We start from the raw sequence: 72,089 nt of genomic DNA, 5'->3' as shown, positions 1-72,089 counted from the left end.
AACTTTCTCTTTGTTCATCTGGCAGTTATAACTCAGATACAACAGCCAAAGATAATCTAATGTTAATAGTTTAAGGGTCAAGAGCCCAACTAAAGCAAACACTGATCTCCATAACGGTGTCTTAAAAAATTTGATTTTCTCCTTCAGTGATTCTGCCTGTTAACATCAGGTGTCTTCAATAATGCTCAATCATCACTCAATTAATCACTTAATGAGCTCATTAACTTTAACACTCTTGAGTGTTAATTTAACACTCATATTTTAACACTGACTCTGGAGCCATATAAACTCCCAGGAGAGTTAATTTAACACTGGACTTTTTGCTGTGTAGTATCGTGGCGTAATAATCTGTTTGGTTGTAAAATGTATTACCTGAGTGAAATTAAATCGAATATATCGTCCTGACTCCTGTGGAATCATTCATTCACAGACAGCTTACGAAGATGTTCAACTAATAAAGATTTTCATCGCTGGCAAAAATATGATGCATTTGAAGATTTGCTCTCACTTGACTATAGCCTACTGTAGGTCCGCTGCCACTTCATCTAACGCTCTTGATGTGCTTAAATCTTCCTGTTACGACTCCGAGTCCAGTGTGAATTGAAATCACTTCAGATGTTTCAGTGCGTGCAGGGAACTGAACAGAATCAGGAACTGAATCATTCAAACTGATTCGCGAACTGACTTAGACAGATCTGCCAACTTGTTTGATGAAGTCTTTGAACAGAATCGACTCAAAAGAGTGATTCATTTGTGAATTGAGCATCGCTCAAGCCCAGAAAAAAAGATACAGCGCGCTTGGAATAAACTACGCATTTAACAACACATATTGCATTAAAATAAAGTAATGAGAGGAACATCGCCCAATGTAACGAAGTAAAAGTACAGTTTTTTCATTAGAAATGTACTCGAGTTAAAGTAAAAAGCACATTCAAATTAGGACTGGGCGATATATATCATGAGATTGTTATGCGCCTCTCATCAGTAAAGCCGGTTCCTTGATTAGTAGTAAATGGCCATCACCTGCTTTCAGATGGAGCAGCATTTACTACACAGCAAAAATTCCAGTGTTAAATTAACACTCAAGAGTGTTAAAGTTAACGAGATAATTAAGTGATTAATTTAGTGATGATTGAGCATTATTGAAGACACCTGATGTTAACAAACAGAATCACTGAAGGAGAAAATCACAAATTGCAAGCCATCGTTATGGTGATCATTGTTTGCTTTAGTTGGGCTCTTGACCCTTATATTATTAACTTTAAATTTTGTTTGTCTGCTGTTATTGATTTATAACAGTCAAATGAACAAAGAAAAGTGTGATCTGATAGTGATGTTTATGTTTTGACATAATCATGCTGTGATCTGAAAAATGAAACTTATTGAGATAGTTTGGTTTAACTTGTTAATTACAGCAGCTCTGTGATTCTACAGCATGTGATTATCAGTATTTTTCTTATAATCCAATATATTTAATAAACATTGTTCTGATCAAAACACTTTCAAATGAATTTATTTGGAAACACAGATATCAACAATCAGCCTGTGAATCTCAACAATGGTGACAATAATAAAGCATGTTGCAGTGGCTGCCACCAATCACAACTCATTAATGGCTCCCATCATGCATTGCGGTATGAATAAATTATGATCTGAATTGTCTATGTAATTTACTTTTCCTAATTGAATATTCTGCTCATCACCATTGTTGAGATGCATTGACTGAATCTTGACGTCTGTGTGTGCCTAAAAGAAAGTTTTTTTTTTTAAAACAACTTTTAAGAAATCCTTTATATTATATTTAAAATTCTGGATATTTATGCACAATCACAGTTATGCTGTAAACAACAACAAAAATCAAAAACAAAGTTCAAATGATGATTGTCATAATATAACCAACACCATCAGATCACTTTTTTTTCTTTGTTTATCTGGCAGTTATAACTCAGATACAGCAAACAAACAAAATCTAAAGTAAACATATAAGGGTCAATAGCCCAACTAATGCAAACACCCATCACCATAACGGTGGCTTACAATTTGAGATTTTCTCCTTCAGTGATTCTGCTTGTTAACCCTTTAGGCGCCAGAGGTTTTTTCCTAAAACGTTCGATTTTGACATCTTAATTTCAAAAGGCTATATCTTAAAAGTGATAAAAGATAGAGACTTTCTGTAAATTAGAGAAATATTAAGGATGACCCAAAGTTTATGTAGGGATTACATTTTCCCATCTAATTTGCATATTATGACGTCATATGGTGGCCGCCATCTTGGATTATAAAATTTTTATGGTTTTTGTTGATGTTTATTTGGTTGTTTGTTTTTTTTTAGCTGACAAAGACACACACATCACAAGGACATGAACACAAAAAAAGAACACATATTGTGTACACTACTAAATGGTCAGGGAAATAGATAGTAAATCAACAGTGTAATAAATGGCAGACAAAAACAATTGTTGCAGGGCTTTTGCTGTAGAGATAATGACTCCCTATTCATCCAGGTGACATTTCTTGTAGTGTTTCATGGTGTGGTCTTGCGATAGACTATGCATAATAGCCCCTCTGCCCCGTGTCACATCACCTCTTCTCCTGCTACGAGCAGCAGCGCGCGCGGGCGCGGCCAGTTCTGCCTCGCGCGCGCGCCGAATGTGCACAGCTCGGACTACTGTCATTGTCATTGCGACTCCCCACCCTGCCTCCACGTTGCCCCCTAACTGCCCTATGAATACTTCGACCTCGTCTAACATACCCAGTGGCATTAGACAAAGTCTCCACCACAATACTGTCGCCGCGATTGCGGAGAGGCACACGGTCACGGCTAGCGCGGTAAAAATCTCCCGCGGCCGCCTCGTTCCCCACAACACTAACACGCCTGCTAACTTCGCGATGAACACTCCGACCCCGGGAAACATTGTTCCCACCACTGACATTGGGCAAAGGACCATCTAACGTTATATTGGGCAAAGGATTCACCGTTTGTGCTTGGTGTAGGGCTATACTTTCACTTTCAGAATCACCGTCATTTTCTGAAGGCAGATAACGTTATTCCCCTTCAGAATCAGGGTCCGTGAATAGAAGACACAACACTTCATTGCGGGTAAGCTTTATTGATGCCATTAGATAATAATAATAATAATAATCTAATGCAAATACTCACTGATGTTGACAATATTGCTCTGATAAAATGGCTCACTTGCACACTAGCTCCGCTTTTGTTCGCACTGATTCAATGCGCTCTAGCTCGAAGATTTTGTATAGAAGCATGACTTTTTTTTTGAGTCGGGGATGAAGTATGACATGTCTGCCAACTAGTGGAGGGGAGGTTGAACGAAATTTGACACCCTATTTGACAAAATCGGCCGTTTTATTCAGTGCCGCATCTTGTCGAGTAAACTCGACCGTGGCGCCCAGAGGGTTAACATCAGGTGTCTTCAATAACGATCAATCATCACTAAATTAATCACTTAATTATCTCATTAACTTCAACACTCTTGAGTGTGGACTCATATACACTCTCAGGAGTGTTAATTTAACACAGGAGTTTTTTCTGTGTACAAAGAGCCGTAGTTAACTGACAAGCTGAGCCATATCGCATTAATTATCGCTGGCGATACATCCGCGATATTGATGCGATATGGCTCAGCTTGTCAGTTAACTACGGCTCTTTGTAGTAAATGCCGCTCCATCTGAAAGCAGGTGATGGCGATTTACTACTAATCAAGGAACCGGCTTTACTGACGAGAGGCGCATAACAATGTCACGATATATATCGCCCAGCCCTAATTCAAATCTACTCTTAAAAGTACAATTTTTCTAAAAAAGTACTCAAATAAATGTAACAAAGTAAATGTACTTCGTTACTACCCACCTCTGTAAATCACACAAAACAATATATGAAACTTTAATGAAACTTTATTACTGTGACATGAATTGTTATTTAATTATTTACATGAATTACATGAATTGTTATATATTTGATATATGATGTCTATAAATCATGGTAAGATGATCATTGTGTGTGTAGAGAAACAAGAGCAGTTCATGAAGGATGCATGATTTGTACAAAATACAGATTTTTACCATGTAACACAGGAAGGAGCATTACCTCTGACCTACTAGAACAGAAAGTTAACAACCTTATATAGCAGCCCGAGGTGAGAGTGCATTTCTTGCAACAACATTTTATGCAAATGCATTGATCTATTGGTATTATAAGTAATGATAAACAACATATATTGAGTTCTTTATTGAGTATTTTAATGTATTTGTGATCTGCCACAGAGACATTGAAAATGGCAGTAGATCCTGATCCATTTCCTGGTAAGAACAACATCATGATTGCAAAATTACAGAGCTGAAACACACTCAAACTTTGCAGTGTAAATTTGCAGTAATTAACTGGCAGAAGTTTCACCTACAAAGTACTGTTGTTTTTTACAGTTTTTTTTTTTTTACTGCACAGCAAAATCCCCAGAGTTAAATTAACTCTGCTCAGAGAACATTTGGTCCCTCTCTACAGAGAGTTAAAATAACTCTGAAGCAGTGTTGAAGTTAATGAGATACTTAAGTGATTAATTAAGTAATGATTGGGCATTAATGATGAACACCTGCTGTCAACAAGCAGAATCAATGAATGAAAGAGAAACAATAAGAACAGAGAAAAAGAGAAACACAAGAACTACAACTGACTTCAGACACAGTCTTAGATGAAATCAACTGAAGAGAAAAGAAGACATTAAATCTGTGAAGATCTCAGCAGAGGAGGATTAAACAACTCCACAAACAGCATTACCAGCTTCACTTATTACTAACCAGACTGACTTTATTTCTGTCAGACGTCTACAGAAGTTTTATTGAGAATTAACAGAGGTTTAGATGTTGACGATTTCGTGAAAATGTTAGGTCACCATGGTGGTGATCAGTGTTTGACACTTAGTAGTTTCAAACCAGCAGTTTGACACTTTTTTTTTTTGTGAGTTTGTGAGTTTGTGGTTTTTGTAACAGTTTTTACCATAACACGTAATTTGTTGCAAAGAAAGCCAGAAGCAAAGATTATCAGGTGATTCAGTTTTCAACATTAGAATTAGGAAAAAAATAATTTTATGTTATGTCTGCATCAATATATAACACTGATTTATATATATATATATATATATATATATATATATATATATATATATATTCTCTTTCCAGGAACAGACGCAACACTACGGAAATGGGGAAAACAACTTATTCTTCTTTTATTACTTGCCAGCATCTGCCCTTCAGTGGCATCAGGTAAATTAATCCAAAAACATAAATTTCTCCCCTCTTAATCAAATTTCCACATATCCAAACTTATAGAATCACAGGGAATTTAACTTAAAGTATAGCAATATCCAAACTTAAAAAATACTTTGTTAGGTTTACTTTAGCTTATTTATTGAAACTGTTAAGTGAATAGCCTTTCACTTTGTTTACTGAAGAGCTGTTTGAGTATACATGTGTAGTTCTGTAACTAATTGAACAAGAGAAATAAACATATTAATATATACATACAGATGTTCCATAAACATAAACATCCATTAAATAATTAAACAGTATTCAATCAGTATACAACAAAAACACTAATAAAGTATTATTGGGCAATGTTGAGTAATTATTCTGAACATCGCCACAAGAAGGCGCTACTAGCACATAAATGCCCTGATCACTGTGATAATCATCTCCAAAATAGGCATGGATCCAGTAATAACACAGTGTGCAATACATAAACATCTCAAATTAAAATAGAACATAGAAAAACTATACTAAAACTAAAACTGAATACATCACATTGTAACATTGATCCAAAGCCATTATCATTGATTTTTGGATAAAATTTCAGCACTTTTTCAACATTAGGCCTAATTGCGGGGTGCAAAAGTTATGTTGATTCAATGCACTTAACATTGACACATTAGGCTTGTTCGACTTTAACCGGTGCTGCACAGACCGATCGGTTTATGACATCAAAATACAGCGAGAGCGATTCAAAAGCATAGGCTACGAGCCGTCTCTCTAATCCCTCTTGCGAAACTTTGATGTCATTCACGGATTGGTCTGTGCAGCGCCGGTTCAAGTCAAACAAGCCTATTAACATTGATTTAACATTGTTTCGATGGCTGCTTGCTATCTGGGACCCTCATCAAACACCCCTAAAGCAGCTAATCAATGTATTCAGGATTACTAGAAAGATACAGACAGGAGAGTTTATCAGGACAGTGGCCCTCCAGGACTAGGGTTGCCAACTTCAGAAAAGTAAAATGCGAGACAATCGTGGTTCTTTACAGGAAAATAAGGGACACTCAAAATATTTGTACTGTATCACACAGTATATGTCATTTCAGGTTCGTATGTGTTTAAAAGGTTCTCAGACAAACACATTTGTTTTGCTTAACCTATTTATGTACAATTTAATTCTAAAATGAATTTTAAGGTCACACAAAAAAGTCACATCACACGCAAACCATAGTTCAAAATAATAGCATTTATCTGAAATAGAACACTTTTGTAACATTATACACTACATTTTAAAGAAATTAAAGAAAGTAAAAGCAAACTTTTCCCTCAGGAAGATTTCATGTTTTCTTGCGTGGCTGGATGTTGGACTCATGAACAATAATCATGTTGTTTGAATTCACCAAAACTGATTTGCCGAACTCAAAACCCGGCCGGACAGTGAAAGGGATTTGCCGTTAGCGCGAGTCTGGAATATCCGGACCAGACAGCAGAGGATTCTGTTCGCAAATCAAACAATAATTTGTCCCAAAAGAATAATGAATTCTCAATTTAGAGTTTGTTATTCTTCGTATGGTCTGATGCGCGTGAGTGTGGGCTGTGATTGGAAGATGCAGCGTCGTGATCATTCTCAAGTGTCGTGTTGCTGTTGTATCAGTCAGTGGTTAGATCAGCGTATAGCAGTCTATTTAATCGGGACAAGGGAGGTCCCATACGGAAAAAAATATATTAGACCCAAAATATGGGACGTCCCGGCTAATTCGGGACAGTTGGCAACCCTATCCACGACCCAGTTTAGCCATCCCTGGCTAAAACCTTTGCTTGCGAGATGAAAAGTTTTGAATGCATGTGACGGTGATATGCGATAGTTCGGCCACACTCACTACACGCTCCTGCCAGTCGGACTGATAACAGCTCCAAACCCTAAAAGCTCAACATTTCACAACTGGACATATCCATGCACAAGAGACACAAGCATAACAGATTGTGCAAAATTTTTTTTTGGCCTTAAGTCTGGAACACACCAAGCCTACGGTCGGCCGTCGGGCAGTTTTTGTGCATTGACTAAGTTTTCTGCCGCACCGTCGGCAGAAATGAGTTCTTGTCTGCTTTTTTTTTCCGGCCGATTCGACATGTTGAATCAGCGTCGGGCCGTCGGTGAGAGAGAGAACTCTGATTGGCTGTTCAGCTTAGTGAACGAGTCAGTGCACGAGAATAATAACAAAACAGCGAGCAAAGAAGTAAAAACAGTACAGACAGAAGGCTTTTCTAATGTTACGTAATCTTACCTGAGTGTTCCTTGGTGAATATTTCAATATTAACACAAGCGGAGTGGAATAAAGAAAGTGTTTAGTAGGATTGATATTCAAAACGTTAAGCACGCACTGCTTTGTATCTGTATCAGATCTGTAGCCTGCAGCATAGGTTTCCCTTTTTGAATACCGAATATAGACGAATATATCTGCAGAAATAGACAGTTGTCTCATTGGCAGTAGTTCTCTCGGTGTGTTCAAGCACAGCTTTTTACCCCGACGCGAGGTGACAACACAGTCGGCTTTGATCAGCGCTAGTTCGTCAGCGTCAGCGTCGGCTTGGTGTGTTCCAGGCTTTATGGGCAGTTACAGACATTCTGTATAGAGGATTGTGTATGTCTATATGTGCACTGCATTAAAGCTAATTTGTTTTGTTTTTTGCACTGTTAGACCTTACCGGTTTTTTTTACAGTAAAATACTGGCAACACTGTTGCCAGTAATTTACTGTTAATTGTACAGTTCTTTACTGTAGTCTACAGCATGTTACTGTAAAAATGCACTAAAACTCGAGTTAACTAATTTCACTTACAGAAACCGACTAGTGAGCAAAGTATTACTGTGAACCTATTTCATTTGAAACCGCACATTCCACACAGTCACCGCCTTTTAAATAAAGCAACATGCAGCATATCATCAATATTTGTAGATCTTCTCCTGGACTGAAGCACAGGCTCTACTCTTCTGCACAATGGTGACCCAAAAAACTAGATTTTACAGTAAACTACTGGCAACAGTGTTGCCAGTATAAACCTGTTTTATAACTTACAGTTTATTACTGTTAAAATACATTTTGTGGGTGTGACTTTTTATCTTACACTGTTAACCCCTTCAACCCCACAGGAAAATACACACTACAAAGAGTAAAAGTAACATTGAGACAGTGTTACAGTGAGATAATTAAGTGAATATGTAAGTGATTGTTGAGCATTAGTGATGAACACCTGCTGTTAGAACAGAAAATAGAGAAACACAAGAACTACAACTGACTTCCAGCCATTACACATTATTACACTTATTATTAACCAGTATGACTTTATTTCTGTCATACATCTACAGAAGTTGTTGTTGAGATGTTTAATTGAAAATGTTTGGTTTTAAGTTACCATTATAGAGATCAGTGTTTGCTTTAGTTGGGATGCTGATGCTAAAATATAGTGTGTGTTTTTTTTGCTGCTTAAGCTGTGTTTTTGTAAGTCACACTTGTGCACACACACAGTTTATGAATGATTGCAGTTATAATGATTATGGTGACAAAATCATCATATAGCCTGTTCATTCACCAAGGAATTTATTCTCACTCATTCAGAGTTTAATCCTCAATCAAAAGTGTTACATTAGCACTACTGTAAAACCACAGCAATACATTACAATGACTTATTTTTTTAACACATCATGCATAAACCAAAAAAAACAAAGCTATGCTGTCTTTTAGAAACACAGAGATATCACAATTTAGCACATGAATCTCAACAATGGTGGCAATATTTTTTTATTATTCATGCAGCAGTGCATGCTGGGAGTTTTATATTATCCTGGAACCCAGCATGCACTGCGACATGAAACTTTTGATTGTCACCATTGCTGAGATTCATATGCTGATTTTTGATGTCTGTGTGTGTCTGAGGCAAGCAGAAGTTAAAAATGTTTTAATGCACAATATGATTACAATATTCTTCAGAAGACCTGATTACAGAAATGTTGATGTCATGTTGTAGATTCACAGATAAATATGCTAAATATGAAATACCGATAAAATCAAAGAATATATAGAGGAAAGATCTGATAATCAGACATGTCCAGGATGAATGTTAAATCATCAGAAACGCCAAAAACAACTAATAATCTTCCTCTTGACTTCTTCTTGCCATAACAGATGTGCTTTATAAACTCACTGTTACAGCAGCCAGAGATAGATGAATGGTAAGAAGTCAAGGGACAAGAGACCAACTAAAGCAAATACTGATCTCCATCATGGTGACAACAAACTTTATTATTAACTCAATCTCTGTTAATTCTCAACAAGAACTTTTGTACATGTACTGTATGAAAGAAATAATCGTAAACTGGTTTCACACTCAGTGTGGCTGGAAGTCAGTTGTAGTTTCTGTGTTTCTCTGCGTTCAGTGATTCTGCTTATCAGGTGTTCATCAGTTTCTCAATTCACTCACTTCTTTTCATTCAAGTGGACTATATTAGTGAACTAGGGAATAGTGTATGAGGGTATAGGGTGTGATTGGGAAAACAGCCTCTGAGTGTCGACTTTGAGCGCTGTTAATTCACAGTATATTCCTGTAGGCTAGTTTTATTTTCTACAGTATATTACTGTTTTAATGGAAAATGGTATGATATTGTCAGAATTACGCCTTTTTTTACAGCAAGGGTTAACAGTGTGGATGAAGGAAAAGGATACAAAGAGGAAACTATAAAGTCATATTGGCACTATGTACTCGACACCATATACAGTTAACACATATGACCGACCAGCCGATGCCAGTGCAGAAGGCATCTATGCTGAAACTGGAACATATATGACTGGAGCCTTTGCAGAAGCAGGAGTTGGACGAGCTTGTGTTGAATTCAGTGTATTTGAGGCAGAAGTCAAAGGCCCCAGTGTTTCAGTAGGGCTGAAGCCAGTTTGGATGGAGTCAGAGCAATGGCTCGGGCCGAAGTCGCCAGTGCATCAGCTAAAGCCGGTCCAGTTGGTGTGGAAGTGAGATATGGATTTGACATGGGTGCATCTATTGGTCGGAGTGGGATAGAGTTCAAATTCCTGGGAAATGGATTCTCAGTTGGTTTAAAAAGCAGTATAACTTTTCTAGGTTCAGAAGTGTCATGTACCTGTCATGGTACTGAATTATATAAACTCATTACCACAAATTTAAGCAACAAGCTGAGATAATCAAAAATTCACATTTGCTTTTGCCCACATTTATTCATTTATCTATTCATTCAATCATTTATCCATGTAATCATTTATTCATATATTCATTTTATTATTATTCATCATGTCATTTGTTTTATATTTTGAACTTTCTTGTCCCGTGTGTCAAGGAATCTTCAAGGCTTTTTCTGTCATGCAGTCACAGTGCTTGTAAAGAGTGTCTTCAACAGTTCAGATCTCCTGAGATATGGACACCACAAACAGAGTAAAGTTGCGGGAAAGCTTCTTTCCCTCCTGTCCTTCCTTAACATTTGTTCCTTCTCCCCCACTTCCTTCCCTTTACACATCCTTCTCTTCACTTAGAAAGATTATATATAAAACTAGAAAAAAAAGTTTGAGACAAACTTTAAGTTGGCTTGAGAAAGCCGGACCAGAGAGTTTGAAAAAGTTAAAAGTAGTTAGAAGTTTGAAGTAGTATGAAGTTTAAAGTAGTTTAAATTTTGATTGATAAATTAGTTAGAAAGAAAGAAAAAATATTAGTTAGAAAGAAAAAGATAGATTAGTTAGAAAGAAAGATTAGTTAGAAAGATAGATTAAAAGAAAGATTAGTTAAAAAGAAAGACAGATTAGTTAGAAAGCAAGAAAGCAAAAAAAGATTAGAAAGAAAGAAAGAAAGAAAGAAAGAAAGAAAGAAAGAAAGAAAGAAAAGTGGATTAGAAAGAAAGAAATAAAGGAATAAAGAAAGAAAGAAAGAGAAAGAATAGTGGATTAGAAAGAAAGAAAGAAAGAAAGAAAGAAAGAAAGGTGGATTAGTTAGAAAGAAAGAAAGAAAGAAAGAAAGAAAGAAAGGTGGATTAGTTAGAAAGAAAGAAAGAAAGAAAGAAAGGTGGATTAGTTAGAAAGAAAGAAAGAAAGAAAGAAAGAAAGAAAGAAAGAAAGAAAGAAAGAAAGAAACAATGGTGGATTAGTTAGAAAGAAAGAAAGAAAGAAAGAAAGAAAGAAAGAAAGAAAGAAAGAAAGGTGGATTAGTTAGAAAGAAAGAAAGAAAGAAAGAAAGAAAGAAAGAAAGAAAGAATGGTGGATTAGTTAGAAAGAAAGAAAGAAAGAAAGGTGGATTAGTTAGAAAGAAAGAAAGAAAGAAAGAAAGAAAGAAAGAAAGAAAGAAAGAAAGAAAGAGAAAGAAAGAAAGAATGGTGGATTAGTTAGAAAAAAAGAAAGAAAGAAAGATGTTTATTGATATTTGATCATAGTTTACTATAGTTTACCATTATTTACCACGATTTACCATAGTTTACCATGATTTACTATAGTATACCATGATTTACCATGTTCAAGTATGATTTACTGATTCTAGCATGATTAATCATAGTTTACCATGATTTACCATAGTTTACCACGATTTACCATATTTTACCATATTTTACCATGATTTACCATGATTTACCATAGTTTACCATGCTAGCATGATTATCATGTTGCTAGCATGATGCTAGAATTTTTTTTACCATGTTGCTAGCATGGTTTACCACGATTTACCATAGTTTACCATGATTTACCACGATTTACCATAGTTTACCATGATTTACTATAGTATACCAAGATTTACCATGTTCAAGTATGATTTACTGATTCTAGCATGATTTCCCATAGTTTACCATGATTTACCATAGTTTACCATTATTTACCACGATTTACCATAGTTTACCATGATTTACTATAGTATACTATGATTTACCATGTTCAAGTATGATTTACTGATTCTAGCATGATTTATAATAGTTTACCATGATTTACCATAGTTTACCATGATTTACCATGATTTACCACGATTTACCATACACAGCAAAAACTCCAGTGTTAAATTAACACTCCTGGGAGTGTATATGTGTAGCGACTGAGACAAATCAGACACAATTATTTGCCATATGCACACACCAATCTTTAAAACTTCCATCCGAGAGCAGGGTCCCAACCCCCAGGCGGGGCGAAAGGGGCCTGGTTGCCATGGCCGCGATCAGATAGGATGTTTTATGACTCTCAGGAATGCTAACAAGTAACTAACTCTGCCACAGATATCAGAACAAACTCTCCTGCATTCATTTATTGATGAACTGACTGACATGAAATGAACAGGCATTCCAGAACATTTTGAGAATGATTTACTGTTGTGTGTTTTGTCTTTTAATAATTCTGTTGATACTATGATCTCTTTGATACTATGTAGTTATTACAAGACCAACTGTCTATGTAACCATGTTTGGTCTCGATAAATTGGTGCTTTGAAGATCGAAATGATTGTGTACATGATATGCCAATAGCTGTGCAACACATTAGAATTACTAAGAATCTTCCTTAGTAGTGTCATTAAACACCAATCCAGCATGCCAGTCCGAGTGAGCATGCTTAAGACAAAGGCTTGTAAATCCTGGTGACAGAAGAAACTCCCGCCAGACAGTCCACCCTTCTCATTGGTACAGCAAACCCAGAGAGGGGTGGCCATTCTCAGGCTTTATTAGAGACTGACCACAGTGACCGTGCTCTCTTCTCAACGCTTCTCATCCGACAACAAGGCAGCTTCTGCTGTTACTGGGGGAGGGGCTGGACCCCTTCCCCCCCACTTGGGCCCAGCTCCCTGGGCCCAAACAGGCCTGAGCAATGCCTGCCATGCTTTCATACTCCAAAAAGGGAGTCAGACTTTTCTTCAATCTAGAAAACAACTGCAACTTTACCATCACTGACTCAACGATCCACTCCTGGTCTTCAAGCCAGGACAGCAGGCTTCGACTCACAACAGCCATGTGCTCGAAGCCACCATGCTTTTCTTCAAGGCCATAGACCCAATCAACGAATCCAATCCAATCCAAGAATTTTCCACGATTGCAACTGCCATGCAAGTATTCTTTGATGAGATTGCTATGAAATAAGCTGATGGTTCTTCTTCTCATACTGAGATCTTATTCCATAGTTCTATTTCCTGTTCCACACCACTCACCCCTTTTCCTATGCATGTATGTATGGATGTATGAATGTATTTATGTTTGTTTAGTGTTAGTTATGTTTGTGATTTAGTTAATAAAAGTTGTGCACGATTATGAATTTGGTTTCTGATCCTCTGTTTGCATACAAAGTCCCTTTTACGATTTTGATCTTGCTACATTCTAATTGCTGTACATAAGGAATAATTATTTTTCAGCGACCATGAACAATACATTTTCCTTAGAATAAATGAATAATCAAAGAATTCTTTGGAACTGATTAATTGATTGTAATATTACTTTGGCTTACCTCAAAGTTAATCTGATTAACTGACCCAATATTAATAATTAATCATAATTGGTAATTATGGATTATTATTAATATTTCCCCTTAGAGCTAATGTCCTTACATATGAGTCCACACTCAAGAGTGTAAAGTGTTAAAATATGAGTTAAATTAACACTCAAGAGTGTTAAAGTTAATGAGATAATTAAGTGATTAATTTAGTGATGATTGATCATTATTGAAGACACCTGATGTTAACAAGCAGAATCACTGAAGGAGAAAATCACAAATTGTAAGTTACCATTATGGTGATGGGTGTTTGCTTTAGTTGGGCTCTTGACCTTTATTTGTTTACTTTAGATGTTGTTTGTCTGCTGTTATTGATTTATAACAGTCAGATGAACAAAGAGACAATGTGATCTGATGGTGTTGGTTATGTTTTGACATAATCATGTTGTGATCCGAAAAACGGAACTTAGTGAGATAGTTTGGTTTATCTTGTTAATTACGGCAGCTCTGTGATTCTACAACATATGATTTTCAGTATTTTTCATATAACCCAAAAATATTTCATAAACATTGTTCTGATCAAAAGACTTTCAAATGAATTTATTTAGAAACACAGACATCAATAATCAGCCTGTGAATCTCAACAATGGTGACAATAATAAAGCATGTTGCAGTGGCTGCCACCAATCACAACTCATTAATTGCTTAATTGTCAGAAATAAGGATCTTAAAGAGTTCAGTGATCAAGTTCAAATGATGATTGTCATAATATAACCAACACAATCAGATCACTTTTTTTCTTTGTTCATCTGGCAGTTATAACTCAGATACAACAGCCAAACAAAATCTAAAGTAAACATATAAGGGTCAAGAGCCCAACTAAAGCAAACACTGATCGCCATAATGGTAATTTACAATTTGAGATTTTCTCCTTCAGTGATTCTGCTTGTTAACATCAGGTGTCTTCAATAATGATCAATCATCACTAAATTAATCACTTAATTATCTCATTAACTTTAACACTCTTGAGTGTAAATTTAACACTCATATTTTAACACTTTACACTCTGGAGTGTGGACTCATATACACTCCCAGGAGTGTTAATTTAACACTGGAGTTTTTGCTGTGTAGTTTACCATGATTTTACTATAGTACACCATGATTTACCATGTTCAAGTATGATTTACTGATTCTAGCATGATTTATCATAGATTACCATGATTTACCACAATTTACCATAGTTTACCATGATTTACTATAGTATGCCAGGATTTACCATGTTCAAGTATGATTTACTGATTCTAGCATGATTTAGCATAGTTTACCATGATTTACCACGATTTACCATAGTTTACCATGATTTACTATAGTATACCATGATTTACCATGTTCAAGTATAATTTACTGATTCTAGCATGATTTACCATAGTTTACCATGATTTACCACGATTTACCATAGTTTACCATGATTTACTATAGTATACCATGATTTACCATGTTCAAGTATGATTTATTGATTCTAGCATGATTTACCATAGTTTACCATGATTTACCACGATTTACTATAGTTTACCATGATTAACTATAGTATACCACGATTTGCCATGTTCAAGTGTAATTTACTGATTCTAGCATGATTTACCATAATTTAGGATGATTTACCATAGTTTACCATGACTTACCATGATTTACCATAGTTTACCATGATTTACTATAGTACACCATGATTTACCATGTTCAAGTATGATTTATTGATTCTAGCATGATTTACCATAGTTTACCATGATTTACCACGATTTACTATAGTTTACCATGATTTACTATAGTATACCATGATTTACCATGTTCAAGTATGATTTACTATGATTCTAGCATGATTTACCATAGTTTACCACAATTTACCATAGTATACCATGATTTACCATGTTCAAGTATGATTTACTGATTCTAGCATGATTTATCATAGTTTACCATGATTTACCATGATTTACCACGATTTACCATAGTTTACCATGATTTTACTATAGTACACCATGATTTACCATGTTCAAGTATGATTTACTGATTCTAGCATGATTTATCATAGATTACCACAATTTACCATAGTTTACCATGATTTACTATAGTATACCAGGATTTACCATGTTCAAGTATGATTTACTGATTCTAGCATGATTTACCATAGTTTACCATGATTTACCATAGTTTACCACAATTTACCATAGTATACCATGATTTACCATGTTCAAGTATGATTTACTGATTCTAGCATGATTAATCATAGTTTACCATGATTTACCATAGTTTACCACGATTTACCATATTTTACCATGATTTACCATGATTTACCATAGTTTACCATGCTAGCATGATTATCATGTTGCTAGCATGATGCTAGAATTTTTTTTACCATGTTGCTAGCATGGTTTACCACGATTTACCATAGTTTACCATGATTTACCACGATTTACCATAGTTTACCATGATTTACTATAGTATACCAAGATTTACCATGTTCAAGTATGATTTACTGATTCTAGCATGATTTCCCATAGTTTACCATGATTTACCATAGTTTACCATTATTTACCACGATTTACCATAGTTTACCATGATTTACCATAGTATACTATGATTTACCATGTTCAAGTATGATTTACTGATTCTAGCATGATTTATAATAGTTTACCATGATTTACCATAGTTTACCATGATTTACCATGATTTACCACGATTTACCATAGTTTACCATGATTTTACTATAGTACACCATGATTTACCATGTTCAAGTATGATTTACTGATTCTAGCATGATTTATCATAGATTACCATGATTTACCATAGTTTACCATGATTTACCACAATTTACCATAGTTTACCATGATTTACTATAGTATGCCAGGATTTACCATGTTCAAGTATGATTTACTGATTCTAGCATGATTTAGCATAGTTTACCATGATTTACCACGATTTACCATAGTTTACCATGATTTACTATAGTATACCATGATTTACCATGTTCAAGTATAATTTACTGATTCTAGCATGATTTACCATAGTTTACCATGATTTACCACGATTTACCATAGTTTACCATGATTTACTATAGTATACCATGATTTACCATGTTCAAGTATGATTTATTGATTCTAGCATGATTTACCATAGTTTACCATGATTTACCACGATTTACTATAGTTTACCATGATTTACTATAGTATACCACGATTTGCCATGTTCAAGTGTAATTTACTGATTCTAGCATGATTTACCATAATTTAGGATGATTTACCATAGTTTACCATGACTTACCATGATTTACCATAGTTTACCATGATTTACTATAGTATACCATGATTTACCATTTCAAGTATGATTTACTATGATTCTAGCATGATTTACCATAGTTTACCACAATTTACCATAGTATACCATGATTTACCATGTTCAAGTATGATTTACTGATTCTAGCATGATTTATCATAGTTTACCATGATTTACCATGATTTACCACGATTTACCATAGTTTACCATGATTTTACTATAGTACACCATGATTTACCATGTTCAAGTATGATTTACTGATTCTAGCATGATTTATCATAGATTACCACAATTTACCATAGTTTACCATGATTTACTATAGTATACCAGGATTTACCATGTTCAAGTATGATTTACTGATTCTAGCATGATTTACCATAGTTTACCATGATTTACCATAGTTTACCACAATTTACCATAGTATACCATGATTTACCATGTTCAAGTATGATTTAATGATTTACCATGATTTACCACAATTTACTATAGTTTACCATGATTTACTATAGTATACCATGATTTACTATGATTCTAGCATGATTTACCATAGTTTACCATGATTTACCATAGTTTACCACAATTTACCATAGTATACCATGATTTACCATGTTCAAGTATGATTTACTGATTCTAGCATGATTTATCATAGTTTACCATGATTTACCATGATTTACCATGATTTACCACGATTTACCATAGTTTACCATGATTTTACTATAGTACACCATGATTTACCATGTTCAAGTATGATTTACTGATTCTAGCATGATTTATCATAGATTACCACAATTTACCATAGTTTACCATGATTTACTATAGTATACCAGGATTTACCATGTTCAAGTATGATTTACTGATTCTAGCATGATTTACCATAGTTTACCATGATTTACCATAGTTTACCACAATTTACCATACCATGATTTACCATGTTCAAGTATGATTTACTGATTTACCATGATTTACCACGATTTACTATAGTTTACCATGATTTACTATAGTATACCATGATTTACCATGTTCAAGTATGATTTACTGATTCTAGCATGATTTATCATAGATTACCACAATTTACCATAGTTTACCATGATTTACTATAGTATACCAGGATTTACCATGTTCAAGTATGATTTACTGATTCTAGCATGATTTACCATAGTTTACCATGATTTACCATAGTTTACCACAATTTACCATACCATGATTTACCATGTTCAAGTATGATTTACTGATTTACCATGATTTACCACGATTTACTATAGTTTACCATGATTTACTATAGTATACCATGATTTACCATGTTCAAGTATGATTTACTGATTCTAGCATGATTTATCATAGTTTACCATGATTTACCATGATTTACCACGATTTACCATAGGTTACCATGATTTTACTATAGTACACCATGATTTACCATGTTCAAGTATGATTTACTGATTCTAGCATGATTTATCATAGTTTACCATGATTTACCATGATTTACCACGATTTACCATAGGTTACCATGATTTTACTATAGTACACCATGATTTACCATGTTCAAGTATGATTTACTGATTCTAGCATGATTTAGCATAGTTTACCATGATTTACCAGTTTACCATTATTTACCACGATTTACCATAGTTTACCATGATTTACTATAGTATACCATGATTTACTATAGTATACCATGATTTACCATGTTCAAGTATGATTTACTGATTCTAGCATGATTTACCATAGTAAAAAGATATATAACTTTTCAGATATATAACTGAAAAGATATAGCACACCAAGTCAGAACAGTCTGAAGGTCTGACCCGAGTTTGGAGTTTGTAGAGTTAAATCTCTAGGAGGAGTTAGAGTTGATAAATTTTGGGTCGGAAGAATAAGAAGAATAATAATAATAAGTTTAAATAGGATTTCAGTAAGTTGGCTTTCTCAAGCCAACTTAATTATAATATTCTTTGTCAATATAAGTGAATTTACAGTCATGTTTGGTATCATTTGAAATGTCTCAGTGCGACTGGTACAAGGGTCTCATCTCCACAGAAGTAAGCCAAATGGTAATAAGGGTTTAGAGATATACTTTGCTTATTGTATGTGCACTTTTTCCCAGCGTCCTTCATCCAAACTACCTCCTGTTCCTCGACAAGGTGTGAACTCCCTGTGTCTATAACTCTAGTCAATGCAAATTCCTATTGTAAGTTCATTCCCCACTTTGGGGGATGTTTTGTCTTGGTCTGAGAATATAAAGAAATGTCTCCAGAGGCTCGGGGCGATTTGTAATGAGATCGGCCCATAATGCCGAGTGTCTGGAGGACACTCAGAATTATGTATTTCCTGAGTCAGGTATATTTTTTACTCTTTATCGCTGAGCATTTTATGTTATTGTACTGATTTTCTTTGAATTGATTTTGTAATTGGCATGATACATTTACCTGACTAATAATAAATGGTTACATTTGGATTCATTCCGACTTATTCTGAAATGATTGATTCTAGTAGATTACATTAAGTCCATAACACCATGAGCCCTATCTTGCACAGACACAGACTATAAGAGGCAATGAAATGAAGATGATCAGATGCTGCTGAAGATCAGACACACACTTACAGTTTTTCATCTACAGCAGAAATCTCAATAGATCTCAGTGATTTATTGATATTTAACTTTCCCAAAGTATCAGTTTCTCTTGATGGAACACAAATGTCTGAATCACACATTTAATGATTATAGTTAATGCCGTTAAACACTGATGATCAAAATGAGTGTGAAACTAATAACAGTACTGACAGTCACATGGACCACAATAATCCGATATTAACTTGTTTAAGACAATACTCTGAAACAGCGATTACTGATTACCTTAATCCAGTCACACTCAGAGATAGACTCTAAATGAGTTCAGTGATTCAGGTCAAAAGTGATTGTTAAAACACAACCACGTCAGATCACTTTTTCTATTTGTTCATCTAGCTGTTATAACTCAATTACAGAAGCTAAACTAAATCTAAAGTTAAAAACATAAGGGTCATGAGCCCAACTAAAGCAAACACTGATCACCAAATAAAATTTGTGCTTTTCTCCTTCAGTGATTCTGCTTGTTAACATCAGATGTCTTCAATAATGCTCAATCATCACTAAATTAATCACTTAATTATGTCATTAACTTCAACACTGCTTCAGTGTTACTTATAACACTCTGAATGTGGATTATATAAACACTGAGCAGTGTTAATTTAACACTGGGGATTTTGCTGTGTACGGTAAGTGTACTTTGCTGTGTACTTTATATAGACAAGACCCTATAGAATATGAATGTGACGTGCAAAGTTTCACGTTTAGGGCATTTTCCCCCCTTAGAGCCTAGAAAACACTTAACGTGAAATTTCGCAGTAGATTAATTGTTGATTAACAGTTGAGGAATTGTCCGAGACTCTGACCAGTTATGGCCCATGTGTGGCCCTTGTCTTTAATCCAGATCTGGGCCTCTACAGGGCCATCATTCTTTGGGGCATGTGGGCTGAGGAAAAAGGGGCTGTGAGGACCGGATCTGCATGGACCACAAGACCATTGCTATGTGGGTATAGTTGATCTGTGATCTGTATAAACCAGGTCCCACGGTTCGGTAATCTGACACACAATCGAGCTTTGATTCACGACTCCTTCAGCTTGAATGGACACACACACAAAATTATCTCAAAATACCCGTCTCAACAAGTATTCTTGTATACAGTCGGTTATAAAGTCTTAAGTGAACCTAAACAGTGGAGAGAACTTGAGAAAGAAATCAGATGTGTTTCATCATATTAGTTCTGTGCATTCGGACGTGCATTCGGACAATGGTTCTGTGCATTTAGTGACAGCAGCCTTAAAATAACTGCTATGTCATTAATTTTATCAAACAACAAAACAACTTTAACAATGATTAATCGATATTTAATTTATACAGTGAACACTATGCAGTGTAATTACAATTATTTTTATATTAATTATTACATTTCTGTACCTGATTACTACTGGTAGACCTAACTATTAATTATTATATAGTATTTATCTGTTTTAATTTGAGTATTCTTATTTTTACTGGCTGTTCATTTGTCTTTAATAATGTTTGAACTTTATTAGTTAGTAGTTTTTGCTGTGGTATCAAAGTACTTAACGTGTTCTTTATTAAAGTTACATTTGTCTCAAAACTCCCCATTTTTATTTGTATTTATTTTTTTTTAATTTTTTTTTTTAGCTGATCCGAAAAATTATCTGATCCGTGACTTGAAAACCGTAATATGATCTGAACCGTGAGTTTTGAGATATGTTGCACCACTAATTTAGACTGATTAAATCAGAGTTAAGTTATTTTTAGAAAAAGGTTATACATACATATGTCTTTAGTAGAAAAATGTTTAATAATAATGTCTGCATTGTATTTTTAGAGGCTTAAAAGAGCAGATGAAAGTTCTCAGCTGGCATATAAGTAAAAATATATCTGTTACTTTAAGTAAGAATAAATTTAAGTCACATGACAAGTAAGGAAGTGAAAGTGTTTTTTTTTTTTTTAACAATGGCCATTCTGCTCTTGGAGTAATGTTTGCAGGACAGCAGCAACAGCCCCCAGATTTTCTCTTTCTGCACACTTTCTCTTTCTGGTTTGTCATGTGCTTACAAAGAAATCCTGTGTCATGTGACTTCATAGTATCCATATAAATACCAGCAGAGAGCTTTCGCTTCCTCTTTGGACCTCTGGAGTGGACAGAAGACACACACGGAAATCAGTACTCAGGTTTGTTTTTATTCCCTTAATATGATTAATTTCATCACTTTAATATATAACTGTTATACATTACAATTTTACTAACTGTAATTAATTTAATTTTTAATTATTTGATTATATTATTAGTTTTATGTTTGACTAAGTCACAACGCACTCTTGGTGCAGTACACATTGACAGGCTTCGAACAGACTTGACATTCATAGCAGAAGCATCCAGTGGGACTGATGTTAGTCAGTGTGAGGAGTGAACATAAGCCTCCATGAGCGTGCATATCCATGCATGAACAATTTTCGGGTTTGCGTATGAAGGAGAGTCACTTGTAGTAATCCCATCTGCAGATATTGCCTCGTTTGGCTAAATGGGCCCTATTTTAAGGATCTAAGCGCATGATCTAAAGTGCGCGGTGCAAGTGCACTTAGGGCGTGTCCGAATCCACTTTGAAAAATGGTCGGCGCACCCAACGCATGGTGTAAAAGGGTTGTTCCTATTCTCTTAATGAGTAAAGTGTGTGTTTTGGGCTTTACATGCAATAAATGTATGTATTGCGGATTGCTATTTACATGACCGAATTTAATAAGTGGAAAGACTGAATGCTTCTCCAGAGAGCAAACGGATCTGCTCGAGCCCGAGGTTAAAGAGCAAGCAGACCATCTACAGGACAAAGTGTATGCGCATTGAGGACATTACTAGGCGCACATTACTAACGCGCTCTTTAAATAACAAAAAAATACTGTGCCATTGACTTTAGAGCAGGTTTCAGTTGGTCAATGGCTTAGTCTATTTCAGTTTTCTCAAAATGGCAACACTCCAGCAATACCCCTGAACACACCTCGTTCTCAGACCAGCAGCCCATGGGCAAACTGATGGGCACTGATGCATTTGCTATTTAAACAACGTGGCGCAGGATGTGAAAATGAAAACCGCGTCGGGCTGAAACTAGCAAAACACACTTGTGTCGCACCTGCCGCTGCATTGCACTTGCACATTACACTTATTATAAGTGAGAGGGCAGATCGGCAGATGAGTTGACTGACCGTGTATCCGCTAACTCGTCAGGAGAGTTGGAAGAAAAACGTGCTTGTCCAGAGAGTAGTTAAGAACTTAAATCTTCACATATATAATATACTAAAGCAAACTTCATTTGAGTTGCGCATTCTGGCGGGTGTAATGTTCCTGAATTTTTTTTTCCAAATTTGCATTAACATGATTCACAGTTACAAATACACAAACAAAGCATGCTTGCACATTTTCTGAATGTTTATATATATATATATATATTTAATATTTATATATACCATATATATGTGAATGGCTTGGGTTGGTGAGCGTGTATTTTGAGACTGTCCTGTCGAACTCTTTAATCAAATCACATTTGAGCTTAGCAGTCGACCAACATATTGAGCGTATGAGGAGCACGGGTGTGTCTCTGCAGTGGCATTACGTCGTCAGCTTGCGAACAAAGTTTAAGGGGATAGACCAATGTAAGCCTAAAGGATACAGATAGTTTTGTCAGTTTTCACAAGCACACAATGTTTAAGGGTGACATTATGTTTGTACTCGGCATTTGTGCAACAGGATTCAGTGTTAAATGAATACATACTAATTGTTTTTCCTGCATTTTCAGCAATAAACACCTTTGGCCTGACAAATGGATGGCAGTCACAAATATCGTTATTCATGTTGTTTCTTTCTTTTTATATACATTATCTTTCCTTATGTACTAATTTCTTAAAATATTCAATGTTATTTTACTCATTACTTTTCATTTTATTTTATTGTTACTTTTTGTTGACTTATTTATATGTAGGCATATGCATAATGAGTGCTGGATTGTAATCTCAACTTCACAGTTGTGACTCATTCATTTTCCTTTTTGTTGTTGTAGAATTTATGCTGGTCAGATAAAAACAGAAATTCAAGATAATTTAATAAAATCTATTCAATTATATATTTATTTTCCATTATTTAATCTGCTTTCTGTTCTTTGTCTGTCTGCATGTCCTTTGTAGAAAAGTTAACATGACAAGGTGTCGACTGCTTTGATCAGACCAAAATCTGATATGTCAGGTCTAGTGAAGACTGGATCTAACACATTTCATTTCTTAATTTTTCACCTGTTGTATAACACTGATAAAACATTTAGCATTTGACATTAAACTTTATATTGTTTAAAAGAAAGCACAAGACTCTGACTGGGACAGCTAGTGATGTAGTCAAGACCACCTTAAAGGCATCAAGTCAAGACCAAGACCAGTGTTTCCAGACCAATATTTGAGGGGTTGAGGCAGAGACCAAGGCCAGACCAGCACTCCTCAAGTTCATCTGAGAGATCCACATTTACAAATCCAAAACTACAAATTAAAGAATTTGAGAAGTAAATAAATGTTAATGTAATTTAAATATTAAATTTTTCTATACAGAAATATGATGGTAAAATAAATAAAATTATACATTTTAATATGATACTAAAACCGCCAAGAGGTAGCAGCAAATCATTCAATGAATGAGTCAAAAATAATTTATTCAACCGATTCTTTTCAAGCGGTTTATTCATTCAGCACACTGTTACCAGGTGTGGTACACGCCTTACCAGGCTTCTTTTTTTTTTTTTTTTTTTTTTACAGTAAAATCCTTCTTCTCTGGGACTGAAACACAGGCTCTACACTTCAGAACAAAAAACTCAACAGAAACCTTTTAAATCCCAACAGAACATTAAACACTAATTCTATGTGCAAAGTCTGCAAAACACAAAATAATATTTCATATCAACATTTACTCAGTTCACATACATTATTTTTTCTACTAAGTGTAAGTAAATTTAATATCTGAGTGAAATTAACTAAATTTAGACTTAGGTTTTCACAGTACATAACAATTTTTATATTGTTTTTGACGGTAAACCAGTGGCAACAGTGTTGCCAATATATTACTGTTTTTCTAATGTACAGTTTATTTCTGTTCAAATACATTCCGTGGGTGTGTCGTTTTATATTGCACCTTAAACCCTTTCAACCCCACATGAGTATCATGTAGTGTCCACATTATAAAGAGTAAAAGTAACATTGAGCATTGAGATAATCAAGTGAATATGTAAGTCGGGGGTCCTCAACTCTGGACCACGAGATACACTCCTGCAGAGTTTAGCTCCAACCCTAATCATACACACCTCAACAAGCTAATCAAGGTATTCGTGATTACTACAAAGTTACAGGTGTTGTGGCAAAAACAATAATTAACAAAACAGCATCACAGCATAAGAGACATCAGGATTCAAACTGTCCTTAAAATATATTTATTCTTGCAAGAATAGTTCCCAGTCCATCCACAGTCCAGCTGCAGGCGGAGTGAGACATTTCAGAGGTGTTTGGCTGGCAGTTTTATAATGTTCTCCTCAAAGCTATCTCTTACAGCCCCATCATCAAAAATATGATGATGATCAATGAGTGCTGATTGTTAATCAATAATGATGACTGATCTCATCCAGTGTTCAATCCTTTATCAAAAGTGTTATATAATTAAAATGCAACTCTCCATTACCACCACTTAGAAACAACAGCAAGATTCCAGCAACAATCATTATGACGGATGTTTTAAACACAAGAAAAAATACTGTTACAACATCAGTTAGACACAGACATCGAAACTCGGCACATGAATCTAAAAAATGGCAACAATAAAAAGACCAGCTGTATCATTTATTCAGTTTTGTACTATGCTGTCATCCAGCATGCATTACACAAAACTTTTGATTGTCACCATTGTTAAGATTCACATGCTGATAGTTGATCTCTGTGTGTGTCTGATTGATGATGGAACTCAAAATGTCTTATACTCTCTATGATTTTAATATTCTCTAAAATAACTGATTGCTGAAAGATTGCTGGATGAATGATGTGGAATCACAGAGTTACCATGATCAATAAATACAAAAATAATAGACACTGGATGAGATCAGCAGGTCAGATAATTATGGCATCACCACAAAAGCCAAAAACATCTGATCAAACTCCTCTTGGCTTTTTCTTGCCATAACAAATGTATTGTATAAACAGTTACAGCAGCAAGAGAAAAACAGATGTTATAAAGTCAAGGGTCAAGAGCCAAGAGCCCAACTAAAGCAAACACTAATCATCATAATGGTGACCACACACTGTATTATTTTTTTTAAAATCATCTAAAACTCTTAATTTTCAACAAGAACTTCTTTACATGTATGAAAGAAACTGGTATGCAATCCAGATAGCAGCATTGTGTCGCCCCACTTCTAGCACATGTGGAATGATAATCTGGCCCAAAAAAACAAACCAGAATTCAATCTTATCTGAGCTACATAATGTATGTACCCAATATTGTTGCAGCTGAATATTCAGCAGTACTGTAGAAATCAGCTTTCAACTAACATGAACAGATGAACAATGGTGACACACACAGACATCAACAATCAGCGTATGAATCTCAACAATGGTGACAATCAGAAGTGCCATGCTGCAATGCATGCTGGGTACCAGCATAGTACAAAACTCCCAGCATGCATCACTGCGTGAATAAATAGTCATGCTATTATCCTGTTATTTAGTTTAAATATTTGCTTTTATTTTTGCTTTTTTGTTGTTGTGACATTTAGTAGCTTTTTGTGATGATTTTAAAACTGGCAACAAGTAAGCATCATCACATCCTTTTCAACTTCCTTGTGTTTAACACACACACACACTGTCACAGCAGCCAAAAAAACAGCAACAAAAAAAAAACACAATAAGATAAGAGTTGAGAGCCCAACCAATGACTGTTGGATGTTTTTTGTCAAACACATTTGCAGCAGCAAAGAAACGCTATAGTGAAATGAGATCATGTGATGCCTGCTTGTGGTCCACCCAAGGGCCACCACTGCATTCCACACTGCATGTTGACCAGATAATCATTCCACATGTGCCAGATGTGAGCTGGATCTGGGCCATCACAATGTTGTTATGTGGGTCAGTGAATGAGTCAATTTCTGTGAACTTAGTCTAACAACACAATGAATTAGAACAACTTTAACTTGAACAGAAATGAAAAGGCTGAAATAACATTTAACCATTCACAAAACATATTAACTTTTTGTTTTATGCGCATGCGCCAAAAAATACTACGTCATGAGTTTGAAAAATGCGCTGTCCTTCATGTTTCTGATAAATACAGGCTTCATAGAAAGTGTCACCGAATTTACTTTTTTCTCCAGTGAAATATTTACAGATCCAAATAAAGATGTTGTCCTGGCTAACCTCCTGCCTGAAGACACAGGTGACTAACCTGAATCAACCCAGTCCAAATGGTTCAGGACAACCAACTGAAAATCATCAACCCAGTCCAAATGGTTCAGGACAACCAACTGAAAATCATCTACCCAGTCCAAATGGTTCAGGACAACCAACTGAAAATCATGCAGATGATGAACCCAAGGTAAATATGTGTCGTCTACAGCATTACACTACAAATAAAAATCAGAGAGAATTGACAACAGCGGCAACAAGCAACCGTTTTGCAACTTCTGAAAATTTCTGGAGGGAGGCTGGCCTTCACAGGGAAGAGCCTAGTTGACACTTCAGGACTGCGTTGTTGTCGCGTCCAGACGCAGGTCCTTCATCAGATCTGCATATGGCTTGTATCTTTTTGAACGTTTAATAAATATAATTACACAAAAAATGGCAGCGCTTATAGAGAGAAATGCACATTTTATATGGATTACATAAGAGAGTAGTCTGTTTCTATTCGTTTTGACATTTCAAGCTTTCTAGGCATCCAGACGCATGTCCACCGTCTGATCTGGATACGGCCTGGATCCGGCGGACTCTGGTAAACCTTGGGATAAACAGAGAGACTAATATTAGCATAGACGCCATGCTTCTTATGATGTAACGAGTACATCAGGATTTATGGGAAATGTTCCCGGTTCCAGCTGACCTAATCTATGCAGCCTAACATTGAATTATAGAAGTTGATAATGTGTTGTGTATGCTAGGTCAAAGAGATGTGTTTTTAGTCTAGCATTGAACTGACAGAGTGTGTCTGCTTCCCGGACAATGCTAGGAAAGTTCCAAAGTTTAGGTATAGGAGAAGGATCTACCGCCAGCAGTCGATTTAGAAATTCTAGGTATTATCAACTGGCTGGAATTTTGAGATTGCAATAGACGTGAAGGACTTGTAACGAATACGACTCTGGGTAAATGTGAATTAGCTCAAGAATATGGGGAATTCTGGGAATATTAATATTTATGACTCATGGTCATAATTCATAAGTCGCATGTACATTTATTTTATCAATTATCGAGATTACCTTGTTCTGTAACTGGTCTGACCAACCTTTAATTCGTCCAGCGAGTAGATGTAAGATCAGTACAGTTAAGAAGGGGGTATTCACAAACTCCACTAAAGTTTATGTTCTGGCCACGAACATTAAACTTCTGAGTTTATTAATTAAAACTACTGAATGTAGTCTAGTATCGAGCTTGTAGCTTAGATCTTTTAGATTCATTGACTTATAAGGTAGATTTTCAAACACAGAGACAGTGAAAAGTATTTATGAATTTTAATAAATGCAAAACTAGAGATTATATGAGCTACGAATATAAACGTACGTAAAAATGCAAACAATAAACAAACAACATATAACCAAACAATAACATAAGTGATCAGAATGAAATGAAAGAAAGAAAGAAAGAGAAGAGAAGAGGAAGAAGGGTAACTTAATTCACAGACTAAGTTATAGACTAAGAGATAGACACCCGGAAAACAGCTTTTATCAACTCAATATACTTGCAGAATTCTGTGCTCTTTCTGGTGAGGCTGTAAAAGAGGCGCGCGTGTCCGGCTGGTTTGCGTCTGGCTTCGTCTTCTGGGTCGTTTCGCAAGACGATGTAAAGGCTTACTTGAATTTAAGTTACCGAGAAAGTTAGATTCGTCTCCCGGGACGGGAGAGGTTGCAAATCTTGGTTGCAAAGACGGCAGGCTTTTACATGAAGCGGGCCATGTGTCCCAGAGGCCAAGGCAAGGCCTGTCCAGCTGGAGCAGCACTGCACGTGGAGAAGGAGGAGGAGGTCAGGGACCGGAGAAGCGAGGAAGTGGGATCAGCAGGATCGATGAGAGAAGAGAGGGAGGAAACTGAAGGTTTGGACTTTTATCAGTGTCCCATGTTCCGCCCCCTTCTTCGTGGAGGACGAATCAGCTGTCGACATTTTTTCTAGCGGGAAGATCCTTTGTTCGTTTGGAACGATCTCCTGGCTCGAGTTACGGGGGTGGTTGACTTAAGCTTTTCAGTTCCAGAAATATGAAATGTGTAAACAATGTATATTACTGCATTCTGCTATTGGAATTTGGCTCTGTTATATTGAGAGAATTCCATAGACATCAGACACATCACATGAAGGTTGTAGAAATGCGAAGTTACAGGAGATATGCAGAATTATACACATTTAAAGTTTTGATTACCACATGACAAAATTGTAGACACCCCAATATGACATGGTCATAACAAAAGGCACCTCAGAAATATATCACCATTTTGGTAATGTCCTATGTGGGTAAATCAATGGGAAATCTGTGTGTGTGTGTGGTGCGTTTGGGACGTGACTCGCTGGAATGTCTGTTTTCCTGGGTCGTAAAGTTTTATGGTCTGAGGCAGGGTTACAACAAGACACGACTGAGGAATTCCCTTCAATGAACATTTAGGATTCAAACCTATACTCGAGCAAACCACACTTCTATTATAAAGCAAAGCTAATCACACACATACATATCGGAAGGTATACACTCAAGAGCCATATTTCTACATGAAATTGTACTCAAAGGAGGTTTTGTGTGTGTGTGGGTGTGTGTGTGTGTGTGTGTGTGTCATGAGGTTGTAAAGTCACAGGGAGTCCATGCTGAAATGGGGGTTTTACAAAGGATTCTTAAACAGGGTCCTCTTTATGGCTCAAATGTCCCTCTGGGGAAATTATTAACCAGCAAGGACATTTGACGATGTGTTTTGATGTCACATGATTCCTTAATTTGAAAAGCAGATGCCATTGTCGCTACAGACTATAATGCATTAAGAGCTCGCTCAAGTACTGGGGAGCTAAACTGTGAAACTGCTATATTAGGGCTAAGAGAAATACACATACTTTATTTTACAAATGTGAATGAGGATAAAATACTGTAAAAAGTTATAGTTATGATTCAATTGATTGCAGCCCCTAGTTGAAGTTCTCTATCTTTTGTATGTGGGACTTTTATGTTTGGTGCCGAAACATCCTCTGTTTGGCAAAATGGACTTTTATTTTGACAGGAGAGTACCTTGAGCTTTCTTCTTTTCTTTTCTTCTGTAGTAGAAAAGGCAAGCCAGGTTAGAGCACAGGAGCATGCATGTGAGGGGATCCTGTTTAAACCAAAGAGATCTGTGTTTTTTTAGCCTTCTAAAGGGCAATACTTCTCACGCATGGACTATTTGATCAAGGACCCTCGGATAAGTGTCCATTTTTCTGATTTCACTATTGAGTTATCAATATACTTTGTTGGTTAACCTGCTTATGCCTATCTTTGTCTGCTTTCAAGCATTGATACATTCATGCCTTGCGAGTTCCGCGAGAATTGGTAAGTTTCGTCCGGGCGTGAAGAAATATAGATCTGAGTATCGTCAGCATAACAGTGAAAACGTCTCAGGTTACGACTGTAACCTATGTTCCCTGAGAACAGGGAACGAGACACTACGTCAGAATGACGCTATGGGGAACGCCTCAGGCGTGACAGGTGTCTGAAATAAATATCAACTCACGTCAATCATGTTGACCGGCGACAGCCCGTGCATCATCAGCTTGAATGATGAGCGCGCGACCTGGATGTATAAAGGGGAGCCTTGCACACATGACAATATCCTATCGTCTGAAGGGACTGTTGCAGGCAGGCCCCGAGGCATGGCAGGAAGACGTAGTGTCTCGTTCCCTGTTCTCAGGGAACATAGGTTACAGTCGTAACCTGAGACGTTCCCTTTCGAAAGGGAACTCTACACTACGTCAGAATGACGCTATGGGGAACGATATACCAACGCCACCATGCTGAGGGGAGTGCATGCCCAAAGGCAGTGACAACTGTCCGAACCAGTAATTCAGAAAAACTGGAACCACTCACCCTTAGGTCACATCGGGCTGTCAGTGACAGCACTCCCTACCGGTCATAGCCCAAGCTAATGAACCAAGAAACTGCCAGAACATAGTTAATTGGGGGTATATCTGGGCCAGCTCAAAGGCTTAGGACCACAACTTCCAATAGAAGGGGTCCCTTCTAGGGAGTGTGGCTAGGGGACCCAAGGGACTCCCAGCCAGTCACTATTCAGGGGAGCATGCCTCCTGAAATGCCACCAGGCTGGCCTGGTGATCTATACTAAGACTCACAGTCTGGCCATTGCCTGTCTGTCCAAGACAGAGCCTCTGGAAGTTGCCTTGGATAAGGCATCCAGAAACTGAAGGCCTGTAAAGCTGGCAGAAACCATTCAGTTCCGGATCACAGAGATGGGATCTCCCAGAGAGTGTGACTTAACCTCAAGAAACGACGGAAGTCGTCCACTCAATCCACGGGTCTACCCAGTGCTTGATCCGAACACTGGGGAAGTAAGAGAGGGTTCAAACCCAGGAAGGTCTACTGAGACCTAAGACCTGATGACCCCCTCATGTGGGGAGCTCCAGTACATGAGGGCTCATATCAGGAAGGCCGGAGAGGCCTGTAACCTGACAGCCACACAATGTGGGGCTACCTTCAGAAAGGCCTAATGAGGCCTGTAACCACAGAATGTGGGAGATAGCCTGAAAGGGTAGCGCCTGTCGTAAAACATAACCTGGGAACCACAGCATGTGGGAACCAATGATCAGGAGGCCAGACGAGGCCTGTAACCTGATAGTCACAATGCGTGGGAGCTCACATTCAGGAAGGCCTGATGAGGCCTGCATCCTGACATGTGGACGCTCACAACCAGTGAGGCCTATATCCTAGCGACCACAGTGCGTGGGAGTTCACATCCAGGAAGGCCTGGTGAGGCCTGTAACCTGACATGTGAAAACTCATAACCAGGAAGGCCTAGGAGGCCTGAAGCCTGGTGACCACTGAATGTGGGAGCTTAACACTCAGGAAGGCAGAGAGGCCTGAAACCTGGCGACCACAGCATGTGGGAGCTCATACTCAGGAAGGCCTATGAGGCCTGAAACCTGGTGACCACAGTATGTGGGAACTCACATTCAGGAAAGCCGGATGAGGCCTATAACCTGACATGAGGAAGCTCATAACTAGGAAGACCTGCGACCACGGTGTGTGGGAGCTCATACTCAGGAAGGCCGGGTGAGGCCTGTAACCTGGCGGCCACAGTATGTGGGAGCTCACATTCAGGAAGGCCGGATGGGCTTGTAACCTGACATGTAGAAGCCCATCACCAGGAAGGCCGGTGAGGCCTGTAACCTGGTGACCACAGTATGTGGGTGCTCATATTCAGGAAGGCCTAGTAAGGCCTGTAACCTGGTGACCACAGTATGTGGGAGCTCATAACCAGGAAGGCCGGATGAGGCCTGTAACCTGATGACCACAGTATATGGGAGCTCACATTCAGGAAGGCCAGTGAGGCCTGTAACCTGACATGTGGAAGCTCATAACCAGGAAGACCTGGTGAGGCCTATAACCTGGCGACTACAGTATGTGGGAGCTCATATTCAACCACAGTATGTGGGAGCTCATACTCAGGAAGGCCTAGTAAGGCCTATGACCTGATAACCACAGTATGTGGGAGCTCATATTCAAGAAGGCCTGGTGAGGCCTATAACTTGATAACCACAGTATGTGGGAGCTCATCCAACCACAGTATGTGGGAGCTCATAACCAGGAAGGCCGGATGAGGCCTGTAACCTGATGACCACAGTATGTGGGAGCTCATACTCAGGAAGGCCTCGTGAGGCCTATGACCTGATAACCACAGTATGTGGGAGCCCATATTCAAGAAGGCCTGGTGAGGCCTATAACTTGATAACCACAGAATGTGGGAGCTCATATTCAACCACAGTATGTGGGAGCTCATTTTCAGGAAGGCCTAGTGAGGCCTATGACCTGATAACCACATTACTCCTTGACAGTCAATTCCTGGGAGCTCACCTCAGGGAGGCCCAAGCGCTGTCCGGTTGCAAAATGGGGACTGTATGGTCAAGGAGGCCTGTTAAGACCTACTACCTGACCATCGAAAAAGTAAATCTAAAGATTTTCTTACCCAAAACATTTTGCCCCAGACTCTAAAACAGGAGACGTGGTCTGAAAAGAAACAGAAATATGTTAATTTCACATTTTACAAAAAGACCAGAATTACACCTGCTCTTTTTGTTCGCTGCTCATCATTTTAATTCCTCAATTAAAATGCAGCCAAAAACACTGGATAACGCGATCTGGATGATAGGCTGAATTACTAAATATCTAACTTCTTAAAAGTCAGATAATATTCCATCATTTTAATTCATAGAATTAAATGCAGCCATAATCACCAGACAATACTGTTTTAATATTTATTATACGTTCTCGTAATCTACACACTGCCTCGGCAAGCGCGAGAACGAGTCGTTAAAATATATTTGGCTTTCATCCCTCGAGAAGAAAGTCAACAGGTGCGAGGTTGAAACATCCGACAGCGCACGGATTTTTTCTTTCTCACGCGCGCCGAGATATTCCTTAAAGGGGGGGTGAATTGCTGTTTCATGCATACTGAGTTTTTTACACTGTTAAAGAGTTGGATTCCCATGCTAAACATGGACAAAGTTTCAAAAGTTAAGTTGTACGTTTGAAGGAGTATTTTTGTTCCAAAAATACTCCTTCCGGTTTGTCACAAGTTTCGGAAAGTTTTTTTCGAGTATGGCTCTGTCTTGCGTAAGATAGAGCGGAATTTCCTTATATGGGTCCTAAGGGCACTTCTCCGCGGCCGCGCGCGCACTCGCAGACCAGAGAGAGAAGAGAGCGAAAGCAGTACGTTACCTCAAAGCGCTCTGCTCGGCTTTAGGGAAGTCAATGTCACCAAAGAAGTGGGTTTTTGGTTGGCAGGGCAAGACAACCCTGCACAGATTCCCAAAGAACCCAGCGTTAAGGGAATAGTGGATGGAGTTTGTTTTTTCGAAGCATCAACGGAGGTTGTGCACGACTCTTTGTTCCCTGCATTTCGACGATGATTGTTTTATAAACAAAGCCCAGATCGACTTATTTGCAGATCGTCTAATGCTTAAGGATCGAGCAGTCACGGTGAGTAAACTACTTCAAATGTCTCTCTGTGTTGTTGTTAGATCAGTTAGCACAGCTATAGCACACCGCCCACACGGCCCGCCCCCAGCCGCTCGTTTTTTTCCGGAAAGACTCGGTACAGCCAATCTTTAACTTATAAATATAATAAAACTAAAGACGTTTTGGAGATATGAAGGATGCAATACTACTCTATAGGTACTCAAGATTAACAGGAGATTGAGTGAAAATGAGCATTTCACCCCCCCTTTAATGAACACTGTCAGCACCCTCAGGAACTGCTGTGAACGCCTCGTACCCAAACAGTATTGTTTCACAAATCGCGTGCACCACGGGGCTCAGATGCTGAACCCTCCTCCCTCGAGAAAAGGGTCAGACGAGAGCGGAGCATCTTTAAATGAAAAACGCTCACAGTTTGCACAAGAGGCTCTCTCGAGAGCCTCCCGCGCGCTTCAGCGATATTCTCAAAACAGACAAACAGTCCCTGAAGACGAAAAGATATTGTCATGTGTGCAAGGCTCCCCTTTATACATCCAGGTCGCGCGCTCATCATTCAAGCTGATGATGCACGGGCTGTCGCCGGTCAACATGATTGACGTGAGTTAATATTTATTTCAGACACCTGTCACGCCTGAGGCGTTCCCCATAGCGTCATTCTGACGTAGTGTAGAGTTCCCTTTCGAAAGGGAACTAATGCCATGCTTCCTAATGATATGTCCTAATGGTAGCATGTACAGAGTGAACAGCAACGGTCCTAGTACTGAGCCTTGTGGTACGCCATACTGAACTTGTGATCGATAAGACATCTCTTCTTTTACTGCCACAAACTGATAACGGTCAGATAAGTAGGGGAGCGCGGGACACAACCTTACGCGGGGTTAGTTGTAACACGTTTGTTTTAAATACTTCCGCACATGTTTGGATGACGGAACTTTGTTTATTTACTAGTTGCCATATCAACACTATATAGAAAAATAAAATCCGCCAAAATTATTTTCTTTTTAGAAGATATCCATAGACATTTATTAAACCATAGCAAAAGTAAATTTCTTACTTAAGTTAATTTTTCATCTCTATTTTTTGTGTTTATTTAAAATAAGACAAATCTGATATTATTTTAATCTCCAAGATGTTATTTAACAGTTGAGATAGTTCTTTAATGCTTCGCTAACTAGCAGAAGACACTAGCAGGGTTTAAACCCCAGTTGTGCAGGCAGGGGCATGTTGTAACACTGCGTTACAATGTGCCCCTATTAGAAATATGCTATTATATTCTATACTTTTATTAATTTTATTGAGAAAACGTGAGAAAAAGGTGAATAAAGACAGAGTCAATGTCCAGAAATTACTAATTATTTATTTGTTTTGAACTATGTTGTATAGCTGTGTTTTCATGTGTTCGTAGTCAAAACTCAAAAATTAGTTTCTATTTAATTATTAAAAATTGCCATTTTTTTATATGAAAAAGTTTTTTAATTGTATTTTATTTAGAAAATATTTTAGTTTGTTTTGTATATTTTTTTTATTAGATCAGATAACATTTTAAGCTGCCATATGTCATGTTACAATGTGCCCCACACATGTTACAATGTACCCCACCTATGCGGCATGTTGTCACATTTCACTTCCATTCTTTCGGGCTATATCAAGAAAAAAGTATATACTGTATTAATAAAACAAAAACACATAATTGTACTTGACATGTGGGAAATTAATGTGGGGAAAAAATAAATACTCTGAACCATAAGTAGATTTGCACAAACTGAGAAAGTCAAAAAGCGTTAGGTTGTGCCCCGCTCTCCCCTATGATTTAAACCATGCTAGTGCGATTCCACTAATACCATCCTAATTTTCGAGTATATTTAAAATAATTTTGTGGTCAATGGTATCAAATGCAGCACTAAGATCGAGTAACACTAATAGAGAGATACAACAACGATCGGATGATAAGAGCAAATCATTTGTGACTCTGATGAGAGCAGTCTCAGTACTATGGTACGGTCTAAATCCTGACTGAAAATCCTTATATTAAATATGGAGTCATCTCAGCCTTAATAAGCCTGTTAACAAGCAGAATCACTGAAGGAAAGAAGAGAACAGAAAAAGAGATGAGCAGAAACACAAGAACTACAACTGTCCAGTTTTCTACTAAGCTACCTAATATAGCTCAATAAACTCCCAACTGGAAGGGTTTCAGGACAAGTACGGCGGATACAACTCGAGTCACTTTATGAGCTTTTATTTTACTCAAACACAATAATTATCCACAAACTAGGTAGCCTGAATGCTACCGCTAGCCTGTCAGCTGGATATTAGTGACGTTACATAGCATATTAGTTAGAGAGTTAGTTTAGGTTGTAAACCTGCAATGAAAACACAAACACAAAACACCAGAATTAACTAATGAAATTACACAATCATGTGATATTAACTCTTCTTTATAGTCACTCACCGACAAGGCGTAGGGGAGAGTGGGGTGATTTGTGCCAGGGGGGAAGTAGTTCCACCCTTGTTTCTGGAAAACCATAAAAGAAATTGGTCATGTGACCACATAATTTTGAAAAGCAATCACTTTTACTCGTCCTCCAAAGAAGAGAGACACATGGCATGAGAGTTAAGCACATTTTAGTGCAAAAAAACTGTTCTTTCCCTTTCAAAGTAAAATTTCTATGATTAAGGTTTTTTGATTGTAGTGTCTGAACAATTACAGACAAGTTTGAAAACATTTCACACGTTTTAGTGCTTTAGTAGTCTACACAATGAGTCTATACAGTTAGCATGATGTTAGCTCTTAACTGCTGGATCATGCTAGTTTTTCAAACTTGTGTGTCTGGGGTGATTTGTGCCAAAGGGCCTGGGTTAAAGTCACTTTGAGTAAAAACTGGCACAACTCACCCCACTTTCCCCTACCAGTCCTGACCATCAACTAAATGAAACTGAAACCTAGAGGCGAGACGCCTGCGCACTGTGACTAATTAAGCATACACAGACACACAGTCCGGAGACCAGTTATGATAATAAAATAAACCTGTAAGATTATAACATATATGAAATATAACATAAATATGCCTGTATTTGGAAAAAGGCGGTAAGTGTACACACTTATTTTCTCAAATACTCCAGAACATAATAATACAATCCATCACTTGTAATATATGTGTAAAAGAATTGTTACACCTGTTGGAAAGTTCTACAACAACTGACTTCAGACACAGTCTTAGATTAAATCAACGGAAGATAAAAGAAGACATTAAATCTCTGAAGATCTCAGCAGAGGAGGATTAAACAACTCCACAAACAGCATTACCAGCTTCACTTTATCAGTGAACCAGACTGACTTTATTTCTGTCAGATTTCTACTGAAGTTCTTATTGAGAATTAACAGGGGTTTAACTCTAATGTGTTTCATTTGAAGTCATCATAACAGTAATTAGTGTTTCCATTAGTTGGGATCTTAACTCTGATTTAATCTTTTGTCTTTTTTGGCTGCTGTGACAGTGTGTTTGTTAAGCACATTTGCAGTAGCAAAGGAAGCTAAAGTGAAATGTGATCAGGTGATGATGGTTAAATGAACAAAAAAAAAAGTTTTGTTTTCTTCCAGCAACGCTCCATTTTTCTGGCTGCTCTCTTTGCTCGTTGTGCTCGTTGTACCACGGCGTTGGACTATTTTCTTTAATCTTCTTTAAGCGCAACGGAGCAACTGTGTCTAAAGTGCTGGAAAAGAGAGAGTTAAAAGTTTCTGTTCCAATATCAAGTTCTTCTAAGCTATCTGGGATGCTGAGATGATGAAACTGATCAGGAAGATCATTAATAAAGCAATCTTTAGTGACAGAAGTGATATGTCTAACATATTTGTAACACTGAGTCGGCTTTGCAGCCTTGGCTAAATTAAGAATACACAAGACTAGATAATGATCTGAGATGTCATCGCTCTGCTGCAGAATTTCAACAACGAGTAGGTCCTGACACGTGTTGTCTAACTCCAATAGAGTTTAGAATGTCTTTAAATGATAATCCCAATGCATATTTTTCATTATCAACATGTATATTAAAATCACCAACAATTATGACTTTATCTGCAGCCAGTGTTCTAAATTAACTTTTTTGATCACCAGCCAATGTGGCTGGTAACTTTCTAAAGTTACCAGCCAATCAGAATATCCACTAGCCAATTTTTTTCCGGTGAAAATAAGAGAAATTATGAGTGCCACTGAATGCATTTGGTTATTTTATTAGAATTGCTGGCATGAAAAACACAAAGTACAATACAACAAAATATACACAGAAAGTGCAAACATTTAATTTCAAGTTTGGGATCTATCTATCTATCATTTGAATCGCATGTCTTCAAAGCTATTCTTCTTCTTCAGAGGTGCCATCAGAATCTGAGCCACCCTCTGTTCCTTTAGTTCCATGTTTGCGCACAAAGTCAGGCCCAGTGTTGTAATGTAACGGAGTACAAATACTTCGTTATTGTACTTAAGTAGAAATTTCACGTATCTGTACTTTACTTCGCTATTTAAATTTATGTCAACTTTCACTTTTACTCCACTACATTTCCTAGACAAAATTTATACTTTTACTCCGTTATATTTCCACTAAGCATCTTCGTTACTCGTTACTACAAAAGAAAAAAAGAAAAAGAAATGTGTGCAACTGCAATAAGGGAGGTCTGGCGAATCACTGCTCCTAGATTGCATTTCGCACGCTCCGCACGGCGCGCGCTCTATTTCAGCGTAATGCTTATTTCTTGCCATGCCAAAGGAGGAGGAAGCACAACTGAAACCGCCATGGAAGCACGAGCACCTACTGGAGGACCTCCCGTTATCATAGACGACCACCCTGACGATAGTGGTGAAGAAGATAACGTGGCCGTACACCCGTGGCCGTATTTGCAAGAAATGTTTATGTACATTGGAATGAAAGATTCTTCCTACCGGATGAAGTGCCTCTTATGCCTACCGAAAGTCACTGAAATTTTGGCATTCAAAAACTCACCGTCCAACCTGAAGAAGCACATTGAGGTAGGTTAAATTAATAGTTATTCGGTAAATCCACAATGTCAATGTGATTCAACATAAGTTATCATAAGCCGTATGATATCTGGCTAACGTGGTGGCCAGGCTAACGTCTGCTTGTTAACATTGCTATTGCTAATTATTTAGCTGACATGGCGCACGTTTAACTAACGTCAACAACTTTAATGTTAACGTTACACCGCTGATTTTCTCCTGCGCTTAACTGTTTATGGTATAGCATAACTGCCAGGCCGAATATTTCCTCAGGTAGGCTAATGTTAGATTGAGAAATATTTTTTGAAAACTGCTACATTAATCAGTGGCAGGTTAGAAAGAAAGTGTTAAGGGCTATTAACGTCTTCAAAAGCATCATACCAGTCCCTCCAGGATTTCACGATTTGTTTTTGTGATTTTTGCGATCAAAATTACTTATTTTGTGGTGGTAATTTCCAGAAAATTGTTTAAAAAAGTGTGATTTTTATATTTTATAATCAGGACAACCTATGGGCAATTTTTCTACCTGACCTATGTAACTATTAACAGCAGGTGTAGTAATTTATACTGTAGAACTGTGTGTAAATCCTGAGTTGAGGGGTCCTGAGCTGCAGAAGGCAACCAGTTACTTATAGCGCAGCGTTTTGCATGGCGTCCCCACTGCGTATAGCTACTACGAAGTGACCATTCGAAGGGGAAGTACATGTCTGTGTAAATTACTCGGTTACTATCGTGACCTCAGTTCCCTGAGACTAGGGAACGAGTATTGCGTAGCCGGCCGCACTATAGTAACCTGGCAAGTTGTCACTTCGGTCGTTAAACCTGCTAAAATGGCTTTTTCGGGGACTAATATTAGACCGTAAAAGGCTAAGGCCGCGCCCCCTTGGCGGGCTCTGACGTGTAATGGCGGGCTCTGACGTGTAATGGCGTGATGCTAGCTCATTGGCGCACCCGTCAGAGGCGCCCGCGCCATTGGATGTGCAGTTGCCGCAGCACAGCCAATGAGTAAGCCAGACACTCACTGCTAGCTGTGCAGCTGCAAAATACGTTTTACATTATAGGCTTCAGTAAATCGAGGAAAAGGAGTTTCCCCTTTTCCGCAACATCTGTATCCACGCAAAAATGCATTGAAACTTTAATTAAACTAGAGATATTTCAATTGGGTGATTATAATTGAATGTTTTGTGAGGTCTTTTTCATTTTTGTGATTATTTTGGGGTTAAATTAGGATTAAATTATGCAGGATCGCAAAAAATTTGATATTTTGTTAATTTTGCGTTGTATTCAGAGGGACTTTCAAACGTTTTGTCAAACTTGAGATTTATTTTTATGTTAATTAACTCAAAACTCAGTGGTTATAGGATAATGTTGGGCTAATGTTATAAATTGTGAATGTACGCTTGCAAAGTCACAGTGCTTTTATATTGCCACACAACGAGTTAGATAATGTTTAACAGTCAAATGACAATTGTTTGTGTTGTGTGACTTTTAAATCTTGTAGCTAAAGTTGCTCATTAAATGTCTCTCCCTCTAATACAGAGAAAGCATGTACACCACCTCAAAAAGTATGAAGAGCTTACATCAACAAAGAGAAAAAGGGTTCCTGAGACTCCCACCACCAGCATCAAGCAGACCACATTGGTGAACACCAGGACTGTGTCTCAGAGGTCCATTGACAAAGCTATAGTGACTTATGTGGTCCAAGGACTCCGGCCATTCCATGTTGTTGAAGAACAACCATTTCAAGATTTTGTGAAGGAACTGCAGCCTAATGCAAAAATTATGTCACGTCTGACTCTGCGCTCCATGATTGATGATGCCTCCAGGGGAATGAAGAGGGCTGTGACTGAGGCCATGAGGAGAGTTGACCATATTGCCACCACCACCGACTGCTGGTCTGTCAGAAGGCGGAGCTTCATTGGTGTTACTGCCCATTGGATTGACCCCAACAGTCTCAAAAGATGCTCAGCAGCCCTAGCCTGTAAACAGCTGAGAGGTTCGCACACATTTGATGTTTTGGCAAGTGCCCTGAATGACATCCACTCTGAATTTGAAATTCGGGGGAAGATTGTGCGAACAACAACAGACAATGGCTCTAACTTCATAAAAGCGTTCAACATTTTTGGTGAAGATGAGAACAATAATGCCATTGGAAGTGATGGTGATCATGACAGTGCATCTCAACCAGGAGAGGAAGAAGAAGATCAAGAAGGGGATGAAGAAGTGGAGTGTGTTGATGTGTCAGCACTTCTGACTGAAGATGATGGTTTAGAGTTCCAGCTCCCAAAGCACCAGCGCTGTGCTTGTCATCTACTCAACCTAATAGCTACTGTTGATGCCATGAAAGCCACATCCAATGAGGGGTACAAGAAAGTGTATCGTTCAACATTTGGCAAGTGTAGTGCACTTTGGAACAAATGTGGAAAATCCACCCTTGCAGCCGAAATGGTTGAAGATGCTTGCTCCCTCCAGCTGCTGCGCCCGAATTCCACCAGGTGGAACTCCCTGTTCCTGGCAGTGGAAAGACTGCTGAGAATAATTAAAGAAAAGGGAGAGGGGACCATCAGAGTCATCTGCACTGACTTAAAGCTTCCAATGTAAGTAGGAATTATGTGTTTTATTTTATGTTTTGTTTCATCATAATCGAACATCTGGAATGTCTTTCTTTGTCCCATTCTTTCGTGGACACTAATAACTTTACATTACATCACATTGTATCCCAACTTCCACTTATTATTGGTAAATTTTACTGAATTACTCTTCCAGCAGTTATTTTGATGAATCCAATGAAATGGTTACAGTGTTATAAAAACAATGTTGTTGTGTTTTGTTTTCAACAGGTTTAATCCAGCTGAACTCGCCTTTCTCGCAGAGTATGCCACTGTCATGAGCCCTGTCGCCCAGGCTACCAACATCTTGCAAGCAGAAGCAAATGCCATGATGGGGTGGCTACTTCCAACCATCAACCTGCTCACTGTCAAACTTGACCGAGTCAAGTTGCCACTGAAGTACTGCAAGCCTTTGGTGAATGCTCTACAGGTAACTTTTATTATTGTATTTATTTTCTATTGCCTTAACTCTTCAATGATTAATTTTAATTATATTTAAGTTTCTTTGGTACTTTGTCTCAATGCTTAAATGTTTTATGTAAAGTACATTTTGAATTGCCTTGTTGCTGAAATGTGCTATAAATAACCTGCCTTGCAGGTGGGAATCATTAACCGTTTTGGCCACATGTCAGGAGAACCAGAGTTGATCGCTGCTGCGATTCTGCTTCCGAAATTCCGCACGATGTGGACAAAGGATGAAGCCACAATCAAAACGGGTAAGATATCATGGGTATAGTGAAAAATTTGTTGTATATATTTTCACAATTTGTCATACTGGCAATTCACAAATCAAGATTATGATTGCTGCACAACAAATTTACCCTCGGTACTAATAAGAAACCTTGAATTATAGGTGCATGGATAGTACATCAAACTAAAATAACAAATCTTAAATCAAAAGTTTGTGTTGGGGTCATGGCAGATTGCATTAGTTGTATAAATCATATTTTTATCCACACTATTTCAGGAACTGACTACATCAGGCAGCATCTGGATGAGCCCTCACTGCAGATAGGCGATGGCAGCAGGTCCACTTCGTCTGAAGATGATGACTTTTTCTCTGCCCTGCAGTCGTCTCAAATACAAGATGGCGCCAAACAGCTGGATGGGTACTTGGCCTGTTCATCAGATCACATGGACTTGCTGAAGTCCTTCCCAGCAGTTTGCAAGCTTTCTGTGAAGCTGAACACTCCTCTACCTGCCTCAGCGGCCTGTGAAAGGCTATTTAGCATCGCAGGACTTGTCTTCAGTCCAAGAAGAGTAAGACTGAATTCTGCCAACTTTGAGAACCAGCTTCTTTTGAAGATGAACAAACACCTTTTCAGTTTCAAATAATGTGTGTGTGTGAGATGGTGACCTGGGGAGTAAGCCCTACAAATACTCATACCACATGACCAAAATGTTCTCCCTACCAGCAGGTCTTTTTTTTTTTTTTTTTTTTTTTTTTTAAACAAATAAGTTATTTATTTTTATAAGTTAATACAAAAGTGAAATTTCTGTTTCTGTTTTTTTTTCTTTGAAGTCAGCTCTAAAAATATGCTGTTTGTTCTTTGAACTTAAGAGAATTGTGCCTGAAAAGTCCTGGAAAAGACTGTAATTTTGATTTGATGAGTGAGATTAAGAAGATATGGGAAGTTGGAACCCTGAATATGCTTTACTATAAGAAAGCCACAATAAAGTTCACAATCAAAGTTCTAACCGCTTGCTTTTTTTAAAAAAAAAGAATTTTTTACTTTTACTTCAATTACTTAAGTACATTAAATATCGCAAAACTACTTTTGATACTTAAGTACTGTATATATCAGATACTTTAAGACTTTTACTTAAGTAATATTCTAAAAGGTAACTTTCACTTCTATCAAAGTCTTTTTCTAGTACGATACTTGTACTTTTACTCAAGTATTGCTTTCTAGTACTTTATACAACACTGGTCAGGCCTGTGTGAGCGCAAACTGTCAGCATGCCAGATGTCAATGGCTTTGGTTGGGTCAAAGTCTTTGATGTCAGGTGAGCACAACTGGGTTTTAAGGAGGTCAGAGAGGGTCTCACCTTTTATGCGTGAGCGCCAGTCACTCTTTACCTGCTTCATAGCACTGAACCCTCTTTCACAGTCAGCTGTAGTTGCAGGGATGGTGAGGAGAGCATCACAAAGATCAAGGACATCAGGACACCGATGGTGCAGCATTCTGTTCACAGTAGGCCAGGTCTTCTCAAAGGTTCCTGTAGCAGGGTGAGACAGACAATATGCATTATGCATTTGCAAACAATTATACATTTTCAAATGCAACTTTAGTTATTAAAAGATGGCATTCAAATTTGGATTGTGCCTGTAACAAAATGTTAATTACTCTGATTCCTGATAAACAGTCTTACAATAATAGACATTTCTATAGAGCTTGGGAACTTTTCAAGCACTTGTTTAAAAATGCTACTGATAAGGTACATCAGTATGAATTTTTTTCCTCAAACATCATTCTCCAAGTACCTTGGCTGAATCCTGCTGTGTACAGTTCAGACTTGAGAATTGTCCATTGATCATGGATCAACTCCACATCCACTCCAGCAGACAGTAAAAGAGGTCGGAAGTGACTGATGAGTTTGTTTACCTCTTCATCACCAAAATCTGAGAACAATGGGGAAAACATTAATATAAAGTTAAGCAGTTGTATTAAAACATAAAATGCGTAAAGATTTGTTCATTACATTTGAATTGCTAACCTGAACTCGTGTCTGCCTCTGGCCAGCACTGGAAACTGGTCAGCTGCAGTGTTGTATAAAGTACTAGAAAGCAATACTTGAGTAAAAGTACAAGTATTGTACTAGAAAAAGACTTTGGTAGAAGTGAAAGTTACCTTTTAGAATATTACTTAAGTAAAAGTCTTAAAGTATCTGATATATACTGTACTTAAGTATCAAAAGTAATTTTCTGATATTTAATGTACTTAAGTAATTGAAGTAAAAGTAAAAGTTTTTTTTTTTTTTTTTGATTATGCGTTGAATTCAGCGATCACGGAATCGCGAAAAACTGGAGGGAATGTGTAGCCTGTACTGTAGGCTACTTGTGTTATCGTTTATCTCCCACTGCATGAACCTTTAGCTGTAAAAAAAAAAATTGCTTCACAATAAGTGTATTGTGATTGTCACTAACATTTTTGTAATTAAACTGAATTTTATTAGGTTTAGTGACATGTTACAATGTTTATAATTTCTGGTAAGCTACGCTTTTTTATTATTTCAATTCAATTCACTTGTGATTTGATTTAATATTGACTCTTTTGTATAAATATTAGGTAGGCTACTCAAGATCTGCGTTAATAAAAAAAAAAAAAAAAAAAAAAAAAAAAACAACAACTCCCCTAATGCTGTAAACATACAGAGAGCCCTAGCTTGTAGTAGGCTATTATTTAAGGTTAAAAATAATTAAATAGAATGCGTTTTTTTTTTATTATAATAAAAACTTTAATGATATAAGTAAAAATATAATAAATATGTAATATAGAACACATATTTAGCAAAATACTCTCTATAGCTATTTTTTGTCTTGCCAACTGTGCTATAGCCTATTATTAAATGGCTTTCCTGAGGTAAATGTGACATAATTGTCCTCCAGCTATGTTATTGACCTCTTCACGCTGATGAAAAACACTTATTGATCGATATTATGTATGAGGAACATTTCGGTAAGTTATAGGCCTACTGTATCTTTCAACAGTATTCATGTTTTTTTTACTATTAGCTAGTAGCCTACAGATGATCGGTTCACTTGAGCTAGGGATCTGTCATCTGTCACGTAACATTTACAAGCGCCAAAACAGTATTTATTTTTTGAATTTCGTAATAAAATTGACATAATCTGAGTTTAAAAAAAAAAAAAAATGTTTTATATCATAATGTAACCTGCTCTGTCTAGTCTGTCGGTCGTCCTCTTTGCTTCGCGATTTTTCTGTGCGTGATAAAATTGATGTGAGGCGTGAGAGCGTGTGGAAAAAGTCAATTGCGTGTGTCTCACGGTGAATGCGTGAGAGTTGGCAGCTCTGTAAGTTAAACGTGCTCCAGGTCCTCCGGCAGGTTCTCGTGCTTCCATGGCGGTTTCAGTTGTGCTTCCTCCTCCTTTGGCATGGCAACAAACAAGCATTACGCTGAAATAGAGCGCGCGCCGTGCGTACTGCAATCTAGGAGCAGTGATTCGCCAAACCTCCCTTATTGTAGTCGCACACATTTCTTCTGATTTTATTTTGCAGTAACGAGTAACGAAGATGCTTAGTGGAAATATAGCGGAGTAAAAGTATACATTTTATCTAGGAAATGTAGTGGAGTAAAAGTGAAAGTTGACATAAATTTAAATAACGAAGTAAAGTACAGATACGTGAAATTTCTACTTAAGTACAGTAACGAAGTATTTGTACTCCGTTACATTACAACACTGGTCAGCTGCATAGCCTGCAGGACACCACTGTTCACATCACTAAATCTAGAAGTGATCATAAATTGTAGGATATATAATACATACCTTGACTTGTACTTTTCTATGACAGCCTGATTGGAGGAAAGGCAGCTCTGAGCTTCAGCCAGGGTTGACACTGACCTCTGCAGTGACTTGGAGAGGTTGCTCAGTTGATAGATGGTGTCATGGAGAAAGCAGCAAAACCTGAGCACTCCACCATCCTTGCCTATGTTGAGGAACCCTTTGGCTTTGGCCCTCAGAACAGCATTGATTGAAACATTGAAACGTAAAGTTTCATCTGTGTCTATGGAAGCACTTTGAATCGTATTAAATGCACTGTTTCTGAAACATGTAAATAGTAACGTTAATTCACTTACTCACACATCCATGCGAAGTCAGTGAAAGGCCTGCCCTTCTTTCCGATGGCGTGAGCATTTCGAAAAAGTAGCTGCATCTTATCCAACTCAGACGTCTTCAATAAAGCGAGGCTTCTCCCAGCAAGGCTCTCTTCAATATGACCTGTCTTGGCAGTTTTAATCCTTAGGCTCTCCTAATGACTTCGGGAACTCTCATGGTCCTTTACTTCCTCTACTTTAAAATTATTAGATCCTACTACGAAATTGTTTGTTTTGTTTTTTTCTTTTGCGTACATGCGGCAATCCTGACAATACATGACGACATTGTTGTGATCAAACACTAGCCATTCACGACCCGTCAGCCATTTGGCATTAAATTTTCTTTTCTTAGTTTCTCTGGCGATACCCTCCTCATCCCCTGCCTCGTTCCTCTTCTCGTCCCCAGAAGTCTGTCCCAACCACCGCCGCATTTCGTTTAATAATTAACCTACTTTACTAGCCAACTCCGTTCGTCTTATTTCTTGTGTTTTCTGTGTCCGTTCGTTTCCATGGTTTCTCGCGCTGGTTTCACTGCAAACTGCGTGCAGCCAATGGGCCTATGAAACGTCATCACGTAGCATTACGCCACAGTGTTCATGGGAAATGTAGGAAGTACTGCCAGGGGGATAAAAGACCGAGAACAGAGCGGAACAGAGGCTTATGTATCATGCATGTAATGCCTCATGCATCACCGGCCAAACTGGCTAGTAAGTTTTTATTAACACCCGCTGTTACAACCCTGGCTCTAGGGATGCAACATAAAGGACACAACAACAAAAATCTGCCAATCAAAATAAAGTTTATTTAATATTAATTCACGAGTTCACACTTACAAATAAGTCAGATAGAATAAATGCGTATTTGGCGTGCTGTCCGAGGAGAGGGCTCCGGGCTCGGTATTTGGCCCGAACCCAGAGTACTCCCCCCGTATTCCTGGCTGTGAAAGAACAAGCCAAGAGTGAGGAGTCGGGGTGGTGGAGGGATGCTGAAAACTGTCAAGGAAGTTAGGTGAGTTGACAGAGTGAATATATATATATGCTTCCTCTCATGCTGATAGGGTAGACATGGTAATTGTTTGATGAGTTGATTGATTGATTGATTGCTTGATTATTTGAACGTGCTCCTCCCGAACTTTGTTAATAAAACATCATAAGAAAAGGGGACTGTAGAAGCAGAAACACTACTACTGCAGTGCTGGCTGCAAGACGAGAGAGAGAGAGTGAGAGCATGTGTCCAAGATTTTAAGTGGCTCCCTTCAGGTGGCACCAATTAACCCATTGATTGCAGGTGAGCTACCAGGGAAACTGCAACGAAACACAGATTAGAACACTCCCTCATAACACAAAATCAATTTTAACCCGCATTTGGCGGGTTGGCGGGTGTTAATTTAGAACCCTGTCTGCAGCCAGTACTAACTCTGTTAGAAAATCAGCAAATTCTTTGATAAAATCTTTATGGTGCCCTGGTGGCCTGTATACAGTAGCCAGCACAAATTTCAAACGTGATTTATAATTTACACTAGATAGTGTTACACTAAGCACCAACACATCAAAATAATTATATTTTAAACTAGACTTATCAGTAATTCTGAAGATATTACTGTAAATTACAGCAATACCTCCCCCTTTTCCTTTCAGACGAGTTTTGTGTTTAAGTTGCAGAAATCTGTCAGCCTGACCACCGCGGGTCACTCCAGGGATCATGTCAGGGATACAAAGGTCCTGGTCATAAACACCGGAGGAACCATTGGTATGATGGAACATGAAAACGGTAAACACTATCAGCAAAACTCACACGCTTGCCTGCATGAGGCTTCACATATGATATACAAATTAATATGTTATGACACGGCTATGCTATGACATGTTTATGGGATTATTTGTTTGCTGATCTCGTATTAAAAAAAAAAAACAGTGATTAAGAGCGGGTAGTTCAAATGGGAGTAGTTTTTTTTTTTTATAACAAGGTTTTACAGTGTATCAATTTGGTGCATTTGTTCATAACTTTTTACAGGCTTTTCTTCTATATTTACAGTTTTGTCTCCAGAACCTAATGTTTTTGTTAAAACTCTACGCAAACTCTCGATTCTGCACGATGAGCAGTACGCACAACAAAAGAGACTGGAAAAGGACATGCTGGTGCTGCCGTAAGTTCTTACGCAGTTTTTTTACAGTTTTTTTTTTAGATGACAAACAAAGAAGAATCATTAAATTTTTAAGTCTATTCTCAAATAAGGAAATACATCATTCTCCATCCTCCCCCTACAAGACAGATTCAATAATTTCTTTATTATATTTTTAATTAATAATGAATTAATAATTATTAATTTTGAATTTTGCAGCTATTGTCTTGATCAATAAATAGGACAACACCTCCAAAATTAATGGCATATTTGTGTGTATGATCTCCACAATCATATAGGCTACTATATGATATCCACAATATGAGCTCATCCCAGCTAGAAATGTTATTGTTCTATGAATGTTTTGAGAGCATTATGTTATGTTCTTGTAATGTTTTCTGTAGCTAATTTTATTTTTGTTACCAGAATTCTTCTAAAAGGTAGGATAACACTCTCTAAAAACATTTTAAACATGTTTAGTGATAACATTGATAGAACATTATCCCCAACATTCTTATAAAGTTTTAGCGAGAAGCTTCCCAGCAGACACAGGACTGAATTGGTTAAACTGGTTTAGATGTTGAAGTTTGAAAGTGATAGTTTGGTTTGGTCGCCGTTATGGTGATCAGTGTTTGCTGTAGTTGGGCTCTTTGGCCTTGACTATTTGATGTTAGTTTTTCTAGAATGTTAATAGTTTTCTAGTTAGGTTTGCGACAACGTGTCTAAATGAAACAGTCGTTCAAAATGTTTAGTGTTCTTTTTTATTTATATATATACATTTTTTTTACAGATGTTCTTCTTAAAACGCTGTTGGACGTAATGCTGTAGAAACATTACTGTAATCAATAATATTAAATTAATAACACACATGGTAGTCTAAAAGAGATCAGCTGATCAGAGCACTACATGATGATTATATCGTTATCATCAAGAAGCTGACATCATCTGATCACATTTTCTCTTACTGTTCTTGCCATAACAAACAGTTCCAGCAACCAGAGAAAACATTAAAACATCAAGAGTCAAACTGGCCAGCTAAAGCAAACACTGATCTCCATAATGGTGATGACATCAACCCAAACTATTATTTTCAATTAAGCATCAATATATAAACCTCTGTTAATCTCAATAAGGATGTTTGTACACATATGACAGAAGTAAATCTGGTTTGTAATAAGTGAAGCTGGTAATGCTGTTTGTGGAGTTCAAACAAATGTTCAAACAAGTCAAACAAATGTTTAGACGTCAACCCAATTTTCATTTTCAACCAAAATTTGACGTCTGAGCGACGTTGGAGTCCATGTCCAATAACATTTCTATCTGGGATGAGCTCATATTGTGGCCATAATACGAGCACACAGTGAGTGCGCTTTGAGGTTACACTTTTAGATCACAGTGACTCACATTGTGATCATTTGGAGAGATCACTGTGAGATCAACATGTTGACTGGGGTGTATGAATTTATATTGTACTTACCCTGTAACTACATGGAACAAGAGTATATTTCCCCAGTATGGTTTTAGTTTTCAGTGCACTTTTATTTAAAAGATATCAGTGTATGATTTTTTGCTAAATTGCTCACAAATGTAAGATTGTTGTGTCATAATAGTATAATCAGTACCCCTTAGTTCTAAAATACTTACAGTAGGCCTACAAATTATTTGTTAATTCATCTGGTTGTTACCCCTTTATTCCCAAAACTTTACATATTGTTCCCTTATACTTACTTTATAGGTATAATTACCGAAAGTTACTCTGTAAATTTGTTTTTAATTATGCAGTACTGTAATCTGAAGCGTTACTGTCTTTACTATTACTTTTTATCAATTTAGGACATCCTTGCTGAAAAAAAAGCATTATTTTTTTAAAAAATTTTTTAAAAGAAAGTAAAATTACTGAACCCAAACTTTTGAATGGTAGTTTATATTGGTACAAAAGATTTCTACTTTAAATATATGCTGTTGTTTTTAAACTTTTTATTCATCAAAAAATCCTCAAAAAAGTATAAGGTTATAAGAAAATATAAACCCATTATTTTAAATTGTAGTAATATTTCACAAAATTATTATTTCTTCTGTATTTTGATCAAGTAATTGCAGACTTGATGATCATAAGATACTTCTTTCATAAACATAAAAAATAGTAATTTGTCCAAACCTTTGACCGGTTTGTGCTTTTATGTCCCCCCACCCCCCTCACCCCCTCACCCCCTCACCCCCTCACCCCCACCAGACAGTCCAAACAGAAGAAGAGGATTGAATATACAGTTTTAGAGTACTCTCCCCTCCTCGACTCCTGCAATATGAATAAAGATGACTGGGCCCGTATTGGAAAAGACATTGAGGTGCTTCCTTTTTAACCATCTTTATGTTTGGTTTTTTGCATTCTTTGTTTTTCTCTGGGTTGCAAATAAGACTGAAATGGTCACGTTGTTGAGTACAAGTTAGACATGACTGAAAATACTGATTGTGAACAGAACTGATCTGATAGTCTTTGATTTTGATATTTTGTTTTATTTAAACCTTTTTTTTTTTGTAATTGAAGGTAATCTTCACATTTTTTGATGGTAGATCAGTCAGTTCAACACTTTTTAAAATTTGTATATCAAAAATCATTTCTGAGATTTTGAAAGGTTTTTCCTCGTGTTCACAGGAAAACTATGATCGATACGATGGTTTTGTAGTTCTGCACGGCACAGACACCATGGCTTACACCACTTCTGCCTTATCCTTCATGTGTGAAAATCTGGGAAAGCCTGTCATCTTCACTGGCTCACAGGTAACACATTTTAAATTGATTTATTAATGCATTAATTAAATGTATTAATGCATTAATACTCACCTTTGTGTTGCACAAATAGAGCATTTTAAAGTTAAGTCAAGTCAAGTCACCTTTATTTATATAGCGCTTTTTACAATACAGATTGTAGCTTTACAGAGATAACAGGAAAATAATGCAAAAAAAAAAAAAAAAAAATTGAATTCCAGAAGAAAATAGCGTCACAGTCCAGCTTCAGTAAGCTCAGTGATGATTAATTTTGTTGTAAAATAAAAAAATAAAAAATTAATTATTTTTTATATATATATATATATATATATATATATATATATATATATATATATATATAAAGCTCTTTATAACACAGATTTAGACAGATTTGTGAACACTATTCGAGAGAAATAGGCCTGTTGTGTACATAGAAAAAGTCTTAGATCTTTGAGTTCACTTTGAGTCAAACCATATATATATATATATATATATATATAAAGTGTATATCCTCCAATATTAACAAGTGTTCATCAAAAAAGTATCATGTTAACTTCACTATTAGCATCACAACCATCATGTATGTTGGCAGGTGCCCATCTTTGAGAGGAGGAATGATGGGAGGGAGAACCTCTTGGGGGCGCTGTTGATAGCAGGAGAGTATGTCATCCCTGAGGTGAGTTTGAATAGTCAGTAGCAAATTCTTAAAAAATGAAAACATACTTGCAGGCCATGTGTGTCAGAAACGCCAGAATATACATGCAAATATGGAATTGCTTTCTAGAATCAGCCTTTGTGCACAGCCGGACTTGTACTCTCCCAGGTTCAGGAAACATGAAAAATATGCAGCACACAGTCGAATATTTTGGTTTTACTGTTCTGGAACAGTGTTGTAAATAAATCTTAAGCACGGTTTTCTAATTGTGTCCTCTTTTGGAAGGCCAAACAAAGTAGTTTGGCTTTTGCAACGCAAAACACAGCATCTCCACGACATGGCATGACATACAGCGAGAATAAAGGTTACGCCTTCTTTCTTTGCGTTAACATTTGGGTGGTGTTATGAAACACTGCCCTCACAGACTGAAAATATGGAAGATAGTTTAATAAAATACAGAAAATAATATTTGATTAAATGTGGTTTTAAGTGTCCTTTGAGATGATTAAAAGTTTTGAAGTACATTTTGTTTCTGCTAATGAAGCTCAATAAATATACTTTATTGTACAATAATTGTAATAACAATAAATTTATTGTAATAATTGTATAATAATTATTATTGTTATAAAAAAAAAAAGAAATGCGTCTTTCTTCACAGGTTTGCCTGTATTTTCATCATAAGCTGTACAGGGGCAATCGTGTCACCAAAGTGGACTCTGGAAGCTTTGACGCATTTACCTCACCAAACCTGCCGCCGTTAGCCATCGCTGAAGTCGACATCAAAAGTGATTCCTGTTCTGATAGCATTTATACACATTCTTAGTCCCATGTGGGTCTATTTATAGAATAGTTGCTCTTTTCAATGCAATTACGTACAATTATTTAGGACTGAGGCTTTTAAAGGGATAGTTTACCCAAAAATGGATTCATCATTTACTCACCCTCAAATTGTTCCAAACCTGTATGAAGTACTTTTTTCTACTGAACACAAAATAGAGATATTTTGAAGAATATGGGTGACAAAGCAGTTAATGGGCCCCATTAACTTCAGACATTCTTTAACATTCGTTTGTTTTCAGCGGAAGAAAGAAAATGATGACAGAATTTTCATTTTTGGGTGAACTATCCCTTTAAGCTCCAAAAAGGATGCGATAACATTATTGAAATATCCATAGTGGATATATATATATATATATATATATATATATATATATATATATATATATATATATATATATTCCAGTTACATTTTCTTTTATATTTTAGTTACATTTTCAGTACTTCTGTTGTGTTTTTGTCATTTGTATTATCCCCCCCCCCCCCCCCCTTTTCCCCTCAAATATCTTTGTAGTTTTTAATAATTGTAAAAGTGGTCCATAGTGAATTTATATATATATATATATATATATATATATATATATATATACACTACACTATATATATACACTAACATGTATACGTAGTATACATGTACTAACAATGCACAAATTATTAAAGGAACACTTCGACTTTTTGGGACTTTAGCTTATTCACCGTATCCCCCAGAGTTAGATAAGTCCATACATACCTTTTTCATCTCCGCGCGTGCTGTAACTCTGTCTGACGCACCCACCGCTAACCTAGCTTAGCACAAACACTGGAGGTAAACGGCTACAGCTAGCATACTGCTCCCAATAAGTGACAAAATAACGCCAACATTTTCCTATTTACATGTTGTGATTTGTATAGTCACAGCGTGTACGAATAACAAGGTCACATGAGACACAACCATCTTTTAACCATATACATACTATTCTCAGAAGACGAAGCACTGTTACTTCTGCGGAGTGATTTACTCCAATTCTGAGTGAACTCTGCTCCTCACCACAGGGCTTCTCAGGCGCTGTGAGCAAATCACTCCGCCCAAGTTAGCAGTGCTATGAGAATATGTGACCATGTTATTTGTACACGCTGTGACTATACAAATCACAACATGTAAATAGGAAAATGTTGGAGTTATTTTGTCACTTTTTGGGAGCAGTCGGGTCAATTTATTTATTTATTTATTTTTTTTTTTAACAGATTGGGCTTTGGTCGGACTCGGGCTCATTTATTTCATCGAATTCGGTCTCTGACTCGGGCTTTTCTCCTTTCATCGTGCCCATAATATACGTGCAGAGCTACTGTATGAAATATTGTTATATTGATAATATTATAAATATGCAACGCAATATGCGATCACGCGAGTAACGTGACGCGCGTGCAATGCATTAGGTGACAGACCATGCAGAGCATCAGGGAGAAGTTGGAGCGGAGTTACTAAAAGTTCCCAATACTTCAGGAAAAGCTGCATTTTGAAAGAGTTTTGATTTGATTACCGAGCCTGAAGCCTTCAACAGTGGATGCCAGTAGCGTAGCCAGAAAAGAGACTCTGGGTGTGCATCTGAAAATCTGGGTGTGCCACATTTATTGTCAGATTACTGTGCAAAAGTATTAACCATAACCACATAACCATGCCCCACACAACCATAAAACTATATCAAATATAACTATACATCAGGATCGCCAATAACTCAGTCATAACATAGTGGCTGAAAAAAATCTCTGTTGTTTACTGTGTTCGAATTGGCGGGTTTTTTTTTTTTTTTGGTTTCAGCTTGTTACCTCTTGGGGGGTCCGGGGGCATGCCCCCCCGGAAGAAAATTTTGTACATTTTAAAGATAAATTCATTAATCTGGTGCACTTTGAGTCTCCCGAATCTGCTGTTAAAAATAAATAATCCACCCGCCAACCTCCCGAACCTATATGATATTCTCTGATTTAGATATCTGCATCTGATCATCACATTTCAATTATTCAAATTCTCAGTGTTAAGCATGATAATATGATAAAATATCACACTGAAGTAGGCTGATTTAAAATTAAGATTTATTTAAAATAAAAGTTCTTCAGAATCTGATAAGAGCTGTTTTCCAACAGTGATGTAATGAAACATTGACAATTTAATTTTGATCAGAATAATTTTTTTTAGCTTTATAAAGGGCATTTCTTTCCCTAATTTTTACTCTCTATACTCTTTCCCTACTCTCAGGGAACTGAGGTTACGTTAGTAACTGAGTAGGCTACATTATTTCTTATTTTATTTTTTTGATATTGAAAATTGTTTTAATCAGGGGTCCGGTTGGGCAAGTACAATTCTCTTTCACTTGTCCTTTAAAAAAACACACACACGTCACGTGTCCCGGACACCAGAGTTATGGCACCATATTGGATTCTTATTTCTGTGCCCCTGAGTATGATTTAGAATGTTCAGTGACGTCACAGAACTGCCAGATTCAAACCTGATCCAAACTGCTTTCGCGCGTTGGCTGGCGCTGAGGCAGAGACGGACGCGCTCAGCGCTTGTCATACAGTATATCATTCACAACTAATATGCAGTGTTTTCAACCACATAATGTTTATTTTATGTTTCAGACATTTAAATACACATAAGTAGGCTACTAGTAAAACAATACATTTGCAGTTTGTAAAATACACACTGATGTCTATGGAAGCGGCAAGCCACTTACTTTCATGTATTTCGGGAGAAACTGTGGAATTCAGGTGCTGTAAATCCGGCTGACAGGACTCTCTGAACTGCAGCGCTCATCTCGTTATAGATCAAGATAATTTATAAAGTTTTTTAAACGAAGAATCGGAATATCAGATAGTTGACATGGTAATAGCAATACGTCTGTTAGTTATTGTGGCTGCGGTGTGTGACGTGACATCACGCCATGGAAACAAGGGAGTTAAAATATTTTTAACTTACGCGTGAAAGGGTTGATTTAAAAAAAGTATATTCTAAATAAACAACAATAGCCCAAGTTTAGTAAAACATTTTTTATTGAGACTATAAAAAATAATTCTGCATCCATTTTTAGGTGTGCCAGCTGCCACTGTGGGTGGCACCGGCACACCCTGGCACACCCGTGGCTACGCCACTGGTGGATGCTATTCTTTTTCTTCACAACTATCACGAATAAACAGTGAATGAACCTACTCAGTTCAACGGATTTTTTTTTTTTTTCTTTATTATATATATTTTTTTTATTTAACGTTAGCCAGTTGGCGAAGAGTTCTTTGAAACGTTGTTCTTCAGTAAAGTTACTTGACATAAAAAAAAAGGTAGGCCATAAATCTTTATTTACTGCTGGATCACATTTGGCTATTTAATATTCTCTACTGCATGCCATTGCTTATACTTCTCTGTAATGGACAGTCTGTATTAATATTTGTGGGCATAATTGTCAGTGGTGGTAGTTATGTTTGAGGCCTATAATAATATTTTACCTAGTAGCGTGTGTGTGTATGTGTGTGCGTCTAGCAGAGACATCAGAGAGTGCGCGACAGAGAGAGCTCAAAGTGATATCGATGTTGGTCTTGGTTCGGGTTCGGGCTGAAAAATTGCAGACGTTTTCGGGCTGGGGCCGGATTAGGGCTTGAACACCACGGGCCAGGTCTCGGTTAGGGCTGGATGTTTTGCCCCGTGCAGGGCTCTAGGCAGTATGCTAGCTGTAGCCGTTTACCTCCAGTCTTTGTGCTAAGCTAGGCTAGCGGTGGGTGCGTCAGACAGAGTTACGGCACGCACGGAGATGAAAAAGGTATGTATGGACTTATCTAACTCTGGTGGATATGGTGAATAAGCCAAAGTCCCAAAAAGTCGAAGTGTTCCTTTAAGAAAAAAGTAAAAAATATATATATAATATATGAGGTCACATTGCAGGACACTGCATGAAATGAAATGTCAACTTCCTTGTTAGTGGTGATGCAGTGTTATTTATTTTATTCAGATGTGTTATTTTGAATATTATGTTTTATTTCTTTCTCTTTAGTTAACTGGGATGCTGTGGTGCGAGCCAATCCAACCACCAAATTCACGGTCAACACACAATGGAACAGTAACGTGGGTCTCCTGCGACTCTTCCCAGGAATCACCGCTGAAACAGTAAGGCTGCGGCGTGTGGTAATATCTGCCTTTATCTGGACAAATATTTCTGGCAAATCTCTAAATAATGTAAATAATGGCAGAAGTTTAATTTTTGGCTGAACTTTCTGGAGTTTCAGATGTTTAAATGAGATCCATTTTCTGATCAGGTCAAGAAGTTCTTGCAGAAGATGGACGGGATCGTATTGGAGACCTACGGCAGCGGTAACGCCCCCGACAACTGTCCTGACCTGCTGGATGCGATTCGTAAAGCGACCAAGAGAGGACTCATCATGATCAACTGCACCCAGTGCCTGCGGGGCACGGTCACGGCCACATACGCCACTGGACAGGTATGGGAGTTTGCTTAAAGGCACAATATGTAAGATTTTTAGATAAAAAGTATCCACAAAAACACTAGAACAGTTTTATATATTTTTTATATACTTGAGTACTTAATTTAAGTGATGATTGACCATTATTGAAGATACCTGATGTTAACAAGCAGAATCACGGAAGGAGAAAATATATATATATATTTTTTTTAAATCAGTGTTTGCTTTAGTTGGACTCTTGACCCCTAAAGTTGTAACTTTACACACTTTACCTCACACAGTCAAACACTGAAAATTTCAAAAACGTTTAGCCTTTTATGTTCAAACCGGGGTCAGACAATGATGGAAGGACTCAAGAAGAAGTGACAACATGTAGACAACATTTCTGAATGGTTAGTTGATGAATTTATGTAGCTTATGTGTAGTTATCTTCTAGTCATTGATTAGCATATTCTGTCATGATAATCTATAAATCGTGTTCAGGGGGCGGGGTTTATGTAAATTCTTGGGTTAGTGATGTCACTAACCCGGGAGGAATGTCGTGTAGTCTGTACCAGCCGTTTGTTGTAGTCCTTAAAGCTGCAGTCCGCAGTTTTTCCTCTTTGTCGCCATCTCTGTTCGAAATCTGCAATTGCAGATATTCGCGGAATTATCAACTTTACGTGGGTTGTGCCTCGACACGGCACAGCGTGGATGAATCCAATGTTTTGAGGAGAATGTGCGGCTGTCGATCACCACTCTGGTGGTGTGGATACTGGCATTCGCAATCACAGATTCTACTTTTTGGAAGTATGACCAACATAAGAACAAGTCGTCTGAACAAGTAAGTAAACATCCACTTTTGTTCTGACCAACTAAGGGAAAAAAGCATTGCAGTAAATCGCGCCGATTAAATCTAACGATCGCTTATCATATCACATCAAACCGTGCAAATTATTGTTCTCAAATTGTTAATGATGACAACATCAGCATTGCGTGACTACATTTAATACCCTCCTGACATTTATCCTTGTTTTCGCATGGGCCGTCAGGGTTGCAGTCTCTTTATTTCTGAAGTCCAAAGTCTTTCGCGTTTTACAACGGGTGAATCTCCAGTTGTCACTGGTGATTGTCGTTTGAACCTTTCTGGATCCGCCATCAAATTGATAAGTAGGGATGTCCCGATCCGATCACATGATCGGAAATCGGGCCCGATCACGTGTTTTCAGACTCGATCGGAATCGGACGTTACCTCCCGATCAGGACTCGGATATATATATTCTCATTATTTTTTAACACATCAATATTTATGCGGTGGCACAGAGTTACGCCGGTTTCACACTGCACGCGTTAGTAAGCAGCGCAGGAGCGGTGAGCAGGAGCAGGACACGTGCGTTTTGCTTTCACACTGGCAGCGTTTGTCACGCGCGGCTGAACCGCGGGTTGTGTAGGCTACAGACAGAGTACTCCATAATGGATAAGTTGGCATTGCTTTTTTTCGTTTTCAAATACATTTAAGAGAAAAGACTTGTCAAGAAGCTTATTTTATTAATAATTTCATTTATATAACTTTTGTTTCATCTTTGATTTTATTGTTATGGCAACAAGTTTGTTTTTGGACATTTGTTTTCTTTTTAAATTGCTGTTGGTCATTTGATTGACTGTTTAAAACACAATAGATATCATCAATGCACTTTTTGGATAAAACTGCGGTGTATTTTGGCCATGATCAATGTATTGTCACTTTAATTCAGCAAAAGTGGCGCAGCAAAAATAGACTCGGCGCCGAAACGATCGCGGCACTGCTGCTTCTGCTCTGCTACGCACTGCCGCACTGCCGCGCCGCCTCTGCGCGCGGTGTGAATGCTCTAAAGCCTGGTTTAATCTGTTAACATGGGCGGCGAAAAAAATACGCGCTGCACGCTCTGCTAACAGTGCAGTGTGAAACCGGTGTAAGAGTTAGGAGTGCAGTTCCTAAAAGCACATTACTGGCTTTGCAAACACTGTAGCACTTTTATTTTTTATTTGTTCTCATGCCTGCCGGGTATTTTAAGTTGAGGTGCTATTTAAATATATTAGACTTTTTTTTATATTTACTGTTGCACTAAAGTCCAAAAGTGAAGAATTTGTATTACTTGATTGTTCAAGCTACCTCACAGAAGTGCTCTGTTTGTTAACAGAGTTGTTGAATGTTAAAATAAGGTGAATTAAATAAAAAATAAGGAACATCCTGGATCTGTTTTTTCGCTCTTCTTTATTCTTTTTTTATGTATTAAGTATCGGATCGGGACTCGGTATCGGCAGATACTCAAAATCAAATGACTCGGACTCGGACTCGAGGGCAAAAAAACCTGATCGGGACATCCCTATTGATAAGTTTAATTATATCAAGTGCTGTGAGAAAAGGCTATAAATCTCCACCTCCAACATCCTCACACTCATAGCCCACTAGCCAAGGCTCTTCTTTATGTGGACAGATGTGACGTAATGACGCAAAGACATGCTTGAATTTCCCACAGAAATCCACCCAAATTAAATACATTATTACAAGCTTACCGTTTTGAATCGAGCTAAGGCAAACAGATAGTGTTGAACACTGGCTGGTTATGTACTCGCTCAAAAAATTATTTTGTATAATTTTTAACCCAAAAAAGCTACGGACTGCAGCTATAAAAAAGATTTCTTTAAAAGAAAATATCTCCCTTTGCTTTGAACTTTGAGCGTTGTTACTTTGCAGATGTTGTTTATGCTCAAACAGCAACATTACACACTAACTAAAGTTAGAAAAGCCTTATGTGTGTGTATTCCAGGAGTGTGTGATTTAATATTCCCTCTCAGGCTCTGCATGAAGCCGGTGTGATCGCTGGATGTGATATGACCGCAGAAGCTGCTCTTTCAAAACTCTCCTATGTGCTGGCAAAACAAGACCTCAGTACAGAAGAGAAGAAGGAGGTACGGAAAAACATCTTCACATCACACATGTTAAAATATATCACAATTGAAAACTATTATTTTAAAATGTACTTATTAATATAGAATAATATATCACAATGTTCCTTTTTTATTGTATTCAATTTAAATGCAGTAAGAGACTTCTTTGAAAAAAATCATAACGACGCCAAACTTTTGAATGACAGTAAAAATATTTTGAATATCAAATTTAAAATACAAATGCCAAGTTCTTAGCCATACTCCTTGTATTCATGTTTGGGTAGCACTTTATTTTACAGTCCCGTTCCCCATGTACATAATATGTACTTATAATAGTTATTACAATAACTGAGTAATAACCCTGTACCTAGCCCTAAACCTAACCTTAACCCATGTAGTTACCCAATATTAACAAGTTCTTTCTTAGGTAAGTACACATGAAAGTGCACATTTTATTTTTGACATATTACATTTTCACATATTGTATTTAAGAAATGTCATTTTGTGTAACCCTCAAGTAATGAGCATTAAAAATAGTTTTCAATATATTTTTCAAGCTAATAAGTTGTTTTATGTTTTATTACATGATTTAATTAATGGGGGCATCACACAACATTTTGCAACCAGAACTAACTTTAGTTTGTTTAATGTATATATTGTGTTGTTGTTGATATTTTAAGAGATCTATTGAATTTAATACAGTATTTTCTTTCTTTCTTTCTTTCTTTCTTTCTTTCTTTCTTTCTTTCTTTCTTTCTTTCTTTCTTTCTTTCTTTCTGCGTGTTAGTTGTAGGCTACCACATGAATTTGATTTGTATTTGAGTTTTTCAAATAACAAAAAGCAGTGTAATAATTTAATTTGTAAAAATATTAATAATTAGATAATAAGTATTACTTGTTTTAAATCACTTAATAATAAAACATGTTCTATGTCCATAAGATGCTGATGCGCAATCTGCGTGGTGAGATGACGGCTGACCCGGCTGACAGTCGCTTTGTACAGGTCATCGCCAAGAACCTCACTATTAGCCGTAAAAAGGTCATGTAACCTGCACTTTCTCTGTTTCTAACTTTATTTTGCACTTTAAACAAAAAGGGGTGTGCAATTATTGATACAAAAAAAAATGTATTCCAATTTTTCTGGGGATTTTGCTGATAACAGTAATTAAATTATATTTAGCTGAGAGAAAATCCAAGAGAAATATATAAGAGAAAAGCCAAGAGAAGTAAATAAAAGTCTATGATGACATTATTATGATAATATTTATGAAATAAACCTGACTCTCTGAACTCATGAAGTCAAATTCCATATAGAAAGTGTGTTATACTACTTATTACAGCAATCAATTATGAATGATTTGAGCGATGAGTGATGCACATACAAAAGTATTACAGCATATCAACAATCAGCATATGAATCTCAATAATGCTGACAATAAGTAAAATATTCAGATAAACAGATCAACTCTAAACATCCAAAAACAGGCTAAAAATCACAACAAAAGCACAAATAAAAGCAAATACATTTTTGCTGTGTGTGTGTGTGTGTGTGTGTGTGTGTGTGTGTGTGTGTGTGTGTGTGTGATAGCTGTGATGTGTGTTTATGTGTGTAACAGCTGTCCTTTGTTTATGTGTGTAACATCTGTGTGTTTATATGTGTGCAACAGCTGTCCTGTGTGTTTATATGAGTGTAACATCTGTTCTGTGTGTTTATATGTGTGTAACAGCTGTCCTGTGTGTTTATGTGTGTAACATCTGTGTGTTTATGTGTAACAGCTGTGATGTGTGTTTATATGTGTGTAACAGCTGTGTTTATATGTGTGTAACAGCTGTGTTTATATATATGTAACAGCTGTGTGTTCATATGTGTGTAACAGCTGTGTTTATATGTGTGTAACATCTGTATGTTTATGTGTGTAACATCTGTGTGTTTATATGTGTGTAACAGCTGTGTGTTTATATATGTGTGTAACATCTGTGTTTATATGTGTGTAACATCTGTGTGTTTATATGTGTGTAACAGCTGTGTGTTTATATATGTGTGTAACATCTGTGTTTATATGTGTGTAACATCTGTGTGTTTATATGTGTGTAACAGCTGTTCTGTGTGTTTATATGTGTGTAACATGTGTGTTTATATGCGTGTAACATATGTGTGTAACAGCTGTTTATATATGTGTAACAGCTGTGTGTTCATATGTGTGTAACAGCTGTGTGTTTATATGTGTGTAACATCTGTGTGTTTATATGTGTGTAACAGCTGTGTGTTTATATGTGTGTAACATCTGTGTGTTTATATGTGTGTAACAGCTGTGTTTATATATATTTGTGTAAAATCTGTGTGTTTATATGTGTGTAACATCTGTGTGTTGACATGTGGAACAGCTGTGTGTTTATATGTGTGTAACATCTGTGTAACATTTGTGTGTTGATATGTGTAACAGCTGTGTGTTTATATGTGTGTAACAGCTGTGTTTATATGTGTGTAGCATCTGTGTGTTTATATGTGTGTAACAGCTTTGTTTATATGTGTAACAGCTGTGTGTTTATATGTGTGTAACAGCTGTTTATATGTGTGTAACATCTGTGTGTTTATATGTGTGTAACAGCTGTGTGTTTATATGTGTGTAACATCTGTGTGTTTATATGTGTGTAACATCTGTGTGTTTATATGTGTGTAACAGCTGTGTTTATATATGTGTGTAACATCTGTGTGTTTATATGTGTGTAACATCTGTGTGTTGATATGTGTAACAGCTGTGTGTTTATATGTGTGTGTAACATCTGTGTAACATTTGTGTGTTGATATGTATAATAGCTGTGTGTTTATATGTGTGTAACAGCTGTGTTTATATGTGTGTAACAGCTTTGTTTATATGTGTAACAGCTGTGTGTTTATATGTGTGTAACAGCTGTGTTTATATGTGTGTAACATCTGTGTGTTTATATGTGTGTAACAGCTGTGTGTTTATATGTGTGTAACATCTGTGTGTTTGTGTGTAACAGCTGTGTTTATATGTGTAACATCTGTGTGTTTATATGTGTGTAACATCTGTGTTGATATGTGTAACAGCTGTGTTTATATGTGTGTAACATCTGTGTGTTTATGTGTGTAACATCTGTGTGTTGATATATGTAACAGCTGTGTGTTTATATGTGTGTAACTGTGTGTTTATATGTGTGTAACAGCTGTGATGTGTGTTTATATGTGTGTAACATCTGTGTGTTGATCTGTATAGGGTGTTCTGACCAGCATGGTTCCCACAGACGGTCTGGCCGAGGCGGACAGGTTGACTCTGGGTCTGGTGAAGGTGTGGGGTGTAACAGCGCCTGTCACTCGTGTTACCATGAGCGTGACTGGACAGCCTGACGTCGACCTGCAATTCACATATAACGCTGAGGTCAGACGCTTCATGCAAACACATACTTCAGTTTCACACTGTCAGAAACACCCATACAAGGGCAACAAAATGGAATCTACACTGTAAAAAAAGGGCCCAATTTTGACAGTAACATGCTGTTTTCCATTAAAACAGCAATATACAATAGAAAACAATGCATTCTGGGTGATATGTTTTTATTTTCGAGAAAGTAGCCTACAGGAATATATTGTGAATTAACAGTGCTCAAAGTCGACACTCAGAGGCTGTGTTCCAAATCACACTCTATACTCTCATTCACTATTCCCTACATTAGTTCACTAATATAGTCTACTTGACTGAGTGAATAAAAACAAGTAAGTTAATTCAGACACTGATGAACACCTGCTGCTAACAAGCAGAATCACTGAAGGAAAGAGGAACAAGAAGAACAGAAAAAAGATGAAATCAACTGAAGATAAAAGAAGACAAATCTCTGAAGATCTTTAGGAGAGGAGGATTAAACAACTCCACAAACCGCATAACCAGCTTCACTTATTATTAACCAGACTGACTTTTTTTCTGTTAGATGTCTTGAGAAGTTCTTATTAAAAGGTGACAGAGGTTTAGATTTAGTTGGGCTCTTGACCCTTGACTTTTGAACATTAGTTTTTCTTTGGCTGCTGTAGTCAAGAGCCAGAACACTGGCTGGAACACTGTTTGTTATGTTTCATGGTCCAGGTTGGCCCAGTTTGTTTTTGTTGCCGTTTGTGGAGCCTGGGCTGTCTACAGAGACTGTGTTTTTTTACAGTGTGTTCAGGGGACAGGCAGCTAGCGGATAGTGAGATGTTTGCTGTATGTGACAAAAAATGTTTCAGCCTAAAAAACATGTCACATCGCTTAGAGCACCTTTAATTCACTATTACACATTAGGTGTTTGCAGTTTTACATTAAGAAATATTCCCTTTCAGTTCACAGTGCTATCTGCATAGATACTAGTTTTTAAACTCAAACTGTTTGAAGCAATCGGTTTCCCAAATGATATGAGTTACCTTCCATATGGTAACATACTGTAATAAAGAAAAATGAGCTGTAAATTAACTGTAGAGGACTGTAAATGTAAAGTGCATTGCTGGCAACCATTTTATATTGTACTGTATTTTACAGTACAAATTTTACAGTGTTTTTATTTAGTTTTAGTCATTTAAAAAATGTATCCAACGTCTTCCTGACATCACATTGACGTATTGTGGTTGTTGGGTAGTTTAGCTTTAATTTTGTCTGATAAACTGCATCTCTTCCTCTCCTTCAGGATCAGGAGTTGCAGTTTGATGCAACATCACAATCTCACCCCATTGAAAAGCCTTTCACAATCACCTGGAACGAGGCTTAGACTCGGACACCAGTCTATGGACAGAGCAATCGCATGATTATTTGCCTTTACTTACCAATGTTCAGTAGTAGTGATTATGCTCCACCATGTGTCAAAATGATTGATGGTGACCCTTTGACCTTACCCCAGAGAGCGAGTGGAATGGAGAGATGGTGGAAAGTCTGACTACGGCTCAGAGAAAACTGCATGAACGTCAGTTTGACAAAGTTTCTTCATGAAAATATGGACTGGGCGAGAGGTGAAATTCTGATGAATAGTAACCGTGTATTCGGTTACATATTTCATAAACCGTCTCGAGTTGTTACACTCTACACCACTGACGGCACCGGCAAATTTATACCAGAAGAAGACCCCTGCCTGGTATTTCCCGATAAAGACTGGATTTTATTTTTCAGAGTGGTTATATATATTATATATCGCAGAGCGTGACGGGGTAGCACCGAAAGTCCAGTAGCGTGTGGTCGGGACCACTCAGAAGCAGGATGAATGCGTTTACATATTCTGCTGCAAAGACAAGACAAAGCTCTGGAAGAAAACATGACGTGGACGTTGAAGATCTCAAAAATTACGTTTATTACAGCATAGCAGTGGCAAAGTACACAAAGCACTTTAGGTTTGGGTCGAGAACACTAAACTAAACACTAAAATAGGCAGAGCCAGAACATGAAATTTCTTTTAATTAATTAATTAATACAGATTTAACTAATAATTTACCTCTCTAGTTCAGTTCTAGGTCTAAATGAACACAGATTGCGTAAAGCAGCTCTAAAAGAGTCATTATTAAATCAGTTTGATTCGGTTCAATTCAGTAACAGCACAGTTTTCGCAGGTAGAAAAACAAGTAAAAATGCATAGCTTTTCATAAAATAAGAACATATTTTATATCTTATTTAAAAAAATGTGAAACTTATGTCAAGCAGAGTTGTGTTTGATATAAAACAATGTCTTTTAAAAAAATAACGTACTGAGATTTCAAAGACCAATAATGAAGAACCTGGCATCAGTTGTTCACTATTGAGTGCAGAAAAGTGAGTTTAGGACTGAAAATGCCTGAGTTTGTGATTTATACTGTAACAGAGGTAAGACACTTCAGCCCCGAGTTTGAGTCAATATCAAAATGACCTGAGAATCATGTTGATTCATGATCATCCTCTGGACACTGAGCCGCTGAACTGATCAGATTCAGTGAATCGGGAGCATCAGATCTGACATTTATTTGGTCACCAGATTCAAGATCCCTGTGAGAATTAGATTCATTTTAACATTAATATTCATAAAGGTCTGCCTCATCTGTACATTAAAACATCAACAGCCCTTAAATGTGATTCAGTCTCAGTTTGATTCACTCACCTGTTTTCTGAATCATTGCGCTGACAGACGGACGGTGCTGCCTTTGGAAAACATCTGAACACAGAATGACACTTATTCATGTATTATTATATTCATCTTATTATTACCATGTATTCAGAACGATTTTTATAGTTTAGGCCAGATGTTTTCAAAGTGAAGCTGTATAATTATAAAGTGTGTATTTACAGATGAGGGCAATTTGTGTCAGTAAACAAGCATATTGTGTTCATTACTGACACATGAATAACAATATTTTAGTTTAGGTTTTCATGACTCTTTCTGACACAATTAAAGCTTCTGGACTCACTTGAAGTTCCTTTTACGCAGCATAAAACAGATGAAGATGAAGATGCTGAAGATGACGATGAAGAGAGCAAACAGCCACAAAAACTGATCTATTCAAGTGATGAAATATCAAATCAGCTGATGTGTAAGAATGATAAATCAATATTAGACTTTGGATTTAAAGCTCTTGATGTTTTACCTGAGGGCTGGAGAGTCACTTCATTCGGAACATCTTTAAAACACACAACGTTCACAAATATCAGACAATATGACAGAAAACTTATCAGAAAAAAAGTATCAGACACACGTTTTTCAGCTGAAACTCACCTGGAGTCGCTGCAGTTTCATTCCTCACTGAAAAGCACATTGACAGTCATCAGAATTACAGAGGCAAATTAAAGGAGTAGTTCACTTTAAAATGAAAATTACCCCATGATTTACTCACTCTGATACCATCCTAGGTGTATATGACATTCTTCTTTCAGACGAATCAATTCGGAGTTACATTAATAAATGTCCTGGCTCTTCCAAGCTTTATAATAGCAGTGAATGGCAACCATCAGTTGAAGCTCATAAAAGTGCATCCATGATAAAAGTGTTCCACACGGCTCCGGTGGGGTAATGAAAGCAAAGCCATGAGTTTGTGTAAGAATAATATTCATATTTAACACGTTACAAAGTAAAATTCTAGCTTCTGCCCAAACTACTTAAGTCTAAAGCGCAACTTATGCGATTAATGCGACATTTGATATTGACAGCTGATATTGATGCTACGCTACTTCCGACATCACAAGTTGCGCTTTAGTAGTGATAGGGTACTTTCAGTGAATCAACAATTGATTTATATACATTTAGCCCCATTCATTTAAAGCCAAATACATGTATTTCACAGTTACGTTATACAGCCATTATATACCACCAGAAAATACACATTATATTCATATAAATAGAATAGTCTATGTGGAAATAGATTTTTTTTTTTCTTCACCGTTATTTCTAAGCCTTAATTGGCGCAAAATACAGTGGATCACAGCTCACATCAGGTCATCTGTAATGTATCTGCTTGTTTTACACTCTCTGACCACCGGGTGGTATTGTGAGTAAATTAAACCTCGAGAAATTAAACCTTTTGTGAACCACTTGACTGAAAAGCAATGTTACATGAGGCTTCATCTCACCACCACTACACTTTAGGCGTAAGACGTATGACTGTTGGCTGGAAGTTAGAATTTTACTCTGTAACTTGTTAAATAAGGATATTTTTCTTACACAAACTCATCGCTTCACTTCAGAAGGCCTTTATTAACCCCCCGGAGCCGTGTGGAGCACTTTTATCATGGACAAATGCACTTTTTTGAGCTTCAAACTGTTGGTTACCATTCACTGCCATTGTCATCTTGGAAGAGCCAGGACATTTTTTTTTAAATAACTCTGATTGTATTCGGTGAGTAAATCATGGGCTAATTTTCATTTTGGAGTAAACTATCCTTTAACACTGCTCTGTGTTTTTACCACCAGTAAGTTGATTAGATAATTATGAATTGATTGTTTGGTTATTGAAGACAGCTGATGATAACAAGCTGAATAACTGATATGGAAGTAAAATAATGCCAAATGTTTTTGAAACAAAAAAGCCTGTTGAATTGCACTGCTTGAAAAAAATATGCATTGCATTAACCATGCTTGCATTTTAATGCATTGTATTTTTAGGGCTTGCTTTTATCCAAAGTGACTTTATATTTGTTATTTTTAATAACAATTCCAGTCACGCCTGATCCTCTTCCTCTCACTTCTGTCATTAGAAGTAGAACAAACATGACTTTTTACTGCGCCGAGTCGAAGTACTCCCAAAAGTGCTATTCCGCCATACATTATAGTTATTCTTTTTAACCCGCTTAGAAAAGCGCCACGTTTTATTTTGTGTCACCATACTTGGTCGTATAACTACTCGTGTAACTGTTTTTAAATAGGGAAAACGTTGATGTGTTTGGTCACTTCTAAATTCATTGCTGTTATATACCACTGAATATACTGGGCTAAGCTATAGTGCTATCAAAGTGTCACCGCGCGCTAGAGCGATTAAGTGCACGCACTGAGATGAGAGAGGTATGTATCAACTCGTCTTAGTTAAGGGAATAACATATGAAAAAACGGTGGAGTATCCCTTTAACACTGATCTGGTGGTTTCCATATAAACACAGAGCAATGCTAATTTAACTTAAAGCACAGAAGATTCGGTTCAACACAGTTTGATCTGAATCTCTTAATATTCTCTGTTCATGCTGATAGTTGAAATGTTTCTCTCACCTCTGAAAATGCTCCCATGACTATAATGAAGCTGAAATAAAATAAATAATCATTAAATCATCATTTATAATGTTCATGAAGGATTAATGCTTCTGATGCATCTGTACGAGTAAGAAAATAATCATCAGTTCTGTGTGTTATGAGAATATAAATGTGTTGAGTTTTACAGATTTGGCAGAATCACAGACGATCTCATGATTCAGATTCACACAGCGAGACGTGACGAGACGATCCGATGAGACTGAAATAACAGGATCCATCAGTGTTTCAGGAGTTGATGGATCTGCGATCTTAAGTCCATTCTGATCAAATCAAACACAAGACAATCAAACTGAGGTAACATTCACTGACAGATGTTTATTTGCAGGAATGTTAAAGCAGCAAGCGATGCAAGCAGGTTAGTAACTGAGTGGTCTCAAATGAAATAAGTTCACAGTAATACTTTGCTCACATTATTAATGCATTATACATTCTAGTTAAAGGGATAGTTCAGGATTTTAGACATGAATCTCTATAGCTTCCCCATAAGCAGTGTGGTGCATTGACCATGACTTACCCCCGACAGCGTCCTGTGAGCCGAGCTCCGGTCCAGTTTTGGTCAAGATGAAATTAGTCCGGCAAGTTTGCTGGGGTCACGGCAATAAAGCTTTTTTCTTCTCAAATCAATATGTGTTCAAAAGAGTGATATATTTGCGTCACTAAAACGTTGTCTATGGAGAGGTCAGACCTCGTAATGGCTTGGCACTATTTTCTCCCCCGTCATATCACTGCGCGCTGCCGCTACCTACAGCCAGCTGCGAGCTGCGCAGGCGCACACCACTTTTTCAGTTGTTCGGCAGTGTTTACAGCAGTGTTTACGTGCTCAGAACAGCTACACGAACGAGCTAACATAGCTACTCACCAAGAGCGATCAGTTTGTACAAGCTTTGTAGAAAATGGTGCGGACTTGTGACTATCCGGACTGTACAAACAAAGATGTGGCGCTTTCTCCTCACACATTTCAAAGATTTCCTGTGGCAGATGTTGCTCTGAGGCGACTTTGGCTCATTGCTCTGGGCTTCAATGTGAACACCAAACTGGCGAAGATAAAGAAGCTTCGTAAAGATATCCTTTTGGCTGTGTGTCGAAGTCAATGTTGTCATCGTCGCTGCTGTAGTCAGACATGTTATCGTTCTCTTTACGAGCTGTAAACAAAGTGACACGTGCGCGGCTCCCAGCTGGCTGTAGGTAGCGGCAGCGCGCAGTGATATGACGGGGAAGAAAATAGTGCCAAGCCATTACGAGGTCTGACCTCTCCATAGACAGCGGTTTTGTGCTGCAAATATATCACTCTTTTGAACACATATTGATTTGAGAAGAAAAAAGCTTTATTGCCGTGACCCCAGCAAACTTGCCGGACTAATTTCATCTTGACCAAAACTGGACCGGAGCTCGGCTCACAGGACGCTGTCGGGGGTAAGTCATGGTCAATGCACCACACTGCTTATGGGGAAGCTATAGAGATTCATGTCTAAAATCCTGAACTATCCCTTTAATACATTTAAATGACATTTGGTCAATTTAAGTCAGTCGGTTTCTGCAAGTGAAATTAGTTCAATCGAGTTTTAATTTAGTGCATTTTTACAGTAACATACTGTAGATTACAGTAAATAACTGTACAATCAACAGTGTTGCCAATATTTTACTGTAAAAAGCCTGGTAAAGCCTTACAGTGTATCAGAATCGCACGCTGTCTGAGCCGTCTTTGTGTGCATGCATCGGATCTGTCACTCAGCTCGAGTAAGATCATTTTTCATGGACAAAGGACAGGTGCTCCTCCCAGAAAAGCACAAATGTAATGGTGTAGTTAGAGGACAGAAACAAACACTTAACTCTGAATACCATCTCTGCTCACAGTTAGTGTGTGTGCTCACAGTTAGTGTGTGTGTGTGTGTGTGTGTGTGTGTGTGTGTGTGTGTGTGTCACCTCTGAGAACCAGCTCTGCTCACAGTCTGCATTGAGTGTTTGATTGACGACAGCAACGGAAACAACATACAGAAACCCCAGAGAGCTCTGAATGTCTGCACATGTCAGTGTGATGTTATTCATGATTCAGTGCTGAGGGAAACAGGAAACTTTGTGGTTTTAATCTGCAAAACCAACACAAGTGTCAAGTGTAATATCACAGTATTAAAGAAGAAATAACAGAATCAGTTTTCAGACGCAGCACATAAATGAGGCAATCCCAGTTCAGTTCATGTAGTTGAAAAGTCACTTATAGTTAGTAGAATGGCTAAAGTTGACTATCGAAATAAAGTGAAACTGAAATGGGTTTAAAAGAATTGTGGATGAGGTGTTACTGATCTGTGACAGAAAGCAGAACCTCATCTTCTGCAATTTCTTCATGTCTTTCAAATAACAACATTAATGCAGGTCTGTTTCTTAGATAGACAGACTTAGTAACTTATTTAGAAAAACATTCAAAAACAAAAAGTCTAGATTTGATCAGAGTTCAACAACAAGCATCAGTCAAAGACTCACCAATTTAATTCAGTCACATTGTTTTCGCAAATACTTTACATTTGAAGCCTTTCCCTGTAAGATGTTTATAATTTACTAATCATAAAAACTGTATTGAAAATATTTTTTTACCTGAAGCGTGTCCTTGGTTAAGATGAATGAAGCCTGAATGATGGGAGCGAGCTTGTGCTAAACTAAACTCATTCAGAAAGCTGCATGGATTTGATTTTGCTTCACATGAGCGTCATTGACAGTCTGTGGTGGGTGAAATAAGACAAAAGGAAGTGGCTGATGTAATAAACATGTAGGTAGATAGAACCGCAGAGAAACTTCCTCCAGCACGCCACTCATAACACCCCTAACCAATTTTTTCTTTAACCCTCTGGGGTCCTTCGGGTCCAAATGGACCCGAAGCGTTTAAATAAAAAAAATTAAAAAATCGGAATGGTCCGAAATTTGGTGACTTTGTTGGTACTTGGTATATGAACACCCAGAAAAATTGGGGACAGGATTTGAATAGTCTAAGTGGTTGTAAAAAAAATTGTCACACTCAGGACCTTCGGGTCCAAATAGACCCGCCATAGGAAATGAATGGGAAATTGGCAAAAATGTGAAAATGCAGAG

At 37.3% G+C, this 72,089-nt stretch overlaps 2 protein-coding genes across 2 annotated transcripts; both read left to right on the top strand.

Annotated features, from left to right (window-relative positions):
* The first annotated feature begins 21,613 nt into the window (after positions 1 to 21,613).
* LOC307163978 (L-asparaginase 1-like) lies at positions 21,614 to 66,616 on the top strand. The gene is made up of 14 exons (XM_079880325.1): positions 21,614 to 21,822; positions 27,033 to 27,253; positions 48,176 to 48,308; positions 48,573 to 48,684; positions 50,894 to 51,005; positions 51,314 to 51,439; positions 52,020 to 52,103; positions 52,741 to 52,867; positions 56,936 to 57,048; positions 57,198 to 57,380; positions 60,180 to 60,293; positions 61,213 to 61,311; positions 63,512 to 63,673; positions 64,944 to 66,616. The coding sequence occupies exons 2-14, from the start codon at positions 27,059 to 27,061 to the stop codon at positions 65,022 to 65,024; spliced, it is 1,641 nt and encodes a 546-aa protein (XP_079736451.1). The 5' UTR covers positions 21,614 to 21,822; positions 27,033 to 27,058; the 3' UTR covers positions 65,025 to 66,616.
* On the top strand, positions 28,819 to 43,296 carry LOC307166010 (uncharacterized protein; the record flags this gene model as incomplete). The annotated part of the gene is made up of 7 exons (XM_079884109.1): positions 28,819 to 28,957; positions 38,843 to 39,102; positions 40,630 to 41,687; positions 41,931 to 42,129; positions 42,298 to 42,415; positions 42,667 to 42,959; positions 43,261 to 43,296. 7 exons carry the CDS (start codon positions 28,819 to 28,821, stop codon positions 43,294 to 43,296), a joined length of 2,103 nt encoding a protein of 700 aa, XP_079740235.1.
* Positions 66,617 to 72,089: the final 5,473 nt, after the last annotated feature.

Source organism: Squalius cephalus (genome assembly GCF_949319135.1).
Source record: "Squalius cephalus genome assembly, chromosome: 1".
Taxonomy (NCBI): Eukaryota; Metazoa; Chordata; class Actinopteri; order Cypriniformes; family Leuciscidae; genus Squalius; species Squalius cephalus.
Note: the sequence above shows the minus strand (reverse complement) of the source record. Positions and strands in the feature narration are given on the sequence as shown.

What these genes read in the sequence shown, in the direction of transcription:
- LOC307163978 (XM_079880325.1), top strand. Translation starts at nt 27,059, where the DNA reads ATGTTGTCCTGGCTAACCTCCTGCCTGAAGACACAGGTGACTAACCTG. An exon ending in ATGCAGATGATGAACCCAAG is followed by an intron (nt 27,254 to 48,175) that starts GTAAATATGTGT and finishes TTTTCCTTTCAG; the next exon opens with ACGAGTTTTGTGTTTAAGTT. An exon ending in TCATCTTCACTGGCTCACAG is followed by an intron (nt 51,440 to 52,019) that starts GTAACACATTTT and finishes GTATGTTGGCAG; the next exon opens with GTGCCCATCTTTGAGAGGAG.